Consider the following 72,089-nt stretch of genomic DNA (forward strand, 5'->3'; position numbering starts at 1 on the left):
GTTTGACTTCTGTTAACTTTAGGGTTCGGTCAACATGAGTAATGGAGACCATGGAAGGGTAAAATGGTCTTTTGCCCAATTCAAGAGTTAGAGAGAGAGAGAGAGGGATAACATTTGGTTACTTAGAGTCGAGAATCGAGTATTAATTAGAGATATTTACGCTATGTGATAGGCAGTGGCGAGTTCGAGATTCTAGTTCGAGGATAATTGCTTGCTACTTGCAAGGTGAGTTTCCTCACTATACTTAGCATGTATGGTATCGTTGTGCAAATGAAATATCTTATGTGCTTATCTGTGTATTGTGATATTCTGCATTATGTCTTTGTGATTTATGTTGAGTATTATTATTATGAGCTTCCTGAGTTATGACCGGAGGGTCCACCCGAGTATGGGATAGGAGGGTCCCACTAAGACATATTGACCGGAGGGTCTTACAATGATATAGCCTCGAGTGGATAATGAGATGTGTGTGTGGTAGTTTGGGAAACTCACTAAGCTTCGTGCTTACCATGTTATGTGTTATGTCTTTCAAGTTTTTCTCAGGATCGCGGGAAGGCACTGACTTGATTGCACACACCAGCGAAAGAGTCATGTTTTTAAGGATCTTGGATTTTAATCAAACAATTATGGAGTTATGAATTGTAAATAATAAGATTTTCGTGAAATGTGTTATGAGAAATATGTGATTTTAAATGAAAAAATTGTTTTGAAATTTTTTGGTGTTACAAATGAGCTTATCATTTCAACCCAATCCAAATTCTTAACAATTTTAGGAAACCAAATCCAATATAGTCCTTTCTTTAACTTCATCATCTTTAGAAAAACTCATGATGATAGAAATGTTCTTAGGGTCAATGAATTGTGCCTTGTGCAAAATCTTTTATGCTTAATTAGGTTAGCTATTACAACATCAAATTCATGTCCACTAACTTGACTGTTCGACCATTAATTTTTCTCAAGAATCCATTCATTTAATTTAAACATACCTCAATCTTTTGTCCAACTTCTACTACTTCAACTTCCACTTTAGAATACTCCAACTTTGGTTACACATGTTGTTCAAATTCCTATGGACTTTGAGTATTCAAAATACTCCCTTTATTTTTTATAGTTTTTTCCCATGATCGAATTTCTCATTGCAGCGATCCTTTCATAAGGCATCCACAATGAACTTGTTAGAATTTAATGAGTTGCTATCTCACTATTCTACTCTTCATACAACTCTATCAACATTTTCCTACAATACATTGTATTCTATAAAGCTTAATATAATCTATTTATAAAATATACTTTATTACATATTTAATATTGAAAATGTTTTATTTCCCCGTTGAAGAGTTCAATGGTCATTGAACTCCATATTAATCGGACGACATATCCACTGGACGACAACATGATGTTTCACAATGATAGGGTTTAATTCACTAAATGCTAATTAGACATCTCACCTTATTCACTCTTCTATTCAAATATGCATTGTGGAATGTGGATGCTTCTAATAGCAGTACTAAATTGGATAATCGCCTATACTATCATGTAGGTTTTTCACCAATAGTTCCAATTTATGTACACATTGGGCCTTGCGTCTTTAAGTCCATAAAACTGGGTTTACCGACTTTGAATCCAATACATTTAATCTGCTCCCTTCCACAGGTTTATGTTGATCCAAAAAATATTCGATTAATGATCCAATGGAACAAGATTCGAATTGTATGAGAAAAATTATCTTCATCTCTTCCCACCTATGGAATGGACGTCATTGATGCTCCGATTGATACCACTTAAGCGCATTGTCCACAAAAGAAATCATCTCCACTTACAAATTCTATTTATTATTCAGTTTATTTAGCATAAATAGCGTAAAGTACCTATCGAATCTGAAATCAAATCATTAAGACTAGTTCTGCTGAAAATCGGCACTTCAATCTTCTAACTTATAATTACGTTAATCCATCCAAATCTTTATTGCCGATACCTTTAGTACCCGATTTATCAATGTTACCTTTGATTTCTTTTAAATTTGTGGGTCTCATTTAGTTGTAGCGTTCATATATATATATATATATATATATATATATATATATATATATATATATATATATATATATATATATATATATATATAATAAAAAACATACAAAGTGTACTATTTTTATTGTACTACTTTTTGTTAAGGTTATCAACTTTTTCTAATTTGAAATGATATATGGATAAATGATTGTCTCATAAATATTCAAGAAAATAGCAACATATTTGAAAAAATGAAAGGGAAAAAATAAATAAAGGATAAATATTAAAGATCCACGGAGTATATTTAGGAGGGGTGTCACAATAAAAAAAATAATGAAAATCTGTAAAAAGTTTAGATGTAAGTGGAAAAAGCATCACTCTATCGGTGTTATTTGTTTAATTTTTTTTCTATAAAAAGTGAGATAGATGGACCTTCGATCATCTAGGGCCAGACAAGTGATCATTGCTAGGGTTATAAGTTGAATCTGGATTGAAATGAATATGTATGTGGCTGAACTCTTGCACCAAAATCTCCTCTTTCTGCCACTCGGCCCACCTTTCCACTAAACCGTTACATTCGAGCATTTTCACAACTTGTGACATCTTGGGTCGATCTATTGGTTTGACTTGTGTACATGATAGAGCTATGTGTATCAATTCTTCCACTTCTTCTTTCAAATAATTACCATTTAAATCCGTGTCCACAAGTATCTCCAACTTCTTATCTCCGGAAAGTCCTTTCACCTACACAATTTCAAACTCAATCATTGAACAAAAAAGACTTGAACTTTCTTCCGTTGTTCAAAAGATATGATTTGATTGGGATGAGAACAAAGGCATGTTAGGATAAGCTCAACCCAGGCTTGTATTTGAATGAAATTTTAACGGGGAATTTAATTTTTGTATTGAAGTTAAATAATAATCAGTGGCAAATCTAGAACAGAAAATTACATGGTTCCTTAATTACATGAACTCGATAAAATGGAAGGATTAATAATACTTTGTGACGAGTCAGGATGTATACCTTTAAATATTTTAACATATATTCGATAGTTATACATAAAAATTTCTTACGATTATACATAGGATAGACCTGAATGCAATAAGACCGGATGAAAGAAGACTTGAACATGTCATAACAAGATATTAATATATAGTATATTACCCTTCAAACGATATATGAATTGTAAGCATCTTCATAACTAACTAAGAAAATGAGCACAAACAAAACCTATAACAAACTAGCAAGTTTTATTGTTATCAAAACCATATATATTCCACCGTTACGAAAAACCAAATTAAACAAAATAAAATTATAATGTTAAAACACATAAAATCAAAAATAATAACTCTAACATAAATTTGTTTGGTTAACAACACACATTACCCGTTGTGATATCATAAAAACAATCAAGATAATATCATGCATGTCAAAATCATAAAGGTATTGTTTCTTTTCACTTGTAGCCATGCTTCGACCTCTCAATCACTAACACCATCACACATTTCTCTTATCTCTTTATATGTTTTTGATTCTTTGGTTTTTTCTATGTGTTTTTTTTATCTCTTTTTAATGAGCTCTTGATTCGTGTTGTATCTAACATCTCATTTGACTTGATAAAAAATTATAGATCATGTTTGTTCCTGTTACGTTCATGCGAAAGGCTCTAAGCTAGGTCCTAAATTTTTTTTAAGGTAGGTCCTTAAAATTTTACTATGTAAACTCTATATGAATGTAGAACCTTAGGTAGGTCCTAGGACCTACCTAAGCCTTAAGTAACTTCTATAATGTCTGTAGATCCGGGCTAGTCAATTTAGAGACAGTGAGCATCAAAAATGAGTTTTTGATGGAAGATTATTTAGGAGTAATCTTAACTAAGTTGTAGAATATGTCACAAGGGTTCCATACATATAAAGAATGTCAAAATTCGAGTTATAACGAAGAAGTTATGGCTCGTCGAAGTTTCACGACAAAACCGGTACGACACTACGCGACGTAAATAGTGAATTTACGATAGATGACTTTTTGGCCTTAGTGATCTAAACAAAAGTTATAATATACGTTAAATTGAGAGCGTGCATAAAAAGAATGCCCAAATCTGACTTAGTATGAAGAAGTTATTATTCTTCTAAGATTTGGCCAAGCAGTGCACGACCCGAAACTTGAATTCTAGATCGAGCGGTTTTTGGCCAATGTGACCTAAATGAGAATTGAAGATCTTATTAATAGGAACTCAACGGCAAAAAGACAAACGAAAACAGAGTTTGTATGTATAAGTTATTAATTTTACACGAACATTTGACAGTGTAGTCACCTTCTACTGTTAAATTTAAGATCGGTAGAGAATTAACCGACGGAGTCAAAAGGAAAGTTATAGATCTTGTTTTTACCTAAGCATGGATATAAATAACGTCAAAAAAAGAGCTCGTATGCGAAAAGTTATGGATTTTAGAAGTCGGAAGTGTATGAAAATGGGTGATGTGGCACAATCTTGTCCATTACTTTCTCCCCAAGTCTTACCACCATATGGTGACATGTGGCACCAAGTTCAGCCATATTTCACCCTATAAATAGAACCTCTCCCACCCTTATTTTTTTCACACCTTTCCCATTCTTTCTTCTCTCTACACTCTCTCTAAACCTCCCAAAAAAACTCTCCTAGTGTTAGAAGAAATCCCCGGAGCGCTCGACGGCTCCGAGAAGAAGAGCTTTCGGCTCGGAAGTTCTGCCCCTGCAAAGCACGTCTTCTAGCCAAACCCCCTTCGTAGGTAAGATACGCCTACCTAATTTTTAATATAGCTTTTATTTAAATATAGTAATGTTATTAGGACCTTATAATAATTATTTGAGCTATTATTATGGGTTATATAAGTATCGTTATAATATATTTTTAACCACTCGGGGTACGGGGAATCCGGTTTGAAGGGCCGCTTGGGTTGTTGGATTTCAGATTTGCTATATGCCAAAATGATCCTGCCCTCCAGTGTTTCATGTATGGCCCTTGTCTGTACATAGTGGGTGAAGAGTATTTTTCAATGCTTATATAATAGTAATAATAGCTAGACTATTAATTAGTCTCGTTGAACATTAGGGGTGTTTGGGATTGCTTTTGAATATCAAAAGTTCTTTTGGTAGAAGGACTTTTCATAGAAGGACTTTTTGCAAAAGATGATATTTAAAATGTTTTCGATTAATAAAATCACTTTTTGTCTAACTTTATATGTAAAATCCCAAAAAGTCACAAAATATGACTTTTGGAAGCCTATGTTTTTCCTCTTTGCAAAAAGTGATTCCAAAAAGAACTTTTTTCCTATACAAACATCTTTCGCCTTTTTTTTTTTTTTTTAACTTTTTAAAAAAAGTTAAAAGTTAAAAAGCTATTCTAAAAGCAATGTCAAACACCCTCTTAGACTAAACTATAGTGGAAATGATAGTAGGTTTTATCAACGGAAATTTGTTTTAAAGTAAACGAAGTGCTGTTCGAGTACCGAGTCACCACCTTTGTAGGTGAGTGCATAGTTACTTTCATCTTACACATATATATGAAGTATTTTATATAAATTACGTTCTATGTATGTATATTGTCTGAATACTTGCTGTCTATGCTGGATGAAACGTTTTATACATGTTTTAAATGATCTATACTGTATATTTATTTTTATATCTACAAAATGTGTTAGGTAAAACATGGATAGATTAGAGGTGAGATAAATGATGAGTGATGAAAGATGAGATAAACGATGAGCGATGAAAGATGAGATGAATGATGAGCAATGATATATGAGTGATAAAATATGATGCGAAGCGATGACCTAAGCGATGAGCCAAAACGATGACCCAAGTGATGACCATATCATCTACCAGAGTATGGATGACAACCACAGACTATTCTAGACAGTCTAGTTGAGCACTACCAGGCTCGCAACATGTAGGTGTTGTGAACGATGTGTTCACCCGGTGTACTCTAAAAACCCATTGACAAGTATTGCGAGTGGACTCTCGAAAACGATACTGTCAATAAACGAGATAAACCCTAGCGACTATGCAGACTTAGTGTCGATTCCTTAGGATACTCCTTAGGAATGAATGAACGAGGAATAGCTGAATCTTAGGGTAGATCATTAATAGTAAAGAAGATAATGGGGATGAGTAATTGGGTTGATTGTTTGATATTTAACATAATAATTATATTATTGTGGGTTGAAAACCCTATGTACTCACTAGGTTTCCCAACCTGACCCACTCAAACTTATTTGTATCACATGTGTCGATATGAAGCTACTTTACCCTGAGGGATTTAAAAGAGATGTAGATCACTAGTGTAAATGAATGTAAGTTTTGCTTATGCTTATGTTTCTGTATTGATGATGACATCCCAATGTTTAAAAACTGAATAAAAATACATTTCTTCAGAAATGCTTGATAACGTATTTATCATGTTTTTCTGGGAACAAATTCCGCAACATTTTTATTAAAAGAGGTACTCTGATTTTTATAAATCATAACCAAAACCGGTCTTTTCTAGTTGTGAAAATGGGGATGTCACAACTTCTCCCCTAATAATAATGGTTCTTCATTTACTTTTGGATGCAATCAAATAATTTATGTTGCATAACTCTCATATTGTTGAGTTTGTATGTTTAATTTAGAGGGAAACGTTTTGTTGATTGTGTTTCAATAGAAATTTCTCTTATTCTCTATCAAATTAGAATGTGTCCGGATGTTCATACGAGAAAAAAAAATGACAACTCATCTGAACTTTGAAGAAATGAATTGGCCACATACATCGAGACATAATGTAGCATCTTATTAAAGATGGATTTCTTGATAAAATCTTGGACTTTTATCAACTTATTGATGTATGATGTAAAAAATGACAAGTAGAAATAATAATAATACATATGTAATTCGAGCTTATTAGAGATAATGTGTATGTGCATGTGCGGTACTTGGCTTCGGATGAGAAACGTGAGACTACCGATTGTTTCTTCGTTTTCTATGATATAGGAGCACCTCCCAATAGAAGTAAATACCTAATTCTAGACCATCTAGTGTAAGGACATCCAAGCCAACCAACATTGCAATAGGTAACAAAATTCAAACCTCCAACTTTAGGAAAGAAAATCCCTTGCCCAGGTGTCATAACGAAGGACATGAACTATTGCATCCATGTGAATTTGACGAGGGTCAGCAACAAAATGACTAAGAATGTTTACTATATATGCAATATCCGACCTAGTGACTTGAAGGTAGAAAATCCTTCCAACAAGTCGTTGATACCGGCTTGCATCAACTTTGGGACTTTCTTTGCTTTGTTCGAGTTTCAAGTTTTGTTCCATAGGAAAAGAACTTGGAAGACATCCTTGTAACCATCTATCTTCAAGAATGTCTATTGTATACTTGTGTTGAATTAAAACCAAACCAACAAAAGTTCATGCAATCTTAATGACCAAAAAAATATTTCAAAACCTCAATACCTTCGATGTTGAACTTTGTTAATTAAGATAGCTTTTGGTTTCTTGTATTTGGTCAGCATTGTTACCCGGAATAATTATGTTATCAACATAGATAAGTGTTGGTACGTAAGCATTCTCATGCTTATATATAAACAAATAATGATAAACACAAGATTGCTTAAAACCCATACCTAGTAAGGTCGAGGTGAATTTTTGATACCAATTATGTGAGACTTGTTTGAGTTCGTATAATAATTTTCTTAATCGGAAAAATCTAGTCTCCTCTTTTCTTGAAAAATCTTGAGGGATTTTCATATAGATTTCTTTTTCTTCTAGATCTCCATGCAAGATAATGTTGTTAATGCCTAACTGGTGCATGATCAAATCATGTTGACAACTACAACAATCAGAGTGATGTCGTTCTCCAGGAACGGCTTGTGAGCTGATGAAAAGATATGAATTGGAATCTCTTTATTATTTACAAAGTAAAAGAACTAAAAACTGATTAGTTCTGATAATGATGACAACTATATGTAATCTAATGACCCCCAGAAAATAGGAGCTAACTCTAAAGATAAATTAACTAAACAACTAGATAAAACTTAAAACATCACGTAGACATGAGATTCCAACTTGATCCAATCACCTTTAACCTGGAACGCCACCATTGTCTTGATCTGGCCCAAGACTAGACAAGCCCACTGCATCATCCTCCCCCTCTTCGAGAGGACTCGACCTTGAGTCCAATGGATTTTCCAACTCCGGAAGGAATGACAATAAATCTGCCACGTTGAATGTATCGGACACGTTATAATGGCCAGGTAGATCGATCTGATATGCATTATCATTGATTCGTTTTAACACACGAAATGGTCCATCAGCTCTAGGTTGTAATTTGATAGCCTGACCTCCTGGAAAACGCTCCTTACTGAGATGCACCCACACTATATCTCCCTCCTGAAAGACCACCTTCTTCCGTTGCAAGTTGGCGCGACGTGGGTAAACGATGTTATTATTGGTAATTTGATCCTTGACTTGTTGGTGAATACGTTTGATTTGTGCCGAGCGATCCTCCCCTTCCACACTAAAGTACTCGGTTGCTGGCAAAGGCGCCAGATCCTATGGGGTAAATGGATTTCTGCCATAGATAATAAGAAACGGACTCATACCGGTGGAACGGTGCGTAGAACGATTATAGGCGAATTCAGCTTGGGGAAGAACTAAGTCCCACTGTTTCAATTGGACCCAACAAGACTATGCAACAAATTTCTGAGACTTCAATTTGTAACCTCAGTCTGTCCATCACTTTGTAGGTGATGCGCGCTACTAAAATTGAGCGGCGAACCCAAACGCCTCCACAAAGTACGCCAAAAATGAATAACAAACTTCACATCGCGGTTAGACGTGAGGGACATGGGCACACCATGCACCTAACAATCTCAGTAAAGTACAACCGTGCGATTTGGCTGGCATCATAAGTCTGAGCACATGGAATGAAATGACTCATTTTCAAAAATCGATCCACCACTACCATGACCGAGTCTTTCTATCATTGTGTCCTCGGGAGGCCAACAACAAAGTTGATACTGACATCCTCCCACGGCCCTTCAGACACAGGCAGGGGCATATACAATCCCACGTTAGAGCGATGTGTCTTTGCAATATGGCACGCGTGACATTGCTCCACAAATCTTGTGACAACCTTGCTCATTTTCGGCTAAAAGAACCGCTCTTTGACAAGTTGTAGCGTCTTGTCTCGGACAAAATGTCCAGCTAGGGCTCCTTGATGCCCCTCTAAAATGATGGCATCCCGTAACGAACATTGAGGAACACACAAACGTATTCCTTTAAACAAGAAACCTTCATGCAATGAGTAGACGGGAGTAGGACCTGCCTGACATGCTACCCATAGTTTTGAAAAATACGGATCATCAGGGTAAAGGGTAGCGAACCGCTCAAATGCATCTACCAGTACCTGTAGTGATGTAAGAAACCCACGACGACGACTTAAGGCGTCAACCACCGTGTTCGAGACCCCGGACTTGTGTTTAATTATAAACGAAAACCCTTGCAAAAGCTCGACCCACTTGGCATGACGGGGGTTCGGTTTATGTTTTCCTTGAATAAACTTTAAAGCTTGATGATCTGAAAATAGAATAAATTCAGCATGTAACAAGTAATTGCGCCAAAATTCCAAGCTCCAAATGATCGCATAGAACTCCTTGTCATAAGTTTTATACTTCTGTTTTGCTTCACACAACTTCTCATTGAAAAACGCAATGGGTCGGATATCTTGGGTGAGGAAACCTCCAATTCCAAGGCCCTAGGCATTGCATTCAACTTGGAAATTCATTTGAAAACTCGATAGTGCCAACACTGGGGCACTAGTGATGCACCGTTTCAACTTCGCAAAGGCTATTGTGGCCTCGGGAGTCCAACAAAACAGTTTTCCTTTCAAACAATCTATGATTGGGGCTACTATTATACTGAAATTTCTAATGAACTGTCGATAAAATGAAGCTAAACCCATAAAGCTCCTCGCTTCATGAACGGTAGTCGGAACAGGCCATGACGTCACCGCTGCCACCTTGTACTCGTCTATCCGAACGCCCTTTTCAGAGATTAGTTAACCCAAAAACAAGACTTCAGGGGCCAAGAAACAACATGTCTCTGCATTGGCATATAGCTTTTGTGCCCGCAAAATATTAAAAACTTGGCGAAGGTGGTCAATGTGATGAGAAATCTCCCGACTAAAGACCAAAATATCATCAAAATAGACCACAACACACTAGCCGATGAGTGGTTTGAAAATGTGATTCATTAACCTCATAAAAGTGCTTGGTGCATTTGACAACCCAAAAGGCATGACCATCCATTCGTACAAAATGTCTCTTATTTTGAAAGCCCTTTTCCATTCATCACCTGGTTGCATTCTAATTTGGTGATACCCACTCCTTAGATCAATTTTGGAGAAAACCGATAACCCATGGAGTTGGTACAGGAGATCATCCAATCATGGAATGGGAAATCGATATTTGATGGTGATTTTATTCACTGCCCCACTATCAATACACATTCAATAAGCCCTATTTCCTTTAGGCACGAGGAGGGCGGGCACGACTCAAGGACTCATACTCTCTCGAATGAGGTCCTTTTCCAGCAATTTGGTGACCTATCGTTGAAGCTCCCCATATTGGGTTGGGTTCATCCTATATGTTGGCTTATTAGGAATCGAGGCACCGGGGATGAAGTCGATGCAATGCTGGATTTCACATACCAAAGGGAGCCCTGCATGAATTTCAGTTGGTAAGACATCCACAAACTCCCGGAGAAGTTGTCTAACTGCATGTGGCGGTTCTGCAGTGTGGGGATTGGCTTCGGTGATGACTAAGGCAAACATACAGGTGTTCTAGTGGTCCTCGTAAAATCTAAGAATTCCAACTTGTTCACGATGAGTGCTTTAGTTCCCAATTCTCGTATGTCTAATGGCACCAATTTGATGTTAACTCCTGCCTTTTTGAAAGTATAGGTGTTCGAGTACCCATCATGACTTACATGCCGTCCGTATTGCCACGGACGACCTAAGAGGATGTGACATGCGTCCATGGGAATAAGCTCATACCAAACTTCTTCCGAATAACGAGACCCGATGCTAAAGTGTACCAGGCACCTGTGCTTGAATTTCACCACATTTCCCTTTTTAACCATGGTAACTGGTACGACTCGGGGTGATCTTAACTTCAGACCCAAATTTTCAACCATTACCTCTGTTACCATGTTCTCACAGCTTCCTCCATCAATTATGATGGTACACACTTTACCCTTTACGGTGCACCAGGTGCGAAAGATGTTATTTCAAATCCATCAATTATCATCGGTGGGGAGGATAAGGTTCATGCTAAGAACACGTTGGGCGATGAGTGCTTCTCATTTTTCGAGAAAAATAATTTTGGTGTCCTCATCTTCATGTATTTCACCATCAGAATCGTATTTTGGTGGAGTGTCTTCTGTAAGAGTCATGAGTTGGGTGTTGGGGCAGTTGCGAGAAAAATGCCCTAATCCTCCACATTTAAAACAACGTGGTGGGTTTCGGTTCGGAGTGATGACTGGATTCCTCGAGCCTTCAAATCGAATCGGGTTGAACCGGTTCGCTGGGGTTCTGCCCGTTCCTTTATGAGTTTTAAGTAAGGCTGTAGTTGGACGACATCTACGATTTCGGGCTTTAAGGCTCCAAAAAATCGAGCTATAGTTTGTTCCTCCTCTTCTTCTACCCCACATCTTATGCGCAATCTATCGCACTCGCTTATTATCTCTTCCACTGTTGATGATCTTTGTGCTACGTTGTGATAGTCTAAGAATTCCTCTTGATGGAAATTAAGTGGCAAAAACCTTTTCTGCAAAAGTTTCTTCATCCTTCTCCATGTCGTTACCTTGGATTTTCCCTCCTGATTCCACTTTCTCTTCATAGTTTCCCACTATATCGAAGCATATTAATGGAGTTTTTGGGCTATGAGTTTTACCTTATACTCATCTAACATATCCCGCAAATCAAATACACATTCCACTATTTGAAGCCAATCAAGGAACACATCAGGATTTGCTTTCCCATCGAACTCTGGTACGTCAATTTTGATTCCCAAGTGTCGGATTGGGTTTGTTTTCTGCTCTCTCTGTTCAAACGGGTTCCCACCTTGTGTGAATGGATTGTTTGCATAATCCCTATCATCCCAGATGTGAGGATCAGTGTTCGTTCCCTCCTCTGATCATTCCTCATGTTGCATCTCCGGGTCCCTGACCCATTGTTGTAATCTTGCTATCTCTTCAACGTCTTGTGGATCATGTTGGTGTTCATCATTGCATCTACCAGCGAATCGATGGGTGTTCCCATACCTTCTTCCTCCATGGTCTCCTATTATTGAATCTTCCTTGAGCTTTGATACCAACTGATGCCGTTCTCTAGGAATGACCTGTGAGATGATGGAAAGATACGAATTGGAATCTCTTTATTATTTCCAAATTAAAAAAAAAACTAAAAACTGATTAGTTCTGATAACGATGACAACTATATGTAATCTAATGACCCCCACAAAATAGGAGCTAACTATAAAGATAAATTAACGAAACAACTAGAGAAAACTTAAAACATCACGTAGACTTGAGATTCCAACTTGATCCAATCACCTTTAACGTGGACCGCCACCATTGTCTTGATCTGGCCCAAGACTAAACAAGCCCACCGCATCACAGAGACTATGAACTGTAACCAATTTTGCAATGTGTGCAAATGTGTCATGAAAATCCACTCCTTCCATCTATGTGAACGCCTTTGTAATAAGTCTTGCTTTATATATTTCAATTTATCCGTTAGGTTTATATTTTATTTTATAAACCCGCTTTGAATCAATGACATGCTTTCCTTTAGGAAGGTTCTCAAGAGTCCATGTCCAATTATCTTCTAGAGCTTTGATTTCTCCTTCCATTTATCATCATGTGCTGCTTCAACAAAATTCTTTGGCTCATTATTTATAATGATGGCTGCTAAGAAATCTTTGTGAGACTCTAAAAGCTTTTCATAAGATATACATTTTGCTAAGCGGTGTACCGTTGAAGATCTTTGATTAGGCATGGTAGCGCATGGTCTATGGAAGGTGGCAAGTTAACTTCATAGTGCTTTAGATGTTTTAGCCGAGATTTGATTTTTTTTTCTCTTTCTAGTATTGTTGTCGAAATTTGTAGTAGCTGAAGTAGTAGCCTTGAAATTCTCAACGTTTTGATTCTCATGATGTGTACTCTCATAGTTAAAACTTAAACCATTATTATTATTGGGTCTCAAATAGTCTTCATATTGATCATGTGATTCACATGTTTATATAGGAATGGTGTCACTTTGACAATTGTAAGGACCGTTAAAAGTTATATTTGTTGGATATTCTAGAATTATAGTCTTGTGATCATCATCTCTCTTTCTTGTTGTGAAAGGAAAAGAGTCTTCTACAAATTTTACATCTCTTGATATCACGGCCTTTTTATGTTCTAGATCATAGATTTTGTAGCCTTTTGTCCCTTGGGGATATTGATATGACCTTATTTAACTATGTATTTTAGGCCATTATCCTAATATATTTGAATAAAAAAGCTATATGTTAAGATATATGATACACAATATGCTTTGAAATGTTCAACTATAGTTAAAATAGAAGATTGGAATGCAAAATGAAGAAAAATGAGCTAAAAAGATGTAAAAAGGATGTTGTAGGACAACTTGACCCATCATTAGGTTTTTAACCATATCTCATGATTCGTAATTCCGATTGATGAGATTTAATATGTTTTGAAAATTAGACAAAATTACAGACGACTTTTGTGTTTGTGAAAATTTTGGATTCCCAGTTCCCGCGTCATGGCAAAACCATTTCCACGGCATGGAAAATCAGAAAATTTCGTGCATGGGAATATTCCATCTCCCACAATGTGGCAAGTCTTTTTCCACATCGTGGCAATGCTGGAACCTATAAATAGAGTTGAAAATTAACTCTAAGGATATAATTTCCACCCTAATTAATACCCTACAAAAACAAACCCCCTAGCTGTGATTTAAAGGGTCTAGAATGCAGCTAGAGGGCCATTAAATTGATATGGAGTGAAGATTTGAAGGATTCGAGAGCTAATTTATGACATGAATCATTCGATTTTCTATTCTGACCATGATTATAATTCCAATGTTTCTATTTGTGTTTTTTCTTTCTGAATTTGAGTGTTAAAACTTGTTGCTTTCATTTCGAGTAGATGAAACTCGATTTTATGTGTTGATTTCAATGATTTTGGATTTTATTAGTTTGGTTATTAATTGTATTTGATTGATCATCACCTATCATGTTAAAGTTATAATTTCTCTTGCCTATTGTTGAGTTATGTGTAGTTAAGAAGACTAATATAATTACATTAACTTGGTTCTTAATTAGTTTATGATCAATAAACCGTTAGGACTAGAGATTGATCAAATCCAAAGGTTAGGTAAAGTTAATCTGTTACTTTGGCTGTGTTAGAGAGCTTAGATATCCATGCTATCCTACGATTGATTGTCATGACCATTGATGAGAAATCACTAGATCATATATTTCATATTCCAAATATATCAAATTAATTAGGTGTTCACTAATTACATGATCATTGTGTTAGTTGTTCATTAATTATTAATACTAGGAAATCCGATCAAGATACCTAGTCACATTAGAATTTGGTAAACAACTAATAGATCCATTGCAATATTAAAAAAGTTAACCGTGATTGAGAGGTAATCCAAACTAAACCAAAGTATAATATAACCTATAATAAAACATTCTAATATTAATTCACTATCGTTCCCCTTGAGTTCAATACCCTTGCTTATCAAAACTATACTATACTCGATTAGGTTCATTGCCTGTAAGGTGTGGTTACATGCGATAGACTAGGAACTATAAATTTAAAACTAATGCATTAAAAATACACATCATGTGTCCTAAGAACAATCCTACCCTCCCCTTCACTTCGAACTTACATCCCTTTGTTTTTGTGCTTTTGTAGTAGGCTAAGAACCCATAGAATTATATATAATCATTATCGGACTCTTAATTGAGAAAATCTCATATGGGGTTTTGTTTTTGATGACATTAGAGGGAAAACAATTTATGACATATGTGGCCATTACGATTCATTCTCCCCACAATTTAATTGGAAGATTGGCTTCAACATGCAAAGCTCTAGAGATTTCCAACACATGTCGATGCGTTCATTCGACATCCCCATTTTGTTAAGGCATATGTGGGCATGTAGTTTCCAAGAGAATTTCTTGCTAAATGTAAAACCTAGTCATGATATTAGAGGTGAACTCCTTCCATTTTCACATCTAGTCCTTTTTATACTTTTTTAAATTGGGATTTTTGACCATTTTGTAAAAATTAACTATACAATTGCTTCCTTCAGATTTGTGTCTAAGAAGAAAAACCCAAACGACTCTACTGAAATCGTTTATTATATTTTTAAAAATAGTTAGACCCTGAAAGTGAAGGTGTATGATATTTTCCCCAAATATGAAAATGTATTAACTCAAAAAAAACTACTAGTTTTATTGAACTAACTAGAAAAGATAACCTAGTGTGCAGTTCCCACAAGAACATCGTGGCGTGGAGAAACAAATTGAATTTCGTCCCATATGCTTCGTAATTTTGTGTAGTATGCTGATACGAAGGCTCCTTCTTCGTTTGTGACTGTGAGAGATTGTTTGATTTCATACTCCCTTGGTGAACTTTCTTTGCCAAATATTTCTTTGAGCTCAAACCATATCCCAGATTCGTTGTTAACGTACATTACGCTACTTCTAATCGCTTTCTCCATCGTTGTGGTGAACAAAGCCTTCACCATAACATCGCACTACATCGATGTCATATAGTTTGGTGAGGATTCTTCTGCCTTCTGGAGAGTTCCAGTATTGATGAAGCCTGCTTTGTTTTTGGCAAACAAATTCAAAATCTCTTGTGACCAGTCAGTGAGCACATCGTTGACTTGCATCTATCTAGTGTAGTTAGATTCATAATTGTAATATGGGGAGTTTGTATCGATGGTGTTTCCATCATTATTTGGTGGCGGCATTTCATCATCTTCAAACATAATTACTTTAAAGTTTGAGATAGAGCAATCTAGATCCACTTTGATGCCATAAAGATTTTGATGTTTGCAAAAGCTTGAATTCATTCAAGTGATCAAAGGGTATACATACAAATGGAAGGATCAAACAATTAAGAAAGTAGCAACCTATAAGGAAACTAAATAAGATAACTATGATAAGCTAATAATAAGGAAAATAGACAAGCCTTGGAGTGCAAGGCAAAGTTATCGAATTATTTATAGAACCTTTAAGGTCTAACTTGAGAACAATCATGATCGTAAGATAAAAGTTGTCAGATAATAGTAGATAATATTATACATGACATATTAAAGTCGGTTAAATTCCCACAATGTTTGTAGAGTTTTAAGGTACATGGTATAGTTACTCAACTTAGTATGTTCGCTCTCAACAAAATGGAGTTGTGGAAATGTGAAACCACATCATTTATGGATATGGTGTGAAGTCTGATTACTAACTACACTGACTTTAAAATAAGAAAATATAGTATAAAGTATTTAAAGGTTTAAGAATGTCCAATAAAAGCCAAAGTTTATAATCCTCAAATAAGAAAATTAGACTTTAAGACCATCGATTTCTATTTTATTTGTTATATCTACCAATCCAAGGGTTACATGTTTTACTCACCTATTCATGCATAATACTTGTAGAAACTAGACATACTAAGTTTCTTGAGAACAAAATTTTTAATGTGGGAGATAGGGTTCATGAGAGATGAAAAGTGGAGAACATGGAATCTAACGAAACTCGACATACTAGTGGGTCAATTATAATCCCAAATCATGATATAACATCAATACCTCAACCTCCTATTGAAGTTATCGATGTTTAAATTGAGAGAGACTATCACATCATGATATCACAAAAAAAATATTACGGAGAAAGTTTCAAGAAACACAACTATGGGATTACGGAAAATACCCCTTAGGGTTTGCATTAACATTCTCAAGAAACTATACATACAAAAAACCAACAAAAATAATAGAAATAAACAATACAATTAATACTCCCCCTCAGTTTGAGCGGGATGTTCTCTAATGCTTAAACTGTCCCGAAAATCCACAAATAACTGTTAAGGTAGTCCTTTAGTGAAAATATATGCAAATTGATGATCCGAGGACTCACATTATCAACATTCCCTGACAAAATGCAAATCTATTTCCACATGTTTGGTTCGCTAGTATTGAACTGGGTTAGAAGCTAAGTACGTGGAACTCACATTATCACAAAACACAATTGTAGAGTGGGTCAAGTGGCACGAAAGTTTAAGAAGAAGATTTCGAAGTCTAGCAGTTTCGACGACTACATTAGCTACCCCCCGATACTCAACTTTGGCACTAGACCGAGGGAAGACGTGTTGATGTTTGGAAGACCATGAGACAAGAATATCACCAAGATAAACATGTAACCCAGATGTGGACTGACGTGTCAAGGGACAACTAGCTCAGTCGACATCAGGAGAAGAGACCAAACGATCGACATAAGACATACGTATGAATAGACCATGTTGAAGAGGACCCTGTAGATAACGCATGATTCACTTAAGGGCTAGCAAATGTGGTTCGCGAGGATCATGCATAAAGAGGCAAAACTATTGAATCTAAGTAATATCTGGACAAGTAATGGTTAGATATAAAATAGCCACAACTAAACTTCTATAAAGGGTTATATCAAAAACTGGATTCTCTAATGAGGAGAGTTTCAATTTGGTGTCTATAGGAGTGCTACACGGATTACAGGAGGTCATATCAGCTCGGGATAAAATCTCCTTGGCAAACATAGTTTGTGAGAAAAACAAACTGTCAGGGGAGAGGGTAGCAACAATGCCAAGAAAAAAAGATAAAGGTCCTAGATCCGTCATGACAAACTTAGACGAGAGACGTGTAATGACTCTCGTAATGAGCGAAGGGCCAGAAGCCATAGAAATGATGTCATCAACATATAACAAGAGATAGATACTCTAAGAATCACGATGAAATATGAAAAGAGAACTGTCTGATCGACTACTGGTGAAGACAAGAGTGGAGATGAATACATAAACGTTGATACCAGGCACGAGGAGCATGTTTAAGACTATACATGGCCTTACCGAGGTGGAAAACATGATCAGGGAAGGTGGGATAGACATAGCCAGGTGTTGTTTCGTGTAGACTTCGTCTGTTAAATCCTCATGAAAGAAGGTGTTTTTAACATCAAGCTGATAAATAGGTCAGTGACGTGAGACAACCATACTAAGAATAGTATAGATGGTAGTGGGTTTAACAAATGGACTAAATGTATCGTTAAAATCTAGAGCGAGTTGTTCAGAGAAAGCAAACTAACCTGCCTTTGTCGCGATCGAGGTAACCGTGTGAGTCAAAATTATACTGGTAGAGCCATCCAAAACCAACAATATTGCCAGTGGGAGGACGAGGAACAAGATCCCATGTGTTATTGTCAGTGAGTGCTAACATTTTCGCATCCATTTCTACCTTCCAATTCGGATCACTCATAACCTGAGCTATGGAGCGAGTAATGCATGAAAATTCAGAAGTAGTGGAGAGATTGAAAAGAGTGTATGGTTTTAGGGAACCTGTTATAGAGCGAGTACTCATAGGCTGACCAGAGGGATGATGAGGAGGAGGGGTGGAGGAGGTGGATGGATAGGAGGAGAATGAGAAGAGTGTGACGGAGTTGTCATTGGCTCGATAGGAGGATAAACCGAGGGCAGAAGAGTGGGAGGTGGGTCATCATCATCAGGATTGAACTGGTCGTAGTCAGAATCGGAAAGGGCTGGGTGAAAATCACAATATGGAAAGTGATCTTCATCAAAGACAACATGTCGGGATATGATGACACGTTATGTGACAAGATCAGGACACTTATGACCCTTATGGTCCGATGTAGGACCAAGGTAAACACAAACAGATGACCTAGGAGAAAGTTTATAAGGAGAAGTGGAAGATGTGCTAGGATAACATAAACACCCAAAAAGACGGAGGTGGTCATACTTTGGAAAGAAACCAAAAAGAACCTCAAAAGGAGTTTTAAAGGATAAGGTGGTGGTGTGGAGAAGATTAAGAGTGTGGACAGCAGTGAGAAGCGCCTCAGACTAGAAGAAGGGAGCTAGAGACGCCTCAAACAAGAAAATATGTACAATATTGTTAATAATGCGAATAGATCGTTCAGATTTCCTATTTTGCTGAGACGTGTATGGATATGAGAAGCGAATAGTAATACCATTAGATTGGAGATACGTGAGTAAGAGACGGTTATTAAATTTGCATCCGTTATCACACTGAAACGATTGGATGTTAGTTTTAAATTGGTTTTTGACATACATTCTAAAATTACAAAAAACAATATAGACTACATTTAGCACGTAGAGGAAAACCCCACAAAAAATGAGAAACATCATCAATAAAAAAAATATATTATTTAAAACCATCAAAACTAGTAACATGATATGTCCATAAATGATAGTGAATAAGTTCAAACACATTAGTAGTTTTTGTTAAAGATGACGAAAAACATAAACGAAAATGTTTTCCAAATTGACTGTAGCAGCGAAGCCAAATGGAAGATAAAACGACGCGACTGTAAAAACTTGAGAATAGAGGAGCCGGGATGTCCTAAGAGGCGAAACGTAGTGGGAAGAGAAACCACAGTAAGAACATAATCTATGACTGTAACAGAAGGGGTGCATGAGTATAGATCGCCAACACTGTCGCATCGTTTAAGAAGGGCACGATAATCGAGATCATTTATAGAAAAACCAAACGGGTGAAGAGAGACATAAACCTAATTATCAATGGTAAATTTACGATCAGAGACTCAAATTTTAATTATTTGATTTGAAACAAGAACATTTTTGAGAGAGCTTATTGTGAGAATAAGGAAGAAAAGCTTTAGTGCTTTACAATATGAGATACTGGAATGACAGCACCATTACCGATTATTATGGATTTAGAGAATTACAAGGCGTAAGAGAGTGCATAGTACCTTTATTAAAATTCATGTGTGAGTTCTCCCCGTATCCATGTAATAATTATTATCTGGTGGTAGTTGAATTGACATAGCCTGAAAAATTGAAGACAGATCTGTAGGTGTTGGGCTGCTGGAACTGGGCTGCTGCTAGACTTGGAGCAAAAATATTGTTGGGCTGTGAAGGGAATATGCTGCTGGGCTTGATCTGCGCTTGAGGAGTGGGCTGGCTGTAAATACATGGCGGGCTGCTGGTGGGTAACAGTGCTTCGCTGCTGTTTCATCAGTCCAGCTTATTGGGCTGTCGCTGATTGGGCCGACAGACTTGATCCGGCTGACATAATATTGGGTTGCGAAAATGGACTATAATTATAGTAAATTGGTGGCAGAAAAATGCCACATGGAAATTGAGCATTCTGGTAATTTTGTGGCAGTTGATTTTGAGATGTTTGGCCCCTTGAACTTGGATGAGGCCCCATAATACCCGCAAATTGTGAGTTTTGACTCGTATTTGTTGCGTATTGAACATATAATTAATGTGTAATTGTATTTATATCACCATAACTTTATATCATATTCATAACTAGTAGAGACTTCTTTGGCTTTGTTGAGTATTGAACATATACTTAATGTGTAATTGTAATTTTTGCTACAGTTTTCTGTTTATTCTATTGAAGATGAAGTGGACTAAATACCTAGCTAACTTAAGAATAATGACAAGAATAATACCCAAGTTCTAGAAAATGGGATAAAGGGTGATGTAAGATTTAGACAATCGAGTCTCTACCTGAACATAGAGAACGATTTCATTGTTGACTACCAACATAAGGAAAATGCAAGCATATATCGTATGAATGATGATCTCCTAAATATGAAATCTTAAACCACAATGTAAAATAAATAATAGTATGAAACTAAGGAGAAAAACCATATACTAGCATAAAACTAACTTTAAAACAGCTACTTCAGGTCTTTCATCACACTATCTTTACATTTCCTAGTTAGGCGTCCTTTTTCCATCACATCATCAACTGCGATTGTTTTCGGCATATCTTTCGACTTGTCCAACTTAATAAAATTTAATATGATAGACATACAACCAAATGGGAGAATGAAATTTTATCATTAATTATGTGACTAAACTTTTTACAGTATATGGAAATATTTGTCTATCAGTGAATCTCTTTAATAATTGTGGCTTTACTTACTTTTTAATTATTACCAAACAGTCCCTACAGAATCTCGATAAGCCATTCTAGTCCCTCTAAATAAATTAAAAGATGGTTAACGCGATTTCTAATGTGCTTTAATTTTTTGTTCCTAATTACAAAACTCTCATTTATTATCTTTGAGACTAAGGATGTGTAAAAAACAACACCATCACAAAGGGGACATACTTAGAATTGTTAAATCCTCCTTAATCGTCTATTCTCGTGGCGTCTTCTAATGAAACAAAATCAAGTAAGGTTTCATGTTTAATGAATGACATTTATATGTATTTTATGATGATTTTAGAAATCCTATTTTACATTTATGTTGAAATTATTTGGTGAAATCATTCAACTCAAGGATGCTTACCCAATCAAGCAACATGACCTCTTCGTCATAATTGGCAAGCCGAGCAAGGTCAAAGGCTGGTCGCCCAGTGATTAGTTCTAGAAGCATCACACCATACCCAAAAACATCAGTTCTTTCTGAAGATCTCCCCATGGCTAGATACTCAGGGGCTATATGTCCGATCGTACCACGAATACCTGTTGTTACATGAGTATCATTGCAGTCCATGAGTTTAACCAACCCAAAGTCTCCTACAACCGCTTCAAACTCCTCATCCAACAATATGTTTGCAGCTTTCACATCACGATGGATTATCTTAATGTCACAATGATCATGCAAATAAGCAAGTCCCTTTGCGGATCCCAATGCAATTCGTTTCCTTGCTGGCCAATCAAGTACAGGTCGTGTATAAGTTCGATCTACAATAATTTATCATTTAGGTTGTTAGATATTATCACATTTCATTGTTTACTCTATTCGATGTTTTGTAAGTAGTGTTAAATGTTACTTGAGAATTGAAGACCACTAGCTAACCATCCATTAGCTTGGTTGTCGATCAACTAATGGAATTGAGGCCCATTTCGGTTTTAAGTAGGATTTGAATTGCACCGAATCATATTCGTATTTAAACTTGTGAATAATAATACTCCATTTTGCCTATGTATGTAGGTCAGAATGACCAAACCACGCAAACATTGTGTCTTTATGTGTGAGATTATTCTCGTTTATTCCTGACAAGTGGTATGAGAGTTACATTTTGCTTTGTCAATTAGAGAGATGTTGTCTTACAAATTTAAGTTGAAGAAATTCCATGGCGCGAAAGACATTATGTTATGGAAGGTGAAACGAGAGCTCTTATTGTTCAATAGGGTCGTGCAATGGCTTTAAAAGGAGAAGTAAAATTACTACAAGACATGGTGGGTGTTCTGGAAAAAGCCCATATCGCTATTCTGTTTATGAGTAACTAATGTTGTGTTATAGGAGGTTGACGAACAAACAAAAACTTCTAGTCTTTGGGAGAAACTCTTTGATTAATATCAGAACAATTATCTCATGAATTGGTTATATGAGATGGAAGGTTTGTATACCCTTCCGATGATAAAAATAACGTAATGATCATCTAGATAATTTTAATCGTATTAGAATTGACCTACAAGGTGAATAAGTTAAAATTGAAATGAGGATCGAGCTACTACTTCGTTGTTCTCTCTATCGAATTCTAATGAGAGTCTCATTGATACCGTGTTGTATGGTAGAACAACGATTATTGTCAATGACATGAAGGATTCCTTGGTTTCCAAGGAACTAAAGTGTATGGGTTTTGGTAATGAAGAATGTTTCAATTCAATTTTATTTGTTGGCAAAGAGATGCTGGAAACAGGGGGAAGCCACATTCTAAGTCTAAATCTTATGCTAAGATTAGTGTTATAACTACAAGAAAAAGGGTCACTATAAAAGAGATCTCCATTGCAAAAGAAGGATAATTTCAAAGTTGAGTCAAGAAGTAATAAATGTAATGTTATGGTTCAAAAGATTTTCAGATGAAGAAGACATATATGAAAATTTAGCTATATGTAAGACTGGTTCTACAAATGCTTGGATCTTGGACTTGGGTGCATATCACCATATGACCTATAATCATGATGTTTTTCTAATCTTTTAAAGAATAGAATGGCACGGTGAAGATGGGTGATGTTGTGATGTGATGTATTAAGGACAATGATCTGACTTAGAGTTTGCACCAGCCATTGAGGTGCAGAGGATGGTGAGAGAGTTCCAGGAAATCCAACAGACCACAGAGACTATGGCGGAGATCACCGCCAAGTTCCGGGAGCGAGCTTTGTTGATCCCACAATATGCTACATATGAAGATATGAGGTGGACGAGATATCACACCATGATGAGGGATGATATCTGGGAATTTGTGAGATTTACAGGGCGCAAAAACCTGAATGAGATGGTGGAGAAGGCCTGTGAGTGGGAGATAGAGTTGGAATCCCGCACTAAGCAGAATCCTGAGCAGGCACATGCATTAGTGGGTCATGTTAAAAAGCCAAAGACATCAGATTCTAGATCGAGAGGTCATCAGGACCGTAGCTGCTGTGGCAAGTGCGGCAGGACGCACGAGGGTGTGTGTAGGAGCGACAATGGTGGTGATTCGGGCTGGTTCAAGTGCGGTCGCGTTGGTCATTTTAGCAGAGATTGTACCGCTACCACTACCCAGGAATCAAACTTGATATGCTTCCATTGTAGTCAGCGGGGCTACAAGAAGGCCCAGTGTCCGAGTTTTCTTTCAACATGGCAAGTGATAACACCTACCCCTACGACTTTGAGGATCACCGATGGCCGTTAGGGGCGGGCAGAGGTGCCTACGACGAAGATCAGGGCGTACCAGTTGGTTTCAGAGGAGACACGAGCAGCCCCTGATGTGGCAGGTTCGTATCTTTCATTTTCTTATCAGCTTTTATTTATGATTTATTTTTTATGGTACTGCATCGATGTTAGTGAGTATATTTTAGAATATTATATTTCCTGCTTATGATAAGTTATATGCCATCTGCATACCATGGATGTTAGAGTAGTAGTTCAGAGATGTTTCCCTAGGGCAGGTTCTCAGGATGCGGTCATTGTAGCAAGTGTGAGTAAGGCTCGAGAGATGTTCTGTTAGTCATTCAAAGTAGTTCAGATTTGGTATTGGTTAGTTTTGGAGCTCTGGCAATAGTAAGTATTGGTTGTTAGTAGATCGACCATTAGATGGAGAGAAGGATTGAGAATCCTTTCCAAGAGGGGAGCTGTAGGGATCTAGTTGAATCAAAGTGGGCGAGAACCATCCCAGTGGTCAGGAGCAGAAGTGAGTACACAACTGGGATGCGTTCACGACTTTGTTGGGAAGGAAAGCTGCCAAGTGGCTGCTTGAATAAGATAAGGAGCGCGTGATTTTGGAGTTTGGGAAGACTTCCCAACATTAAGTTCGTGTATTCACGACAGTTGATAACTGGTTGGGAACCAAGTTAGAGATCTTCTCGGTGTGAATGCAAGTTTAGTAAGGATGTAAGACTACGGGATAGTCGTAGCATTCATCAATAGTTAGACAACGTGAGGTGTTGTAAGATTGCGGGTAAGCCGTAACATTCATTAGCAGCCTAGTTAGAGGAGTGTGGGTGAGGGTCCGTATCTCCTAGTTAGTGGAGTGTGGGCGGGGGGACGTATCTCCTAGTTAGTATGATAGGAATCACGAAATGATAGCAAGTTGAGATTCACGGAGGAGTGGGCCTGCATAGCCCTAGATAGGTGAGACCTGTGGGAGAGGCCGCTCCAAAATATAGTTTGGGTGAGACCCATGGGGGAGGCTTATGTACTTATAGCAGCGCAGGTGAGACCTGGTAGAGATGGTAGGGTCAATGTAGGGGATCGAGGGTCCCAGGATTTATAGAGCCAGAGTCGCAAGGTAGAGAGAGCAGTTTTAGACAGCCGAAGCTTCCTTCGGAAGTCGCTGGGAGCGACTGAGAGATGGAGTTAAGTTCACTAATCAGTCGGAGTCCGGTAACCAAGATGGTGGTGGATTAGTTGGGACCAGGGTGGTCTCGGATCATCCGGAAAGCGAATAAGAGACAGCAGGACCTCCGGATAGGATCAAGGATGGGAGAATCCTTTAGGGGAGTAGCCAGTTCACCGAGTGGTGCTATGTCCCTCACAACGAGATCACATAATCTCAGAGGGGATTGATTTGACTTTGTTGTGCAGCTCTTGTTTGAGTCTAACTGTTGCAAGGATGAATCTTTTACTCGAAGGATTATCTGATCCATCTACTGAGTTGGGTGTTCAACACTGAGACGCGATAAGTGGAAGCATTTAGTGTGTAGCAGTGAAGAGACAGCACTGGGAGTGACTGTAGATTTGGTACAACGTAGGGTTGTCCCACACAGAGATAGAGAAGGTTGTTGCTTATGGAAAGTTGCCTTGGGAAGGCCAGTTAACGCGCAGGAAAAAAAGGGGTGAACCCCTAGAATGTTTAGCGTGGGTACTCCGGCAGTACTAGAAGAAGTATCGATTGGGTAAGAGCGATGTACTAAAGGTTTATAGTGATTAGATGGTTCTCCAGAGGATACCCTAGAGGGTTAGAATTTTGCTCAAGAAGGATCGGATGGAAGACAAGTAGAGGCGGTTCTTCGAGGATTGGATCGGGCAGACAGAGTATGCATCGTATCGGAGCACCGTTAGAGGAAGTGGGGTAGTTGGCTGTAGCGAACTTCGAGGATGAAGTCTAATTTAAGTGGGGGAGAATCGTAACACCCCGTTTTGAAAAGTACTTTGGTGGCGGTCTCAGAGGCCCAGGATATAAGCGATTCGGTTGTTTATGGGTCTCGGGTTCTATTTGAAAGGTTTTAAGACTCGGATATGTAACTAGGAGCGTAGGGTTTCTCGCCACCTTTTTGTGGATATAAAGTTCCTCGAAAACGAACTTAGAATGAAGAAGTTATAGCACTTTGAAGTTATTGGCATAAATGGTCCCTAATGGAGATGTTTGACAAGCAAGTCCCATGCATGTAAAGGAAACATGCACGTGTTCGGCCAGGTATGCCCAACATAGTGGAAATGATCGCGGGAGTAGGGGGAGTATGCCTAGCATACAAGAGGTACGCCCATCGTACTCTCAAAGACCCTGAACCCTAATTTTTAGGGCATGCCACTATATAAAGAACATTATGTCTCAAACCCTAGTCCCTTATCAGCCTCCCCAACCTCAGAGAAACCCTAAAACGCCTCATCCTTTCATCATTGGGTGATCTTGACCCTGAGAAGCTCATTTTAGTAGTGTAAGCTTGGAAGAGGAAAAGAAGAAGTTGGCAAGGAAGAACTTGGGAAGTTGGAGCTCATAGATTTGGGATAGCATCATTATCTGGAATTCCTTGGAGGTATAAAGTTCATAGCTTTACCTAAGAGTGCTTAGATCTAGTGAGGTTTAGCTTTAAAGTAATTTTGGTCCAAAGGTGGAAGCTTTATATCCCAAATCCGATGGTCTTAATGGATTCATGCATGAGTTAAGGCCATCTTCATGGAAATAGTACATCATTTTTGGAGTTTGGAGTTGTTAGGGACAAGTAAAGTCATCAAGTTAGTGACTTTATGGATTAGGACGATGAAAAGGACTTGGATCTCTAATTGTAGCTTCTAAATCTAAGTATTAAGCACTTAATAAGAAATGGACTTAATAGAGGAGTATGCTGAGCATACACCCAACATACGCATCATTTGGCCAGTATGCTTAGCGTACATAGGAGTACGCCCAACGTACTCATCAGAGAGGGGCCTTGTGTATTTTGGGCCTTGGATTGGGCCATACAGGGGGATTTTGGTCCTTTGGGCCTAAGTGGGCCATCAGAAGACAGTTAATGTGGGCCAAGAAGATGTTTGGGCTTAGGGTAACACCTATTAGAGGTATTGGGCCCAATTTAGTAAATTGGGCCATTAGTGGGCCACTAGTGGGTTTGGGAAGCCCATCTAGTGTTGGGCTTTTTATATTAGAGTTTTGAGCCTTAGATATGGACCAAGTTGTACTAGGGGTAAAATGGTAATTTTACCCTAATAAGGATTAATGTTTCGAACTAAGCGATATTTTGGTATTGTTAGCTCGGGAAGACGAGAGATCAGCAGCTCAGGGATCTGCCAGCTAGCAGCGAGAGGTTATTCACAAGATTCCACAACGAGCGTAGCGATGTGAGTTTTCTCCAGTAGGAACTGGTCTAAGGCACCAATGTCGTCCTATTTATGTGTGATAGTGTATACCGGATTTAGATCTGATGTCGGGGTTAGCCTGATGCAATTTATATGTTCCGAATTTCTGTCTGATCTCGGGTGGTACCCGAGGCAGTAGTATATGTGTATGTAGTTATAATTGTTGTTTGTGTGATACTTGTAGGGAGGTGAGTATGGGCGGGGGCCCGTATCTCATCACTAGCTGAGTGTGTACGGGGTTCCATATCTCATTAGCATCTGATTAGGGACAGGGCCCAAGATAGGCGGGGCCTTGAGACTAACAGTTATAGCGTAGAGATTGTCTGTATGTAATAGCATGACTTTATGTGTATGTGATTGTATGTGTATAGCGGGTGAGGCCCAGAGACATGCGAGGCCTAAGAGAAGTAGATTTGTATACCGAGAGGGGCTCGATGCCAGGTAGGGCCTGATGTCGGGCATGGTCCGATGCCGGAGCAAGTCTGATGCCAGGCAAGTCCCGATGCAGTGGGTGGGGGCCCAATATGTGTGTTTATGTGTATGGTATGTGGTAGATTGGGGAGCTCACTAAGCATCATGCTTACGATTTTCAGTTTTGGTTTCAATTACTTCCGGTAGCAAAGGGAATAGCTCGGGATGACTGTATTGCACACACCAAGAAGCTTTAGCCTGAGATGTTTTACTTTGATAAAAGAACATGTTTTGAGATAATACTCTGATGTGATATAACGAATTTTGTTTATGAATGATATGATATGTTTATTTTGGTTTTATTATTGATTTTAAAACGAAAATTTCGGACCGTATTTTGGATGTTACAAAATGTTTGGATAAAATTTTACCAACGTGATCTTATAGTTACGAAAAAAGATGAAATATGGAATTTATTTTCTAAATGGCAATGTAGTTAAAGAAATGATGGTTGTATCCCAACGCTTAGAGAAACGTGATGAATTGACAAAGTTATGACGACTTAGATTGGGGAACATGAACGAAAAAGGCATGTCAATCTTGAGTAAACGTTGGTCTTTTGGTGGAGAAATAACTAGAAAAGTCAACTTCTATGAACCTTGTGTCACTTTGAAAGCAACATAGGGTGAAGTTCAATTTTGTCAGGACACAACAAAGGAAACCCTTGAATATGTTCTCACTTATATTTATGGTGTCCTCTAGCGAAATCTCATGATGGATGGTTGTACTTTATGAATTTTATTGGTTACTATTCAAGGAATGTCTGGTTACATTTCTAAAGAGAAAAATATGAAGTGTTTGGAAAGTTCAAGAAGTTAAATACTATGGTTGAAAAACGGACAAGCAAACAAGTCAAGACACTTAGAGCGTTTAATGGGGTTGAGTTTTGCAATACACTGTTTGACAATTTCTATAAAACAGGAGGTATAGTGAGGCATTGTACTATACAAAACACACCAGAACAAAACGAAGTCACATAACAAATGAACTAAACATTGATGCATCGTGAAAGATGTATGCATTTATTTGATGATTTATCAAAGTAATTATAGCATAAGAAGTGAACACTTCTTGTTATCTAGTGAATAGATCTCTATTAACTGTAATTAATTTAAAGACTCCTCAAGAGGTATGGTCCAAAAAAAACCTCTAACTATTATGATTTATGTACATATGGAAGCCATGCTTATGCTCATGTTAATGATGGTAAACTGGAGTTGAGGGCTATGAAATGCATATATTTAGGATACTCAATTGGATTGAATGGTTATCAAATATGGTGTTTACCAAAAGGAAAAGACTCCAAAATTTGTTATTAGTAGAGATGTGACGTTTGATAAATCTGCTATGTGTAACTAGAGAAGAGAAAGTAAAACTCTTGCAAGGAAACATGATCATGGTGCTAGCTAGAGGTGGAGTTTGTAACGCAAAACCTAGATAGAGTTATGATAAATAAAGAACAACAAACCTACATGAAACATCCTAGATGGGATGAATCTCATGATCAACCCATTAACCAAGAATCTAGAGATGTTGGTGCCGGGAGAGAGTATAATAAGGAAGAAACTATAGCAAAAATAAGGTGGGAAATGAACATTTAAAAACATGCTAGATATGTTGGATGTGTCAATTCTTGTGACATTAGTTTTGTAGCATATGAACTAATGATTGATGAGGACATTAATACTAACAAACACCTGTCTTACAAAGAGTTTGTTGCAAGTAAAGAAACAACAAACTGGTTAATGATGATGAACGAGGAAATGGAATCATTGGAGAAGAATGAAACATAGATCTTGTTGGTTACGAAAGGAGAAAATCTGTGCGATGAAAATGAGTCTTTAAAAAAAGAAGGAAATTATGTAGTTAAACCAACAAGGTTCAAGGCATGGTTGGTGGTAAAGTGGTTATCACATAAAGAAAGAGTTGACTATCATGAGGTTTTCTCACTTGTGCTAAAGCACAAAATAGTTCATGTTCTATTAGCTATGGTTAGTGCACTTGATTTGGAGTTTGAAGAACTTATATCAAAACAACATTTCTTTATGGTTGTCTCGATGAGAAGATTTAAATGTTCCAACCAAAAGGGTTCCTTCATTCAAAGAAAGATAATGTATATTTGCTAAAGAAATTCATTTATGGTTTGAAGCACTCTCCATGAGAATGGTACAAGAGATTGGAATCTTTGATGACTTCGTAAAGCTATATTCAAAATCAATTTGATAATTGTTTTTACTCAAAGAAGTTGTGTGATGGTTCTTACATACATATATCTGGTGCTATACATGGACGTTATGCTTAATTCAACCAAAAATATGGCTGAAATTAAAGACTTGAAGGCACTGCTGGAAAGTGAGTTTGAGATGAAAGATTTGGGTATTCCAAAGAAGGTTTATGAGTAATCCGCGTCAACTTTAGTGTAAAGTGATAAATACCTGGCTGACGGAGAGGCTTAGACATAATAGATGTTCGTGGGAGTTAATAGGAGTTGCAAAGATGGATTTGGGATTTTGCTTAGACGTAATAGATGTTCATAGGAGTTAGGTCCTTACCGGGAAAATTGGCAAGACATAGAGAAAGTTCTTGGTTTTTGTAGCTTGGAGTATTACTAAGTTAAGATGAAGATTGTTAAATATGACTTAAAAAATTGTTAAATATGACTTAAGAACTGAAGACAATAATTAGCTCATAAGTAGCTAGTTGGTTGGCCAATAGTTGGCCGACAGTCAAGTAGTTTGGTTGTTGATTAACTAATTGAATGGAGACCTAGTTCGGTTTTATGTTACATTGACCAAATTGTAATGTACCATCATACTATGTTCAAGTTTGTGAATAAAAATACTCCTTTCTGTCCGGTTGATGTATGTCGCATTGACCGAACCACGTAAATATTATATGTGTGTATGTATGATTATTCTCGTTTCTTCGTGAGAGGTCACATACTTATTTTTACCCAAATCAATTAAACCCAAGACACCATTACATATTCAATTATTCAAACACGTACCACATACCTTTTAGACATGATGCTACGCTGCCATTGGCCATGTAGGGATAAACGAGTAAGCGTTCAGTTGGTGTCATGCAAAACCCTTGCAGCCGAAGTAGATTCCGATGTACAGCCATGCTTATCAACTCAACCTCCATTTGAAACTGCAATTCACCACCTTGAACACGATCTATCAGTCTTTTTACAGCCACCAGAGCACCATTAGCTAACCGCCCTTTGTAAACTTTTCCAAATGCACCTCGACCAAGAATGTTTCTGTTACTGAAATCATCGGTTGCAACTTGTAGTTCACGCAGAGAAAACCTCTTCAGTAGTCCCAGATGAACTTTAGGGTCCTCTTCAGTTGCAAACATGCATACAAGAATCAAATGAGCGGAAAAACAAATTCAGGAAATCGATGATTTTGTTAAATTAATATAGTAATTAATTAATTAACATATATACCTGCTACATCAGTGAAATGATCTTGTCGTTCTCTGCACCACCGCCAAGCAGGTACAATTACCCAACCTGCAAGAACAAGAGCAGCACCAACAGCAGCTCCTCCAGCAATAGCTCCCTTGTCTTTCCCGTTGTTTCCGACTGAATTACAGTTGCATATGCACAATGATCAGAAGGGGTAAATATATGGACTTCAAAATTTACTGTGATATCAAGATCCAAGCTTTCCCACGCTCGATCATGACATAATGTAACTAATGGCATAAAGTAACCATGACAATCCAAATTACCTGAAGGAAATGATGGACTTATTGGAAGAATCACAGATGTCAAGTCGGTATTATTGGCAAAGCTGAAAGACGAGAAGTTTGCTGATAACATCATTAATTAAAGCCATATATAGGACGTGATTTCAAGACTCATGTACGTAATTAAAATCAAACCTTAGGGGCGTTAACCTCGGAAATGAGCCAGTACTGTAATAGATATCACCTTCTAATAAGTTGTTTGATAGATCACTGCGATGGAAAGAATTAAACTGACCAATTTTAAATTTGTTTCAACATTAATTATCCAAGAAAGAATTGAATATAAGAGAGACTTTTTTACTGACACTATTTCTAGCGAATATATCGTAGTTAAGGAATATGGAATGACTCCCGTTAATCTGTTGTTATTGAGACGACTATCCTTGCACAAAGAGAAGAGAAAACAACAATGCATATTAATTACGTACATGAGTCTTGAGACAATTTGCTAACTTGTGTATGAAAATTAATGAAGTAAAATCAACAAAGCTACTCTAGTTTTTATATATCAAGAGAAGAATCTGAATATTAATTGTGAAGTCGTACAGGAAACGAAGTTTCTGAAGGTTGCCCAGTCTTTCTGGAATGTCACCTTCTAACCGGTTCCTGTAAAGGTCTAAGCTCACCAACTCCGTTAAGTTCCCAAGCTCCTTAGGAATTCTTCCGGTAATGTTATTACTGTGAAGCTCCCTATCCAAGAGCATCCCGTTTCAGAAATATCACCATATATAAATATTAGTAAGTTTATAATCATATATATACATATTATATATTTGATTTGTATCTTAGTATGATCATAACACAAATGCATGCATGTGAAGACTTACAAGTACTGTAAGTTTGTAAGTTGACCAAGCTGCGGAACCAGTTTACCAGACAAGCCTGCATTTCCAAGATCACTGCATGCTTTCCAGAAATCAAAAAACACGAATTAATTTCTTCACTGAATGTAAAAAGTCAATGGAATTTTGAGGATTGCATGAACAGGTTGGTAAACATACACGCTAACAACTTTATTCTCATTGTCGCAAGTAACATGATGCCAAGTACATGGAGTGACAAGAGTTGAATCCCAACTTTGCATAACATCCTTAGGATCGTGTAATCGTGCCTTTAGGGCACTCAATGCATCAACTGTTTTGCATATATGAAACTGATTAACAAGTCTAATTTTGAAATATCAAATTAATGAAGATTTACTGTAAATTAAGCATCATAAATCTGATCTCAATTTTTGTTCTTCATGTGTACTATCTATAATTGGGAAAATAATTCAAGGAAAGCAATTGCAATAAGTTACTATATTTATACAAGCAACAATCATTTAATTTAAAAGCTAAGTTAGAATTAAATTAAGAATCAAGAGTCATGAAGAAGCACAAACCTTCAGCATTCCCATAAACCGTTACAAATTATAGAACCCCAAAATAAACGAAAAGGCTATAACAGGGAGGGTCCGAACCATTTCTGGCAAACTAAAATCCTGCTTTCCTCATTATTTACTCAAAAAAAAAAAAATTACAAAATACCACGTTCAGCACGTACAGAATGCTAGCTTTGAACACTATCTATAACAGGCAAAGATAAAATCAACAAACTAAACCCAAAAAAGCCCACTTCAAGACATTCCTGAAAACGGTAATTCTGAAATTTTCTTTTGTGGGTTTTGCTCTATTAGAGATGCTACCTTATATGTAGTAGTTTTTTTTGGTGGGTCGGTGGGTGGGTTGGGCGGGGATGTCTTTGTGTAGTCAGTCAAAAGGTTTTATTTTTTTTATGGTAAAAATCAACTGGTTGTAGGGATAAAGAGTGGGCAGAGTAGCATAAATATGGGGCCTTTTGTGGAAAATGGGTGTATTGAAAAAGTGATAGATGACTTCCATAAAAAGCTTTTGACTATACTTTCACATAGAGCATGCGTTATGGGCTAAAAATGAGTAGCAACATGTTGATGTGGCATGTTTCAACGGCGTCATGACGGGGAACACCGCCCCCTCTAACTTGTTGAATCTCGTTAGGGTGGATCTTGTGGTAACGAGAACGAGATAAAACAAAAAAAAATGATTGGTTATCTCCTTCATCAACCAATCAAATAATTTTCTCTATTTTTTTCCCTCTCTCTCTCTCTCTCTTAACATGATATAACATCTGGAACACCATTTCTCCCTTGGTGTTATGGATGAGGTGACACCAATTTGGTGTTATATCCCATTGTCCACACCCAATGCTCGCAACATGTGAGTTTAATTAATTATTTTTAAACCATATCATGCAAGGCAATAGAACTTAATAAACATGAAAAGAATTAGGCAAGACTCTAGTTGTTAGGGTGAACATAAAGGGCCTTATTATCATTAGTTTTAATTATATAAAAACTTGGTTTTAATTAACTAATTAATTTTGGACCACTACACAAAATACCCACCCCCTGAGTCATCCTTAGGTTATCATTAGGTTATTAGGAATACTCTTCACACCAAGGATTGTGGAGAGCTTCCAAGTGAGCCACCTAGAGCCACCACAAACAACCACAACTATTGGGAGTACTCTCCACTACCCAAAAGACCCATTACCCTCCTATTGGCTGCTGTTCATCGTGGTAGCCACCACAACCCACCAAGAGCATGGCCAACAACAGACACCCGGGGTGTGTTCATCGTTGTGGTTCGTGCCAACATGTATACAAGCATGTATAACTAGCCCTCTGTTGAGGGTTTTCCAAATGGTCTCACAGGAAAGAAAAAGATAATGCAAAGAATCACTCGAGTATGTCATCAGTGATCAACATATTATTGTGCTTTAAATATTTTTCTCGGTTCTATGTGTTGAACGATTGGCAATTTTATTTTTAATTATTTTAAACATTTGTTTATATATATATATATATATATATATATATATATATATATATATATATATATATATATGTATAGGGAAAAGATCATATGAGAACACCAAAAAGGTTGAGAACGCGAGAACAAGTATATTTATTTGTGATTCCATGTATTCATTTGTGGAGAAATGATGATTTTTTTACATACAATCAACATGAATATGTTTTTTCTCTTCAATTGAAATTAAAAGCGAAAAAATTTATCATTTCTCCACAAATGAATACATGGAATCACAAAAGAATATACTTTGTTCTCGCGTTCTCAACCTTTTTGGTATTCTCATTTGATCCTACTCCTATATATATATATATATATATATATATATATATATATATATATATATATATATATATATATATATATATATATATATATATATATATATATATATATATAGGTTCATGCGAAAACATAAATATTTTGCGAAAACGCGAAAATCGATTTTATATTATAAAAATCAAACATATATACTATAAAAACAAAATTTATTAGCAATGAAATAACGATAATAAATTTACATTGGATGACGTTATGGTAATATAGATTTAAAGGCGGTTTTAATAATTATTATTTTTTTCATGTCCTTCATCATTTTTAAATTCATGTTTTCATAATAAAAATGTTAAAAATCATGTTTTGCTAATATGAAATAATTTCTCATCTCGATTATCATTATGTATTTCAAAGTTTAGATGTATTATTATCCAAAATATAATGTTGAGGTGACACAATCTCATAAGTATTTTTTTTATTTCAGTATAAAAGAGGCAACAAGCCTTCTACAAGGAAGTCTTGGTTTAACTAATCAACATTGAAAACGTGAAAATAAAACATGGACCTAAAACAACAAGAATTTATGCTTGTTGAAAAAGTAAAAGTACAAGGATATGATAAAACAAAAATATGAAAGTATATTGTTATTTCTTATATTTAACACCAATATGAAAGTTGTTTCCTTCACCATCGAGGTGAATGTTTCCACCTTTAAGAATTATGGATTATGGAAAAAGAGGAACCCCTCTCAATTGAAATAATCTCAACCAGAAAGAAAAAGACCAAAACTTATTGGAAATATTATAAGAATAATCTTCGGGAATGGAAGTTTGGGTCTTTTTTTGAATACATACAACATTCTTAAGCTAACAATTTTGCCATTGTTCTCCCTTCTTTAGAATGTGTAATTCCCAAATTAAAGCTTTCTACTTCTTCAACTATAGCAATTAAATTGCAAATTTTTTCTATCTTTATTACTTAAAGGTAAAAAAATGGAAACATAAACAAAGACCTAACTATTTTTAGAAATGTAAACGGAGAAATATGATGAGGAAAAGGAGGACATTCATCATTCATGTATTATGCACATATAAGAGATTGCGAGTGAGTTTATGTGCCATTGTTCTCACTTCTTCAAAATGTCTAACTCGAATGCACAATACATACATAACAAAGTACAATCAAGAGACTTTAAAGTATGTCGAAAGTACCTATTTTTTATCTAAAAATTTAAGACTCGTGCTCACTCTTTTCACATCACACAAAATATTGAAATTGTCATATGATAATATCAAAATGAAGACATACATCTGACGTATGTTACATGAGATATTGTTACCTTTAGTGATGCGGATGAGGACATTCATGTCTTATGCATAGAGGAGAGATTGCTACCGAGTCTATCAACCCTTTAGGTGGGAAAAATATTAATATTTGCACATTGATATCAGTCTCAGTCCTCGTTCATGTATTCAAAGATGACTACTGCTTGTAGAACACTAGTGCAACTCTAATTCAGTCAACAATATATCACATTCTGAAAGTCATCATAACGTTGGTAATCAATTTTAGGCTTTCGTCTTTCATTTGTGTTTATAGATATAGTTGATTTGTGATTATTGTTATATTATTTGTTTTCTAAAGTATGCCTTATTTAAAAAGTACTTACATTGTCTTTGTTAATTTTTAGACAGAAGATTGCTAGTATTGATTCTAGAGTATGAGATAACACCGTTTATTTAACCTAGCATGATGTTTAGGGAATAAGTTTATCCACAATTATGTTTCAAGTTTTTTTTAACTCTATGTTGAGTATGTACTTGGTTCCACATTATATATTTGATATTTATTTAGATATTTGATTCAAAAAGTTTAAAAATATTGATGAAAAACAATTGAATTTTTATTATATTCTACGTGCTACAATTAATTATTTATTTTATTTATATTAAAGACAAAATTATATAGATATAAGTAGCCTAAATTATAGAATTTCATGAGTATTACCGGCACAAATGTACCACAAAATATTTTTGTATTGTGACAAATAAAAATGTGAAACTAAATTGTGAATGTGTAACTAAAAGTAGTATAAATTCATGAATCAAATGGTCAAAAAATATATGCTACAAAAAATTTTCTTCTACTATAATAAAATGAAAAACGCCACTAAAACTTTAAAAAAACTACAACAACAAAAGCAAAAAGTGTCATTATAGCGTTTTAGTTGAACATTTCTAGTGACACTCATCATATGTGCTGCTGATTATTATGTAATGCCAAATTTGTAAGAAGCCTTTAGTTGCCTTTTTTGGGGATTTTGGTGACACTTTTAATGTGCTACTAAATGGTATATTGTTTTTAGTGTGCCCCTCTCAACATTAACAATTACAAATGAGAGGATACCTTTTACTTATTCCTCATCCCTAATATTATTAGAAGTGTAATAATACCGGCAAGAAACTTTCACGAACCTTTTAAAACTCTTATAATGTATTTAAGACGTCCTCTATCAAAATGTAACCATTCTAGTAATTGGAGCGCTACTTCATTTGATGGGCAATTTAGGCTTTTTTTGGTTTATACCTAGGGGCGAATGCATAAATTCATATTAGGTATTGCCGGTGCATGAAAAATAGATAAAAAAATCGAAAAGTCGAAAATTTTCTACTATGTTAAGGAAAAATAGGTGTTATTGGTGCAACACTAGGAACCCATATCCGTCATACTTGAATCGATTTCAACCTTTAAATCCTTTTTCATACCCACCTGTGGTTAAATTTACAAAATTCCATTGATCCATCTACAATTTTCTTTAAATCATTTTAACCATGGTTGCAGAAATCGATAATCGGATGCTAATCAGTGGACTAGTGATTAGGGATAATCGACTAGACGATGATTAATCGGGAGATTAGTGGAGGATCGTTAATTATTAAGAAAATTATTCAAAAATTTATAAATCTAACTTTAATCCTCCAAAATAAGCAATTATTCGACGATTAGGTCCGATTACGTCCGACTTTGACCTATATTGACGAAACATGATTAGGCCCGATTAAGTCCGATTAATTCCGACTTTGACCGGACCAAGCCCGATTATAGTGACCGATTAACAATAAATCTCATTGGTGGAGGTCCGATTAGCGATTCATCGGTCAATTAGGCCGATTTTTGCAACACCGATTTTAACCCAATCCAAATTATCAATGACTCAACAAAAATACCTTTCTTAACTTCACCATCTTTAGAAAAACTCATTATACTAGACAAATTCTTAGGCTTCAACTTACTTGTACCTTGTGCAACATCACTTGTGTTTAACTGGGTTGGCTATATATTACAACAACAAATTCCTACTCCACTGGCTTGATTGTCCAATATTTAATTTTGCTCGAGGATCCAGTCCTGAATTTAAACATACCTCGATGGTTTGTCCCACTTCTACTGCTTCAACTTCAACTTAGCATACTCAACTTTTGCAGGCGTATCTTGTTCATATTCATCTGGATTTTGAGCATGTTAAAGATCATCACTAGCCCAATAAAACAAATATTATTTAGAAGACTTTAGCTTGTTCTAGAATGCTCTAGAAGATTCTAGAATATTATGGAAGACTATGGAAGACTCTGGAATATACCGGAAGAGTCTAGAATACTCTAAAACGACATAGAAGACCCTGGAAGGATATGGATCATTCTAGAAGACACTGGAGCAACCTAGACCTCTCCAGAACATGGTAGAACATTCTAGAAACATATGGAAGCATGTAGAGTATGTTAGATAGTTCTAGAATTATCTAGTATGTAGTAAGTGTATGCTAGTATCTAGAACCTTCCTATGAGGCCTATAAATAGGTATGGAGCTCATTTGCTCCAAACCATCCAAGAAAGCCTCAAAGAAAGCAAAGTGTGTAGTAGTCTCACAAAGTGTAAGTTCTCCTTAAGTGTCTTAATAAAAGTCTTGTTGTTTCCCATATAAAAGAGTCGTGTTCAACAATCTGGTATCAGAGCAAGGTTTCTTGATAGTGAGAACGAGTGATTCTCGTTGTATCGTGAGTAGTTTGTGACTCTGCAAGTTTAGTATCAAAACTAGCTTGTTTGGTATTACCGAGGTACTGCCAACACGATGGGTGATCTCCAAGTCATCGGAGGAATCAAGAAACTCAACAACAACAACTACAAAACGTGGGAAACATGTATGAAGTCCTACTTACAAGGACAAGATCTATGGGAGGTCGTTGGTGGAAGCGAAACTACGCCACCAGAGGAAGACGTTAATGGTGCTTTACGCAAATGGAAAATCAAAGCAGGCAAAGCAATGTTTGCCTTGAAGACCACAATTGAAGAAGAGATGTTGGAGCATATTCGGGATGAGAACACCCCGAAAGAAGCTTGGGACACGTTTGTGACGCTTTTCTCAAAGAAGAATGATACGAGACTACAACTTTTGGAGAACGAGCTATTATCAATCTCACAACGTGACATGACGATTGCTCAATATTTCCACAAGGTCAAGTCGATATGTCGGGAGATTACTGAACTAGATCCACAATCCGTCATTGCAGAAGCTCGAATGAAGAGAATCATTATCCATGGAATGAGGTCGGAATATAGAAGCTTTGTTACTACTGTACAAGGATGGCCCGCTCAACCATCACTTGTAGAGTTTGAGAATTTGTTGGCCAGCCAAGAAGCTATGGCTAAGCAAATGGGAGGCATCACGCTGAAGAGTGAAGAAGAAGCACTCTACACAAGTAAAAGTCGGAGGAATTTCAAGCCACCTTCTAAAGAAGGATACAAAAATGCTGACAAAGGGAAGAGTCAGCAAGGAACCTCAAAACCATGGAGATCTCAAAAGACCGACAATAAGAGTTCTCGGGGGAGGAGGTTCGAAGGCAACTGCAACAACTGTGGAAAGTGGGGCCACATGTCCAAGGATTGTTGGTCAAAGAAAAAGTCTGTGGAAAGCAATGTAGTAACTTCCAAAAAGGAAATAGAGGATGAATGGGATGCTGAGGCATTATGTGCCATTGAAGAAAACGAGTTGGCACTCATGACAATGATGGGAGAGCGTATCAACTATGAAAATGACTGGATCATTGATTCAGGATGCTCCAATCACATGACTGGCGATCAGAACAAACTACAAGACGTGAAGGAGTACAAAGGGAGTCGCATGGTACTTACAGCCAACAATGCACGACTTCCAATTGCTCAGATTGGAAAAACGACGATCATGCCTGGTAATAAATCTGACATGGTGTCACTACATAATGTGTATCACGTGCCAGGTATGAAGAAGAACTTGTTGTCGGTATCGCAACTAACATCGTCAGGCAACTACGTCTTGTTTGGCCCACAAGATGTGAAGGTCTATCGAGATCTTAAAATATCAGAAACGCCAACAATGGAAGGACGAAGAGTGGAGTCCGTTTATGTGCTCTCTGCAGAGTCTGCCTATGTAGATAACACTCGTAAGAATGAGACAGCAGATCTATGGCATGCACGGCTGGGACATGTTGGTTATCACAAGTTGAAGGTAATAATGGAGAAATCCATGCTCAATGGCTTACCTCAACTTGAAGTTAAAACAGATGTTGTTTGTGTTGGATGTCAGTATGGTAAAGCTCATCAATTACCATACAAGGAGTCAAATTTTAGAGCAAAGAAGCCACTAGAGTTAATTCACTCAGATGTGTTCGGTCCAGTCAAGCAGACATCAGTTAGCGGGATGCGGTACGTGGTGACGTTCATTGATGATTATTCGAGATATGTGTGGGTTTTCTTCATGAAAGAAAAATCTGAAACATTCTCAAAGTTTCTAGAATTCAAGACAACGGTCGAAGGAGAAGTGAGAAAGAAGATTTGGTGTCTACGCTCAGACAATGGAGGAGAATAAACCTCAGAAGAATTCAATCGCTATCTAAAAGAATGTGGTATACGTCATCAATTCACATGTGCCAACACACCTCAACAAAATGGTGTAGCTGAGAGAAAGAATCGACATCTTGCAGAAATTTGTCGAAGCATGCTACACACGAAGAATGTCCCAGGAAGATTTTGGGCTGAAGCAATGCAAACTGCTGCCCATGTGATCAATAAACTTCCCCAACCAAGGTTAGGTTTCATCTCACCATTTGAGACACTATGGAACATGAAACCTACTGTTAGCTACTTCCGAGTATTTGGTTGCATCTGCTACGTATTTGTACCTAGTCATTTACGTAGCAAGTTTGACAAGAAAGCAGTCAGGTGTATATTTGTTGGATATGACAATCAAAGAAAAGGATGGAGGTGTTGTGGTCCAACAAGCGGAAGATGCTACACTTCAAGAGATGTAGTGCTCGATGAAGCATCTTCATGGTGGTCATCAGAGAAGAAAGTACTACCAAACTCGGAAAATATTGAAGAAGTTTTAAAACAAAAGATGGGGGAGCAAACTGCACATATTTGGTCAAGTGTTGATACACCTGAAGATCCGAGCGACACTGATGTCATTGAGCAAGAAGTAACTCAAACAAGTGATGCCGGTGAAAGGGAGCCGCCGCCTCCACAACTTCGAAGGACGGAAAGAATCCGAAAGCCTAATCCCAAGTATGCTAACGCGGCCATTTTAGAAGACGGTGTTAAAGAGCCGGAGACATATGAAGAAGCAATTAAGAATAAAGCTTGGCAGAAGGCGATGGAAGAAGAAGTTACAGCCTTAGAGCAGAATCAAACTTGGGAACTAGTACCAAGACCAAGAGATTTAAAACCCATTTCCTGCAAGTGGGTTTATAAAATAAAGCGTCGCCCAGATGGATCAATTGAGAGATACAAGGCTCGTCTGGTGGCTCGAGGGTTCTCACAACAATATGGATTGGACTATGATGAAACATTTAGTCCAGTGGCGAAGATAACTACTGTACGGGTGTTGTTAGCTCTTGCAGCTAGTAAAGACTGGAAATTATGGCAGATGGATGTGAAGAATGCTTTCTTGCATGGAGAATTAGATCGGGAGATCTGCATGAACCAACCAAAGGGATTTGAGGATGAAGTTAATCCCAATCATGTGTGCAAGTTGAGAAAAGCTCTTTACGGATTGAAGCAGGCACCAAGAGCCTGGTATGGTAAGATTGCTGAATTTCTTACCCGAAGTGATTATTTAGTTGCACATGCAGACTCAAGCCTATTCATCAAAGAAAAAGAAGGGAAGTTGGCAATTGTGTTGGTTTATGTGGATGAATTGATCATCACCGGGGATGACGAAAGAGAAATCCATCAAACAAGAGAAAATCTATCGGTACGATTCCAAATGAAAGAGCTGGGGGAACTTAAACACTTCTTGGGGTTAGAAGTTGATCGTACAAAGGAAGGGTTGTTCCTCTGCCAACAAAAGTATACAAGAGATATACTTCAAAAGTTTGGCATGTTGGAGTGTAAGCCAATATCAACACCAATAGAGCCAAATGTCAAGATATGTGCTCATGAAGGAAAAGAGTTGGACGATGGAACGATGTATCGACAACTAGTAGGTAGTCTTATCTACCTAACTTTATCTCGGCCTGACATTGCTTATGCAGTTGGAGTTATGAGTCGATACATGCAAAGTCCGAAGAAACCTCATTTGGATGCTGCCCGACGGATCTTGAGATATGTCAAAGGTACAATTGACTATGGTCTCTTGTATAAAAGAGGAGAAGACTGCAAGTTGGTTGGATATTGTGATGCTGACTATGCAGGAGACCATGATACCCGAAGATCAACCACTGGGTATGTGTTCAAGCTTGGGTCAGGACCAATATCATGGTGTAGTAAAAGACAACCAACAGTATCATTGTCAACCACGGAAGCGGAGTACAAAGCAGCGGCTGTAGCAGCTCAAGAAAGTACATGGTTGGTACTCCTAATGGAGGACTTACATCAAAAAGTTGACTATGCAGTACCACTTCACTGTGACAACCAATCTGCAATTCGGCTGGCAGAAAATCCAGTATTTCATGCTAGAACAAAGCATGTGGAAGTGCATTATCACTTTATCAGAGAAAAGTCTTGATGGAAGAAATTGAGATGCGGCAGATCAAGACCGATGACCAAATAGCAGACTTGTTCACCAAAGGGCTGAGTACTGGAAAATGTGAAGGTTTTCGCTGTCAGCTTAACATGGTACGAAGAATGAGAGCTAGTGTTGAGGGGGAGTGTTAAAGATCATCACTACCCAATAAAACAAATATTATTTAGAAGACTTTAGCTTGTTCTAGAATGCTCTAGAAGATTCTAGAATATTATGGAAGACTATGGAAGACTCTGGAATATACCGGAAGAGTCTAGAATACTCTAGAACGACATGGAAGACCCTGGAAGGATATGGATCATTCTAGAAGACACTGGAGCAACCTAGACCTCTCCGGAACATGGTAGAACATTCTAGAAACATATGGAAGCATGTAGAGTATGTTAGATAGTTCTAGAATTATCTAGTATGTAGTAAGTGTATGCTAGTATCTAGAACCTTCCTATGAGGCCTATAAATAGGTATGGAGCTCATTTGCTCCAAACCATCCAAGAAAGCCTCAAAGAAAGCAAAGTGTGTAGTAGTCTCACAAAGTGTAAGTTCTCCTTAAGTGTCTTAATAAAAGTCTTGTTGTTTCCCATATAAAAGAGTCGTGTTCAACAGAGCATTCAAAACATTGGGTTCCTTTGTTTTAAAGTTTTTTCCATGGTTTAATTTAGTGGCACGATGCCTTCTTAATTGTAGTATTGAGTATCGCCTAAACTCTCATGTAGGTTTTTCATTAGCAGTTCCGACTTTTGTATAAATTGGGCCTTGTTATTTAAGGCCATAAAATTTGGGCCTGGCGACTTGGAATCCAATAAATTTCCTTGAATTCGCTGAATCCACCCTTCCACATGTTTAAGATGATCCAAAATATTCCATTAACGATCCAATGGAACAAAATTTATCTTCATCTCTTCCCACTATAGAATGGACGCTTTGATACCACCTAAGCGTGTTGTTTTCAAAAGAAATCATAATTTTCTTCATTATCTTGTTTATCGAGTATAAAGTAGCTTTTTGGATGTGAAATCCAATTATTGGGTTTAGTTCAGCTCAAAGTCGGCTCTTCAATCTTCTGACTTTTAGTTATGTTCAATCTTCTAGTTTCCGATTTATTTTTATTAAAATTTATAATCAAAGATATCAACCTTTTACTCTACTACTTTCCCCCCCCCCCCCCCCCCCCCTAATATTATCAATTGTTTGTTTTGTGAAAGATCATAAATGATGTTTTTAATAAATATTCGAGGAAATAACAATATATTTGAAAAAAAAAATGAACGGAAATATAAATAAAGGATAAATATTAAAAACCCATGGAGTAGATTTAGGAGGTCTGTGATTTCGTCGCTCAAAAAAAAAGGTATAGCCTGTAAAAAGGTGAGACGTAATGGAAAAACATCAATATTTTGGAGTTGTTCTTTCTATAAAAAAAATCAGATAGAAAGACCCTTCGATCATCTAGGGCCATACAAGTGATCGTTGCTAGCGTTATAAGTTGAATGCGGTTTGAAATGAATCTATATGTGACTAAAATCATGCCTTGAAATCTCTTCTTTCTGCCATTCATCCCACCTTTCCACTAACCCGTTACATTCGTGCCGAAAGAAAATCCAGGAAGTCCTTTCACCTACATATATAATTTCAAACTTAATCATTCATGCCGAAAAAAAATTGAATTTTCATACATTGCTCAAAAATGATATGATGCGATTGGGATGAGAATAGAGACTTGTTAGGATAAGTTCAATCGAGGCTTGTTTTTGCATGAATTTATAACTCGAAAATTAATTTTTGTATTGAAGTAAAATGATAATGGTTATTCATTTACTTTTGGATGCAGTCAAATAATTGTGCTTCATAACTCTCATATTGTTGGTTCCTATGTTTTAGAGGGAAATCTTCTTTTAATTGTGTTTCGATATAATTTTCTTTTATTGTTTATAAAGGTTGAATGTGACTAAATGTTCATACCGCAGAAAATAAGAAAATGAAAACTCATCTAAACTCTGGCATAAACGAGTTGACCATATACCTCGAGAAACAATATAACATCTCATGAGAGATGGGATTCTCAATAGTCTTGGACTTTAATCAACTTATCGAGCATATGATTGGGAAAATGACAAGAGGATAAGAAATAAAACATATGTAATTTGAGCTTGGCGGAGATAATTCACACACACCAACGTATGTGATTCTTTATGAACAAAATTTAAAGGAAAAAATCTTCACCTTTATTGACGACTACTATAAATATACTCACTTGTACTTAGTTAATGAGAAATTAGAGTTATTTAACATATTTCCAGGCTTTAAGGTCTAACTTGAGAACCACCTATACTATAAGATAAAAGTTTTCTAATTGGATAAGAGCAGAGAATATCATAAAATAAAAACTCATACGTCAATATCTCAAAACATAACAAAGTATCACGAAAAAACTGTATCAAGACTGCATCAATCATATCTATGAAAAGCTAAATCAACTCCCAGGACAAAAACTGAAGCTGTGGTGTGTGCGATGCCATCATCCCGAGCTCTTCCCCTTTACTTGCGGAAGTACCTGAAACCAAAATTGAAATTGTAAGAACGAAACTTAGTGAGCTCCCCCAAACTACCACAGTCCACATATCATACAATAACATATAAACACATACTAGGCCTTGCCCAACGCATCGGACCGAGTGTCTAAGCCCGTAACCATATTTGGTAAGTACTTGACCCGATTGTGCATGGTCCTTTTGGGTTGCCTTCACCAAATCAACTTGACTGGAGATATAATAGAGAAAGAGATTATTATGATTTATTAATATGTTATAAGAATTATATATTAAAAGGGAGAAATCATATTTGTTTAATTAATATCGGTCAATAATTAATTGAGAATTAATTTTGTGATCAAGTGTAATTAATTAAATTAGAGGGGTTGAATTGTAATTATATGATAGTTACAAAGAAGGGTAAGGATTATCCTAGATATGGGTTGGACGAAATCAAGAGGATAAGGATCCTTGAAATCATCCAAAGAAAGGGGTATTCAAGGCTTATCTTATTATTACTTGATGAGTAAGCTACTAGATAAGGATAAGAATTGAAACCCTAATCTCCACATCTATATAAACACCCCTTTGCCATAAGAATTTGTCCATGCTTCCTAAAGGGTTCTTAGGGCCGATTTTTACCTCTTTCCTTCTTTCTCTATAGCCTCTCCAATTGCTTGTGGTGTTTGTGAGCCATTAGAGGCACTACACTTGTGGTGCTTGCTTTCAAGACTTGGGTTTGAAGATTTGAGTTGTTATTACAATATAACAACAAGAGGTATGTGATCTATCCTTCTTGGTGAATTTCGAAAATAGTAGACCACATTAGGGTTTCTTTATGTGTTCATAATGTTGTGTATCTAATAGTAAAACATAGATCCAAATCTAGGGTTGCATGCATGTAACAACCATAAATTTCGACAAATTTTTAACTTTTCAGAAACAACCCATTTTCATAATGTTATTACAAAAAGGTTTTCAATACATTTATTATCAGAGTATTCCCAGAACCATAACATAAATCATAAACACGAGGAGCGGTACGATCACGCCTTTTCCTTGCCATAGTCTCCTGAAGAACCTGAAAACCATTAAACCACAACTGTAAGCCCGAAAGCTTAGTGAGATACCCCCAAAATACCAACCACGTATACCATACACATACAACATGATAAAGCATAACAAATCACATAACAGCCATGCATATCGGGTCTACTGTGTGACTGGTCCGCCGTGACGGGCCTTCAGTCCACCTGGTCAACCCTTCGAGTCTAGTCATGTCCCTTGAGTCTACAGTGTGGTTGGTCCGCCCGCACCGGTCCTTCAACCCACTTGGTCCACTCTCTGAGTCTACAGTATGACTGGTCCGCCTGCATCGGTTCTTCAGTTGGCCTGGTCCACTCTCTGAGCCTCGGCACGTCTGGCCCACCCTCGTGGGGCCTATAGCCTATCCGGACTGCTCGCTGGGCCTTCAGAATAACCGGTCCGCCCTGGGTATGTTGGCCTACAGCACAGAGCAGGTCTCGCCTCAACCCATCCCCAGTCAAACAACCATGTGCACATAAACATACAATCACATAACAATTCACATTCAATCAAACCGATCTAGCAGATCATGTATCATAACATACTCTAAACAGGAAACCGACCTAACAGGTCACTAGCATATACCATCCTAATACCCGGATGAAAACATAAGAAGGAAACAAAATAACAACGATACCCAGATTACAATCCGTTAAAGGGTCGGCCTTGGTGTCTTAGACCCTGTTGATATAGTGAGGATAACTCACCTTGCAACTGCTGACTGAAAAGATAAGATCACGCTGCTCCAACCTTCGACAAGAACTCCACCCCTGATAAAGCCGAAAGACTAAACATAATAAATATCACAAAATACCAAAATGCCCTTAGAAATCAACTGGTCAACTCTTGATCAAAGTCAAAGTCAAAGTCAACCTTCTGGCTGACTCTACTTGCCGAGTTAGCCCGATGACTCGCCGAGTCCCCCAACACTGAAAAGTCCCATCTCAACTCACTGAGTCATCCCTTGACTCACCGATTCTTAGCTTAACCAGGAAAGGCTAAGATGTCAAGACCATACTCGCCGAGTCCAAGAACAGACTCGTCGAGTCCAAGGCTATCTTCAACCAACTCGCCAAGTTGTTCTTCCAACTCGTCGAGTTCCTGTCCGCCTTCAAGCAACTCGCCGAGTACCACTATGTCACACCCCCGAACCAGACGGCGGAAACGTCTGGGGGCTGTTGTGACTCAATTGAATACCATCACAATGAATATACATGAAACATAACATCATACATCCCCAAGCATTGGAATAATACAACTGGTAGCGTTTACATTTAGTACATTGTTCCCTAACATTACATGCCCAAAAAGTAGATTGTTCGGTGCTAATTAAACAAGCAGCAAAACGTCACTAAGTACACTTATCCCTTCGTTTTATCTGTTACCTGAGAATACAAGTATTTTGAAAAACGTCAACATATGAAATGTTGGTGAGTTCATAAGTAATGTTTGAAATCCAATGTTTGTATTGTTTCGAAAACCACCAGAAAATCCGATATTTTCTGAAAATAGTATAGTAAAAAAAATATGTGAAGATTCGTGAGTATGCTTGTTTGTTTTCTATAGATGTAAGCATACGAGTTGTGAAATTCGGCATGTAGTTCGCAAGTGTACTAGTTGAAAACCCTAGGAAAACCCGACGTTTTCCTATCACTTTGCTTTAATTAGTTTATGTGTTGTTGTTTCGTTACGTTAGAGGTATTCGTTGAGCTCCGGAGGCATTGAGTATACAGTGGGTTGTGAATTGTTGTAACGTACGTTAATGAAAACGTCCAGTTGACAACCGTACTAGCGATCCCTTAGGCGTCACTCGCACTTATTCACACAACTCAATCCTCCCGGACTTGTGTAGTCCCACGACCGAAGAGAAAAAGAGAAGGTGCAAAACCCTCGGTATTTCCCTACGTCGTTCAAGACCATTGCGATTGCGAAGGGCCCGAAGCCCAACCCGCAATCGTGAGTTCCCGACTTTACTAGCAGCACCGAAGGACCCTTGGGGACCAGCGGCACGTTTGCCATTGAAAGTCCTTTTACACGCGGTTAAGTCTTATTAGACCCAACTACATGTAAGCAAGTATCCTTTGGGCCTAAAGATCATGTCATCGGGCTAGCTAGGCTCAACAAGCATGATTTGCAACTTTTGGGCCTAAGGAATGTACGTCGACGTATTGAGTAATTCCACGAGAGTATAGAGTTCCGAGAGTTCCATATGTGTATTGAGCGTTGTAGTGTTAGTAGTTTTGGATTTGTTATTGATTCGAGACCAAATCAATTCGTTTAACAACGATTTTTGGTATTGTTGTGTATTGTGTCGGTAGTTGCGGTGCCAATATTTGATCAAGTTGCGTGTATTGAATTAGCCTTGAACGTTTTCTGTTTTCAGCCCCTCATTGTTTGTAAAATTTACTTTTTCAACCCTCTAATTAAATAACTTTCCGGTTTTGTCCTTAAATCATTTTTCTTGACATTTTAACACCAAAAATTATTGAAATTAATATTTTTCAGCATATTTTTCATTGAAAACAGTTTAAGTCCCTGAAATTGCAGTTTTCTCGATTATAACCCCTCTTTTTCGCAGTTTTTACAATTTTGGCCCCAATTGGAAAATTTTTGCAACTTTGGTCCTTTTTAAATTTGAAAAGCATTTTAAACCTTTGAAAAGTACTTGTAACACTAGTAGTCCACTGTTTTACAGAAAAACACAGTTTTGGCCCTCCAAAACAGAAAATTCCGCATAATGGGCCCTATTGGGCCGGAATTGTCATTTTTAGCCCATTAGGCTTGAAATTTATGTTTTTAATCCTCCAAAAGAGTATATTTTCAGAAAATACATTATGGAAACTTTTTTGACTCATCTCACCCATCAGATTTCGAAATATTTCATTTTGGGCCCTTCAACTTTGTATTTTTAACATTTATGTCTAAAAAATGAGTTTTTAGCCCAAAGTATGTATTGTTAAGCCACTTAGCTATTTTTCTTGGTATACTTTGTATGTAGTAGTATGTTTTATGTTAGTATCATTTAACATAAAGTATATCTCGGTTTTTAGTGATTTATGACTAGATCCAACATCATAATCATACCAAATACACATATAAGCATAGAAATCATACAAGGCATACACATAATGATAGATCTACACCTTTGCTTGTATTCTCCCCCACAAAAACTTATAAAAATCGAAAATAAGGGGGTATGAAGCTCACCTTAGGGTTTGGATTTCGGTTTTGATGAAGATAAGAAGAAGAGGGTGTGGTTTTCGGCCCTAGTAAGCTTCTTGAATGATTTTGGGCTCTATGAAACATAGATCACGAAATAAGGCTTTAGAAGGGAGTGTTCTTAGCTTAAGGATGAAAATCAAAGACTTAAGTATGACAACACTTACCAAATATGATGATCTAGATGAAAACCTCTTTGAAGATACACATAAGATCTTGAAATTTAAAGGAGGATGTAGGGGTTTGTTGAGAGCTTTCCTTAAGAGATTTTGTAAGTGAAAATGAGTGTGTGGTGGGGATTTTTAGCTCTATGGCCGTGATTATGAAAGAGATGGGAGATAAGGGTGGTGCATGGAAACATGGGAGGAATTGCATAGATATCCCATGTATAATGGTGAGGTGGCAAGTACAAAGTCAACTCCTTTCTTCTTGGGTTTGGGCTTTGGGCCGAGAATTTGGAAAGAAGAAAAGATTTTTGGGCTTTATTGCCCCTAAGTCCATATAGGAGTTAAGTTGGATGATTTTTGGCCCCAAAAAAATATAATATGATTTTTACACTTTGTTGGGCTAGTTTAGGTTAATTATGGTTCATAATATTTAATTTATTTCATTCTAGGCCCAATATGGCCCAAAATGTTGAAATAAATGAATGTGGGTCTGATTAGAGCCCATTTAAAGGTTTTAATCCCATGATAGTCTAATTGGAGGCTTATTGGCCCAATGAGTCCAATAAGGAAGTTCTAGTCCAAAATGGACCTAACAAGAACTTCTAGGGTTTCCAATTGCTAGTTGACTATTGGTAGTACTTGTATGGTGTATTTGTTTGAAAATTCGATGTCATAGAATAAGCATCATACATGCTCTTTAAGTTTTTGATTTTACATTTTACTTGAGTGTAGAGATTACATGACACAAAATTTCTAGTTGTGACACACTAGCTCTTAACCCATATAGAAGCCTTCCAGGCCATGCAGTCGATCCAAAACGTAGATCTACCCATCTATAACCCATCGATCACGTAAAGTGGAAAACTTTACGTGAATCCAAAGAGATCTAGGAATTTTACACTCTAGGGATAGGGTTTGGGACAAGATGACTTCACCAATCACTCAAGAATAGGGACTTTATTGCACTCTAGACCTTCTCTATTCCAGATCTGAGGTAGCAACCTCAAATCTAACCTTCAAACTTGAAATACCACAAGCTAAACTTTCCACACATTTAAAGATGATGAATCTAGATGAATATCAGCCCAAGAAACGAAGTAATACCTCAAAAGGAAGCCCCAACAGAAGAGAAATCTGATTCTTAGCAAAGCCCCTTGCTCCAAGCCTCCTATCTCTCCAAGATCTCCTCCAAAATCTCTTCTCCAAGGTTCAAATGCCCTCAAATCACTCACAAACACGCCTTAGGGTTTTCTGGACTTCAAGAGAGGGTAAAGAGGCTGGGGAGAGGGTATAATGTCCTTTATATAGGGCTCATCCCCCAAAATTAGGGTTTTCTCCACTCAGCGCCTACTCGCCGATTCCAGCCTCCGACTCGCCGAGTAGGCCACTTAACACGATACCAGAGTCGCGACCCTACTCGCCGAGTCCACCCATGAACTCGTTGAGTTGCCCTTTCATATTTCCACTTTGAACCCTGAACTTGCATTCCTGAACTCGAGATGTTACAATTCTCCCCCACTTAAATTAGGCTTCATCCTCGAAGTCTGCGACAACACAACTCCAGAACTACTCTCGCAATGCACCTCCTAACATTAACCAGACCAGATTCCTCAAAATTCAGCCATCGAAACCCAAAACCCAACTTTCTCTTTTCTTGCGGTGTTCTGACCCCCGCTTCAAGTCGGCCACTGGCCTCATCCTCTGATAACCACACCTAACCACCGAGTACCACTCCCTGATACTTCGCTCGGTCTAAATCACAGCAATCATTTGACTCATATAAGCTAGAAATAATCCCTGAACCACCATAATCCCAGTCTGAATCCCATTTTACCCACTCCATGCTAACAGGATGATACATCCCTTAATCTCATAGCAACTCTCATGAGTTCCCCTCCGCAATCTCATACCCACGCTGAACTGGCTCTAGCATCCTCGGGTTGGAAAACCCGATACACTGACGATACCTCCAAACATCCTCCAAGATGAATTACCACTGCATACTCAATTTCTTAACTGAAATCAAGCTGGGAATCCAAAACTCCATCTTTGCATCCCTTCCGAGCCTCTTGACTTTAAACCCTCGGAATTCCTTTCGTGACCTCGGCAGACATCCAAACTGGATGTGATTCCATATCACCGCCGCACACACTGCGCAATAACCATAACTGAAACACTCCAATCATAACTTCGCACTACTATTTTCACTTCCGTGAACTTACACTCCCTCTCGGAGCTACATTCCTTTCCTTTTTCCTTACCAAGGAGATCCACTTGGCTGCCTTGACACTACCACAAGTGCCACGGTGCTCACCCAATACTACACCATTTCCTTATGGCATAACTTCTATCCCATGCACCACTCGTACTCTGAATCCGCTCGTAGGGACTCTCGAGTCCGTGCACTACCTCCACTAATCGTGATCAATATCCTGGGTCAGACCTTCTAACACTAACATATCGCGGCATACTCAATCCATTTCCTCGCACCGATATAACGACACATGTAGAGCCTTCAGCATGACTGGACTGCCTTACCAGGCCTTCAGCCAAACTGGACCACTCTCATAACCTTCAGTAGACCTGGACCGCCCTGCAGGGCCTTCAGTCTGGCTGGACCGTTCTCCGAGCCTTCGGCCTGACTGGTACGCCGACCGGCCTTCAGTCTATCCGGACCGCTTAACTAGCACTTCAACATTCCGAGTTACTCCTTCGGGAAACTCCTCCCAGGCATACTGTTCTAGCCCTCTAGGGGTTCCGAACTCTACCTCCATCCCATATACTCAGTCCCGGCCCAATCCTAGGCCTTCCATAATTAATCGCTCTTGGTCTGTATCCCGTTCTGCACGCCTGCCACTTACTCATACCACCCTACGTTTATGGCTGACCGAAACACTGCTGAGTCCCAACAACGAAACAATCTCTTATGCTTATCGATCATCCGGGGGATTTTCCAATTCTTCCCCACTTAGAACACTGACTATCAACCACCGGTCGCAATCATCGACCTCCCTCAACAACCCTTCACGACACAAACACTTACACGCGAACTGATTTCCACTGACACAAGCCACCTTCGCAATCACATATCAACGTTGATCATCCCAGGCTTGAAAGAAACTCGATCTTCAGCTAACCACTTCTCAGACTGCAGATGCTACCCGATATTCAGACCAAACACCCGATTTCCACTATTAACCCTCATGAATGATAACCAACGAAATTCCTAACACTAAACCCATAACCATACCATAACCCTCAAGGAACAATGAATACAATACCGAAAACCGCACAACGTTACTAGAAAATGAACAATATTCCACAATAATCACAAGATAACCATACATCAAGAAAGAAACATACCCGCAGCTGCATCCGACACTGCCCTGACCTCCTCCGCTGTAAGCTGGAAAGCATGACCCTGAGCCCTTGGGGGCTCTGCTCCACCCTGACCTCCACTCGTGATCCTTAATGTGGCCGGTGCTGGAGCCTGCACCGGTCCCGCAGCAAGTTGTGGACAGCTAACCCTCAAGTGCCCAACCTGATGACAATGATAACAGATCCTCAAATCCCGACACGGGACTGCCTGCCGACACTCCCTCGCATAGTGCCCCTCCTTTCCGCACTTGCGGCATGCACCACCGGACCTACAAACTCCGGTGTGACCCTTCCCACACTTACCACAAGTGTGGCTGCTCTGATCTCCTAATCTAGAATCGACGGTCTTAGACCATTTCAGCGCCGGCAACGACTACACCGGAGCCTACCTCTGCGCTTGCAACTGCAACTCAATCTCCAACTCACGAAGCCTGGCGGCCTCTTGTAACTCTATCAAGGTCTCGCACCTCCACGTAGACACGAACTGTCTAATATCCCTCTTGAGCATACCCAGATATCGGGACATCTGAGCCTGCTCCGAAGCGAACTCAGGGAAAAACATCGCCCTCTCAGTGGACATCCTGGTGATCTCCATCACCGACTCCGAATCCTACTTTAGTTCCAAGAACTCCTGAGCTAATCTCTCCCTCTCAACCCGTGGAACATAACGAGTGCTAAACATATCTCGAAACTGATCCCATGAAACCGCAGCCCTCTGAGCATCCGAATATGACCCTGTGGTCAATCTCCACCAATCCTTCGCCCCAAGCCTCAACATGTTCAGAGCACACCTCACCCTCTGATCAGCAGGGCATGAACACGTGAAGAAACACCCTTCCACATTTGACAACCATCTTATAGCAACAATCGGGTCCTAAACTCCATCAAAGGTAGGGGGCTTCGTATTATCGAAGTCTTGATACTGGAAACCTCTACCAGCTCCTCCCCCTACCGCTGCTACAGCCGTTGTATCCGCCGCGGCAGCCGTCTCTGTGAGAGCCGCATAACGCTCATCAAAATACTCTACCATGGCGATCTTGATCGACCCAAACAGTTCCGACAGCTCAGCCCGGAACAACGCAGTAACCTCATCATGCAGGATCTCACGAATCCTAGCATCCAACTTGCATGTGCTCATCTGACCAACAACCTCGGGCGGTACTGAGCCGCCCTGACCTTCCTCTCCTGCTCCCGATCCCGACCCGGATCTACTCCCAGCATGCCTCGTGACCACCATACTGAAAAACACCACAAAATCTCAGATACTTCCCACTAACCTAGGAACCAACTCCCAACTCAACCCTAGAGGTCATGGTTTCCCAGATACGCGTATGGGTCCTGTGCTTTTAGTAGTTCGGGCCCATACTACCTTCCACACCTACCCATATTTATATGAAGTACTACCACAACACCCTAGTGACAAATATACACAACAAGCACTCAATCCTCACTCCTAGAGGAACACTGGAAATCTCATACAGAGGGAAACCCTAGGCTAATAGACATCAGAAAACAGGCAACATTATCATGAAATCCTGAAGATCCCTAGCCTAGTACTGGCATGCTGTTCTATCGAAGCTCGAAAACAAATATCATGTATGGTATTTTGGGGTTACTTACTGGCTCTGGCTGATCGTACCTCCGAGTCCTCCTTTTACTTATTTTGAAAACCATTTTAAATTCTCTTTTAAAAACTCTCCCTGATTTGAGACTGGATTCACACGAATGTTCCTCCAATTCACTCAAACCAAGGCTCTGATACAAACTTGTAACGACCAGAAATTTCGACAAATTTTTAACTTTTCAGAAACAACCCATTTTCATAATGTTATTACAAAAAGGTTTTCAATACACTTATTATCAGATTATTCCCAGAACCATAACATAAATCATAAACACGAGGAGCGGTACGATCACGCCTTTTCCTTGCCACAGTCTCCTGAAGAACCTGAAAAACATTAAACCACAACTGTAAGCCTGAAAGCTTAGTGAAATACCCCCAAAATACCAACCACGTATACCATACACATACAACATGCTAAAGCATAACAAATCACAGAACAGCCATGAATATCGGGTCTACTGTGTGACTGGTCCGCCGTGACGGGCCTTCAGTCCACCTGGTCAACCCTTCGAGTCTAGTCATGTCCCTTGAGTCTACAGTGTGGTTGGTCCACCCGCACCGGTCCTTCAACCCACTTGGTCCACTCTCTGAGTCTACAGTATGACTGGTCCGCCTGCATCGGGTCTTCAGTCGGCCTGGTCCACTCTCCGAGCCTCGGCACGTCTGGCCCGCCCTCGTGGGGCCTACAGCCTATCCAGACTGCTCACTGGGCCTTCGGAATAACCGGTCCGCCCTGGGTATGTTGGCCTACAACACAGAGCAGGTCCCGCCTCAACCCAACCCCAGTCAAACAACCATGTGCACATAAACATACAATCATATAACAATTCACATTCAATCAAACCGATCTAGCAGATCATGTATCATAACATACTCTAAATAGGAAACCGACCTAACAGGTCACTAGCATATACCATCCTAATACCCGGATGCAAACATAACAAGGCAACAACATAATAACGATACCTAGATTACAATTCGTTAAAGGGCCGGCCTTGGTGCCTTAGACCTTGTTGATATAGTGAGGATAACTCACCTTGCAACTGCTGACTGAAAAGATAAGATCACACTGCTCCAACCTCCGACACGAACTCCACCCCTGATAAAGCTGAAAGACTAAACCCAATAAATATCACAAAACACCAAAATTCCCTTAGAAATCAACTGGTCAACTCTTGATCAAAGTCAAAGTCAAAGTCAACCTTCTGGCTGACTCTACTCACCGAGTCAGCCCGATGACTCGCCGAGTCCCCCAACACTGAAAAGTCCCATCTCAACTCACTGAGTCATCCCTTGACTCACCGATTCTTAGCTTAACCAGGAAAGGCTAAGACCTCAAGACCAGACTCGCCGAGTCCAAGAACAGACTCGCCGAGTCCAAGAACAGACTCGCCGAGTCCAAGGCTATCTTCAAACAACTCGCCGAGTTGTTCTTCCAACTCGTCGAGTTCCTGCCCGCCTTCAAGCAACTCGCCGAGTACACCCTTGTGACTCGTTGAGTACCACTAGCTCTTAGCCCATACAGAAGCCTTCCCGGCCATGCAGTCGATCCAAAACGTACATCTACCCTTCTATAACCCATCCATCACGTAAAGTGGAAAACTTTACGTGAATCCAAAGAGATCTAGGCATTTTACACTTTAGGGCTAGGGTTTGGAACAAGATGACTTCACCAATCACTCAAGAACAGGGACTTTATTGCACTCTAGACCTTCTCCATTCCAGATCTGAGGTAGCAACCTCAAATCTAACCTTCAAACTTGAAATACCACAAGCTAAACTTTCCACACATTCAAAGATGATGAATCTAGATGAATATCAGCCCAAGAAACGAAGTAATACCTCAAAAGGAAGCCCCAACAGAAGAGAAATCTGATTCTTAGCAAAGCCCCTTGCTCCAAGCCTCCTATCTCTCCAAGATCTCCTCCAAAATCTCTTCTCCAAGGTTCAAATGCCCTCAAATCACTCACAAACACGCCTTAGGGTTTTCTGGACTTCAAGAGAGGGTAAAGAGGCTGGGGAGAGGGTATAATATCCTTTATATAGGGCTCATCCCCCGAAATTAGGGTTTTCTCCACTCAGCACCTACTCTCCGAGTCCAGCCTCCGACTCGCCGAGTAGGCCACTTAACATGCAACCAGAGTCGCGACCCTACTCGCCGAGTCCACCCATGGACTTGCCGAGTTGCCCTTTCATATTTCCACTTTGAACCTTGAACTTGCACTCCTGAACTCGGGATGTTACAATGCACACATAGGATTGTTTGTATAAAACCCATCAGTGGTATCAGAGCCTTTGGTTAACTTATTTTCTATTAGTTTTATACAATTGTATGAACTTGACATATTAGGGTTTATAGCCAATAAACCCTAGGAGGCTAGGATTTTCGAGATTAGGGTTTACAAACTCTAATTTGCAAAAAGTTTGAAAAAGTTTTTCTAATCCTTTCCTTAAGCCTTTAGATTTCGAAATCTAGGGTTGTTTAAATAACCCCTTGCTTTTCGAAATTGGCCTCCTCCCCAAGATAAGATCACAAATTTTAGGATTTGGATTATCCCATATCTTGTAATTATCATTTAATTGTTATATATGGTAATTAAAGATTTTGCATTATCCTATCCTTAATTTCAAAATCTATGAAAATATTTAAGGTATTAGGATATCTTAAATGTAAAAATGGTAATTATCCTCATGATTTAGATAATCCCTTATGATTTAATAATTAAAATTAATAGTATAATTCAAGATAATTATTAAATCAAGAGTTTTAATGTTTAAAATTTTAATTTAAATGTCATAAATTCGAAAATTTTAAGTGAGATTAAAACTTAATTATTTTGAAAAGTTTCAAAATCTGCCCTAAAGTTTTGGAATTTAAATTGTTGATTAAAGATTTAATTTTGAAAGTCTAAATTCTAAAATCCTAATTTTGAAAAAGTTCAAATTAAACCCTTATGGTTTTATTAAATTAATTAAGTGTATAATTAAAATAGAGTTAATAAATCCATAATAATATTGGTTAATTAAAAGTGTAATTTAAACCACCTAGTATTTTAAAAGTGTAAAATACACCCATATACTATGTATAACATTAAAAGTTTAATATTATATATGTATAACTAAAATGCTAGTCATACCGTTAGTAGGCCTCATTCACGAAGCCGATCTATAAGGGGGTATAAGGTTATGGCTTATAAAATGGCCGTTTAATGGGTATCCACTCTTACCCACCGCTTCCTTGATTGGTGGAGGGTCGTTAACCGAACGGGTAGGATAGGGCAATCCTCTCTTCATTAATAAGTATAATGAATCTATGTAAAGTAACTAAATGATTTTACAAATTCCCAATCCTAGTTACTTTAGGCAAAAGTGAAATTGATGCAATCCCATGAAATTACACTTTTTACCCTTGCTAAGAAGTTAGTGGAGCATGTGTGGTTAACCGACACACTAATTGGTTCTAAGCAAAGGTAGCAAAGGGTGACTCAATGTTTGTCATAGTTCGATGGAGCGTGTGTAGTTTACCGGCACATTGAATAGGTGACTGTAACAATGAGGGCACCATGTAGATTTGCATGGTTATTCACACCCACTTTGTGATCCTCGACATCCCAATCACAAACGAGAGGGGCATATCGAGATTTAAAAATGCCATTGAAAAAGTTCAATGAATCTTAAAGGAAATCTAGGAATTCTTAATACATTTAAAACTTAAGCCTTTATGTTTTTCATGGAGAAGAATTAGTGAATCGTCATTCACTTACCTCCAAATTATTTGCATGTTGGATTACGGCATCCCTCTTCTAATGTGTAAATAATGTTGTTGGATCCTAGCCTTAATGTCTTATTTGGGTGTTTCATTAAGGATTCAATCAACTAACTTGAAATTTCTCCCGTTTTGTAGATGTCTGACTATAACCGTGGTGTAACACCTTAAAAATTTGAACAATTTTTTTCACTTTTGAAAACCATAAAATATCATTTGTAATCATAAATAAAAACATTGTGTCAACATTGTATCAGTACAAAACCCAAGATCAAAATACATAAACTCCGGTGTGCGTGTGTACGAATCATGCCGGCGCCTTCCCGCGATCATCACTGGTACCTGAAACACATAACACATAACACTGTAAGCATAAATGCTTAGTGAGTTCCCCAAAATACCACTCTAACACATAATAGCCACTCGAGGCTGTAACTCTATTGACCCTCAGGTCTATGTGTCTTAGTGGGGCCCTCCAGCCCCAACTCTCAATGGGCCCTCTGGCCCTAACTCTGTGGACCCGAAGGTCCTAACTCTGTAACTCTGAATCATGCATAAGACATATCACAATAAATCATAGCACATAAATAACATGCAATTACACCGGCATATAACTCTAAAATACTCTATCCCATAACTCTGTTACCACACTAGGTAAAGTATAGTGAGAAGACTCACCTCGGGTATCTCGGTAATCTCTAACTCGGTAACGCTGGTCTAACCTCCGCCTAATCATATAAAATAAATACCCTAATTATTATAACTCTCAAAGGCTAGACTATGTCCTCTTATGACACTCTCAAAAGGGTAAAAGACCATTTTACCCCTCTCACAACTTAAAAGGCCCCACAATAGACCATACCCTAAAAGTCAACCCAAAAGTCAACTTTCTGGGTTACGATGCGCGTACCAGATGTGTACGCTGAGCGTACCCGGCTGCATCTCAGGATCGGGGAATGCCACCCAGTATGCGGCGCGTACTGGGATTACGCCCAACGTACTCCCTAGTTTCAGCCCCTTAGCTCTTGATGTCTTAAACAGTTAAGACTCACGTCCAATTTCTAGATCTGACCACATCTAAGCCTCTTAATCCATAAAGTTGATGACTTTATGCCTTTGCATGGCTGAACAAGCCACCAACTCCCATAATATTCCATCCTCTAACCCTAGAAGGCTTATTACTTAAGCATGACCTCAAACTAACACTAAAGATGGAAACTTTATGGCTCTAAATCACTAATAGCACTGAATGGGGACAAATCTCGGACCATGGAGCACTTTACACTCATAAAGTCTCCACCTTTGGGGTTTTTAGCCCTAGCAATAGCACATGCAACAACAAATCAAAAGAAGAGGAAAGTTTTGAACTTTATACCTCTAAGTGTAGTCCCTTGCTATGTAGATCTCAGATCCAAAATGGCACCTCAAGCTTTAGCTTCCAAGAACTCCTTTCCTTCTTCTTCACTAAGTCACCAAAGCACAATTAGCTCCAATAACACTCACACACACTAAGGACAGTGGGAAGCTCTCTTTTAGGGTTTCACTCATTGATATGGAGGCTAAGAAATGAGCCTTAGCACCCTTTAAATAGTGCACAAGACGGATTAGGGTTTTGCACCTGGGCCGGGTACGCCCGACGTAACTCTGGGTACGCCCAGCGTACATTGGCGATTCCACATCCAAACTAAGCACACGAGTACGCGCAGCGTACCCCTCTGGTATGCCCAGCGTACTCACTTGCTAAGTTCTCTCCACACAAGGGCTAATCATGGCTAATGACAAAGAATAAGGGTAAAAGAAATGCACCTGAATCTCGGGATGTTACAATTCTCCCCCACTAGAACTAGACGTCGCCCCCGAAGTCTCATTCCTCGAACAACTCTGGATTCTGCCCTCGCATCTCCGACTCTGACTCCCAAGTCATCTCGGACCCCTTCCGATGCTGCCACTGAACCAAAACCAGAGGCACTTCCTTGTTCCTCAAAACCTTGATCTTCCGATCCCTGATCGCCACCGTTCTCTCAGCATAATTCAGACTCGCATCCACCTGAATATCCTCCAATGGCACCACTGCTGACTCACCTGCTATACACTTTCGTAACTGCGACACGTGAAAGGTGTCATGAATCTGACCTAACACTGCAGGTAGCTCCAAGCGATACGCTACCCTGCCCACTCTTGCGATCACTCTAAACGGCCCAATATACCGGGGTCCCAGCTTGCCCCTCTTCCTAAATCAGATCACTCCTTTCCAAGGAGATACCTTTAGGAGCACCAAATCACCGACCTGAAATTCGAGCTCAGATTGTCGCCTATCAGCATAACTCTGAGCGGTCAACAACCTCTGCCTGACCTGCTGGATCTGCTCCGATGTCTGAAGCACTATCTCCATATTACCCATCACATGCTGCCCCACTTCTCCCCAAAAAATGGGGGTCCGACACCTCCTCCTATACAACAGCTCAAAGGGTGGCATACCAATGCTCGAATGATGGCTATTGTTGTAGGAAAACTCCACCAAGGGTAAGTACGTGTCCCAACTCCATCCGAAGTCCAACACACATGCCCGGAGCATATCCTCGAGCGTCTGAATCTTCCGCTCACTCTGTCCGTCAGTCTGGGGGTGGTACGCGGTACTGAAATGCAGTCTAGTACCCAATTCCTCATGGAATTTCTTCCAAAATCTAGAGGTGAAACGGACATCTCAGTTTGAGACAATCGAGATCAGCACTCCATGCCGTGCTACCACTTCTCTCACATACATCTCTGCCAACCTCTCTGCGGAAGAGCTCTCGATAATAGCGAGGAAATGAGCACTCTTCGTCAACCGGTCTACAATCACCCAAAGTGCATCGACGCCCCTCGCAGTCCTCGACAATTTGGTGATAAAGTCCATGGCAATCTGTTCCCACTTCTACTCGGGAATTTCTAACAGCTGCAACTTGCCGTGCAGTCTCTGGTGCTCAGCCTTAACCCTGCGACAGGTTAGGCACCTCTCCACGAACCATGCAACATCACTCTTCATATAGGGCCACCAATACTCCCTTTTCAGGTCCAAATACATCTTAGTGGCCCCGGGATGGATCGAGAACTTCCATCGATGAGCCTTTTCCATCAAAATGGTACGCATTCCGCCCACATGTGGCACCCAAATCCGACCCTGAAACGTCATAAGCCCCCGACCATCGGTAACGAACTCCGATACTTGCCCGATAACCCGCTCTCTCTTCTGGTTTTCTGGTCTAACGGCCTCGGTCTGAGCTCCTCGAATGGTTTCCAACACCGGAGTCATCACTGTCAATATCATACAAATGTCACGCATTGGAACACTCTCCGCCCTACGACTTAAGGCATCGGCCACCACGTTGGCTTTCCCCGGGTGGTACAGGATCTCGCAATCATAATCCTTTACCACATCCAACCATCTCGTTTGTCGCATATTCAGGTTGGGTTGATGTGATATCCCCAATTTCTCGGCCAGAAAAGACCAATTTGTTTATGCTTTGTTTTATAAATCAGAGTAATCGTTTAAAGAAAACGGTTGTGGAATTTGTTCCCAAAACAAAATATGATTAAAAACTTATCAAAACATTTCTCAAGGAGAATGTATTTTCATTAAATAATAAAACCTCGGGATGTCATGTTCCGATATAGACACATAAGCATAAACAGAACATACATTCATTTACTCTAGTGATTTACATCTCCTTTAATCTCTCAGTGCAAAGCAGCTTCGTATCGATACCTGTGATACAATTAAACTGAGTGGGTCAAGCTTGGGAACCTGGTGAGCATATAGGGTTTTCAACCCACAATATTATATCATATATATTAAATCATTAAATAATCAACCCAATTACCCATCCCTGTTATCTCCATTTATTTCTTAAGTACCTTCCCTAAGGAATTATCCTAAGGGTCATCTCCTACATCGTATTTACCTCTCATCTCCTTACATCACATTTCCTTGTATGTTTGTTCCTAAGGACTTTTTCCTAAGGATCATTGCATGAATACATAGTCACAACATCGCCTGGACTAGTAAATCATAATAAGGGTTAGACTATCATCGCATGAATACGTAGCGACAACATCGCCTGGACTCGTAATTCATAGTAAGGGTTAGTCTATCATCGCATGAATACATAGCCACAACATCGCATGGACTCCTAATTCATAGTAAGGGTTAGAGTATCATCGCATGAATACGTAGCCACAACATTGCATGGACTCGTAATTCATCACCTACAGGTTATGAGCCTGCTGGTGTTTCCACGGGGTCATCTAGAATAGTCCGTGGTCGCCATCTATACTATGGTAGATGACTACATCGCCAAATTGCCACATCGCCGGTCAAGGTTATGGTATCTCCTCTCATCTCATATCACCTATTTATCATCACCTAATTATCATCACCTTTCTATCATCACATATCTCTCATCACCTAATTATCATCACCTAATTATCATCACACATCATCTAATTCATCTACCCATGTTCTACCCAGCATATTTGTAGATATAAAATACATGTACATATTAACTCACCTATATAAAACATCCATTCCACACTCATCTCAAATAAAAAACAATATATAAACACATAGCACGTATTTCATAGCAAATACTTAATATATATATATATATATATATATATATATATATATATATATGTATATATATATATATATATATATATATATATATATATATATATGTTAGAAGAAAGTGATCACTTAATCACCCAAAACATATACTTAATACATTCAAACAGTACTTGTATTAAAATCGTGTTATGAAAGGGACTATACACTCACACATATAAACAACAATATATATATATATATATATATATATATATATATATATATATATATATATATATATATATATATATATATATATACATAACACGTATTTTATAAGATACTTCATATCCATGTGTAAGATGAATGTGACTATACACTCACTTGATCAGAAGATGATCGGACAACACTATAGCTCTAAGAGTAGTACTCTTCGTTGAAACCGGGATATCTTCACATACCGGGTTTCTCGCGGGTAGAGCTTTGGCGCAGAAACTCTTTTCTTCTCGGGATCTTCGGGCTTCGGGACTTGATTCGGGTCTCGGGGTTGATACCGGGGCTTCGGGGGTATTTCTTTGCACGTAAATCGATGTAATATGGGTGAGAGATGGGAGAATGCGCAACCAAACTCGACTGGCCCTTCAAATCTATTTATAGGGAAAAACTGGCCCTTGCCATGTCGTGGAACCTTTTGCCACGTTGTGGGCTTGATCGTCACTGCATGCGTCATCCCAAGTTGCATCTAGCGGACTCCCAGAGGTGTCAGGAGACTTGCCACATCGTGGCACTGCTTTCCACGTTGTTGTCTCTGACAGTTTTGGGGTTTCGTGCCCCGAACTTCAGAAATTCATAACTTTCGCATACGAACTCCGTTTTCGACGTTCTTTATATCGACGCGAAGGTGAGATTATGATCTACAACTCTCGTTTAGACTCCATTGGCTAATTTTGACTTTTTTTAATATATTATAAGTATATTACTTATATATTATCTTTAGTAGGCCGGGACAAGAAAACTCTGTTCGAAATTCATAACTCCTTCATCTGAACTCCGTTTTCGTCTGTCTTTTTATCGTTGGACTACTATCGAAGACATATTAGACTCTCTTTTAGATCACTAAGGATATGTATCTATCTACCTTAGATTCACTATTTACGTCGCGCTTGGTCATGCCGGTTCTGTCGCGAAACTTCGACGGGTCACAACTTCTTCGTTATAACTCGGATTTTGGCGTTCTTGATATGTACGGAAACCTTGTGACATATAATACAAATTGGTTAAGATTAATCCTTCTAAATAATATTCCATCAAAAAGTCGTTTTTGATGCTTATCGACTCTAATTTGACTAGCCTGGATCTACAGGCGTTACAGCTGATCCATCAAGTACTTCAGGCTCTTGTGATCCGTGTATATGGTACACAGACCCCATACAGATAGTGATGCCAGATCTTGAGGACGAACACTAATGCACCCAACTCTAAATCATGGGTAGGATACCTCGCCTCACGAGGCTTCAGCTGCCTTGATGCATACGCTATCACGTGGCCTCTCTGCATAAGCACTGCTCCCAACCCTGATATTGATGTGTCACAATATACCACAATATCCTTCATTCCCTCCGGAAGGGCTAACACCGGGGCTTCGCATAATCTCTGGCGAAGTGTCTCGAAGGAGGTCTGCTGCTCTGGACTTCAAGCAAAAACTAAACCCTTCCGGGTCAACTTAGTGAGTGGCACGACGATCTTGGAGAAATCCCTGATGAATCTCCGATAATAGCCTGCCAGTCCAAGAAAACTCCTGATCTCCATGGGTGACCTCCGCACCTCCCAACTCTTCACCGCCTTAATTTTGGCCGGGTCGACCAATATCCCTTTATGGTTAACGAGATGTCCCAGGAATTGGACCTCTCGTAACCAGAAATCACACTTAGAGAACTTGGCATAAAGCCTCTCCGATCTCAAGACCCCTAGGATCTCCCTCAGATGCTCCTCATGCTGCTCTCTAGATCTTGAATACACCAAAATGTCGTCGATGAATACGATCACCGAGCGATCCAACATCGGTCTACACACCCTGTTCATGAGATCCATGAACACCGCTAGTGCGTTGTTGAGCTCGAAAGGCATCACCACGAACTCGTAATGCCCGTAACGAGTCCTAAATGCTGTCTTCTGGATATCCTCATGTCGCACCCTCACTTGATGATATCCAGACCTCAAGTCGATCTTAGAAAACCAAGATGCTCCCTACAACTGATCCAACAAATCGTGAATCCTCGGCAACTGGTAACGGTTCTTGACCGTCAATTTGTTCAACTCTCGGTAATCAATGCACATCCGGTGTGAACCATCCTTTTTGTTGACAAAAAGGATAGGAGCTCCCCACGACGAACTACTCGGCCGAATAGACCCCTTTCCCAGCAGCTCCTGAAGTTGCGAGGATAACTCCTGCATCTCTGGAGGCGCAAGGCGATAGGGCGCCTTGGCGATAGGCGTGGCCCCCGGAGCCAAATCGATACAGAACTCCACCTGCCTCATAAGAGGTACGCCCGACAACTCCACCAAAAATACATCTGGGAACTCACGCACTATCGGAACCTCTCCCATAGACCTCGATCTTTTCATCTCAACCCTCGCGTCGATCACATACGCTATGAATCCTTCACATCCCTACTGAAGACTCTGCCTCGCCCTGGCGGTTGAGAAAAATGTTGAACCGGAATGTTTACCCTCGCCGTACACCGTAAGAACTCCCCCACTAGGGTCTTGCATGGTCACCAGCTGTCGCTCGCAGTCGATTATCGCTCCAAATCTGCTCAACCAGTCCATGCCCACGATGATACAGACATCCCCCATTGCAATAGGGACCAAATCTATTGGAAACTCAACCCCAAAAATATCAAGTACACAACTCTCATCTGCTATGGAAACTCTTAGAGGTCGACTCAATGCCTCTCGACTAATACTGATGTGTCGGCTAAAGGCCAACGATACAAAAGATCGACTCGCACCCGAGTCAAATAACACTAGAGCAGGTACAGAATTCACAAGGAAAGTACCTACGCATAACATAATATAAGCACAATATCACAAAATACAAAAAAAAATACATGAAAGAATACATACCGGCCACGACATCGGGCGCTGCGCGGACCTCCTCTGCAGTCAACAGGAAGGCTCTCCCGCATGCCTTCAGTGCCTCGACCTTCACAGGCTGAACATTCGCAGCTCTCATCGCGGTAGGGGCTGATCGCGGAAATGGTCCATGCGTTGACCCCCGCAACTGTGGACACTCTGCCTTCCGGTGTCCAGTCTGGTTGCAATGAAAACAGACTGAAAAACCCTTGGGGAAATCCTTGGCCATGTGCCCCTCCTTGCCACACTTGTAGCAAGACCTTGCTCTGTGTATCCCATCATGGCTCTTGCCGCACTTGCCACAAGTGTGGCCCTTCTGGTTCCCAGATCTGGAATCAGCGGGTTTGGCCCGCTTGGCTGCCGGCTGAGACTGAGCCGACCGCCGATCCTTTCCCTGAGACTCAACCTCCTCCCTGGCTGAAACTCAGCAAATGTCCGGTACGATGAGTTCGCCATGAACTCTCGTATATCCCTCTTCAACACGCTCAAATACCAGCTCATACGTGCCTGCTCGGAGGACACGTGCTATGGGCAGAACATCGCCCTCTCATGGAACTTCTGAGTAATCACTGTAACTGACTCAGTACCCTGCTTGAGGGTTAGAAACTCCTGTGCCAATCGCTCCCTCTCCACCGGGGGAACGTACTCATCTCGGAACATAGCAGTGAACCTCTCCCAGGTTACTGCAGCAAGCTCAGCAGGCGTGTAGTGCGCTGTCACAAACTTCCACCAGTCCTTCGCTCCCAAGCGAAGCTGGTTCAGTGCAAACCAAACTCTCAAATGCTCAGGGCATGAGCAGGTAAAGAAACACCCCTCCATGTATGATATCCATCTCATCGCTGCAATCGGGTCCTGGGTCCCATCGAACTCTAGTGGTTTCGTGTTGCTGAATTCCCGGAACAACAACGCATCACCACCCTGCATTCTCATTGCAGCTATAGCTGCAGTGGCCGCAGCAACAACAGCTTCAGAAAGAGCAACTTATCTCTCATCAAATGTCTCAATCGGAGTGGTCTTGATAGACCTGAACATCTCTGGTATCTCCGCCCTAATGGCCGCAGCCACCTCCTCCTAAATGATCCTACGGATCTTAGCCTCGCTCGTGCTACTGCTCTCTGGTGTGTGGCGTGTCCCAACCATGGTCTCCTTCTAAAATACAACATAAGAATATTAGAGACCCCTTCGATTATAATCACACTCGATAACTCCACCCTACTTGTTCCTTAGTACCCTAAGGATTCTTACTTGGACTGCGCACCAACCCGGTATCTTCAGTAGTACGGGCCCAATACTACCATCCATACCGCATCGACATTTATCCTAAGTCCTCCTCCTTAAGCCCCAAATCCCAAGTACTCTACTCTCTCTATCATGTGCTACTCACTAGCAAATCTCTCATAAGCACCTCGCTGCTATCTAAATCACTCTTAAGCATCTCTAGCAGCAAAACCCCTAGACTAAGGCATCATATATTCGGCCACTCTAGTCCTAATAAGAATACCTAGTCTACTCTAGTATGCATATCGTAACTCATCATATAGCATAACATAACATATCTGATAATCACTTATTATGAGGGTATTTTGGGAAATCACCGTTCGGGCGCTGGCTGATCGTACACACGACTCAGCTCTGTTTGTCTCAAGACTCTTTTTACTCTTTTATTTCAAAAATATTATTTTTATTATTAAAAATTTCCTCAAATCCCCAGTTTCAGTTCAGATACGCCCGAAGATGTATCCGAATCCCTCAAACCAAGGCTCTGATACCAACTTGTAACACCTTAAAAATTTGAACAATTTTTTTCACTTTTGAAAACCATAAAATATCATTTGTAATCATAAATAAAAACATTGTGTCAACATTGTATCAGTACAAAACCCAAGATCAAAATACATAAACTCCGGTGTGCGTGTGTACGAATCATGACGACGCCTTCCCGCGATCATCACTGGTACCTGAAACACATAACACATAACACTGTAAACATAAATGCTTAGTGAGTTCCCCAAAATACCACTCTAACACATAATAGCCACTCGAGGCTGTAACTCTGTTGACCCTCATTGTAACACCGTAAATTTCAAAACAATTTTTTGCATTTTATAAAAACATAATTCATTTAATAGTTACAAAAACACCCATGTTTGAAATACAATTCATGTCATACAAAAATCCCAAGATCTCATAACATAAAATCCTCTGTGTGTGTGTGTACTGATCAAGTCGGCGCCTTCCCACGGTTGTCACTAGTACTTGAAACAAATAACATCAAACACTGTAAGCACAAAGCTTAGTGAGTTCCCCAAAATACCACATATAACACATATTAGCCACTCGAGGCTATAACTCTGTGGGTCCGTGCACCCAAACTCTATGAACCCTCAGGTTCTAACTCTGTAAACATGCACAACATAAATCATAAAGAATAATGCAGCGCAACACATAACATATATATGGCATACAAGCACTGTATCACATAACTCTAGTTACCTACTCAAGGTAAAGTATAGTGAGAAGACTCACCTCGTGTATCTCGATAACTCGTAAATCCCTAAAATCTATCGTGCTCGATCCCCCGCACTATAATCTTCCTATAATACAATATATCTCTAATTAACACTTTTATAACTTAGGTTGAGTAACCCTATCAAGTCAACATTGGTCAACTCTGGTCAACGGTCAACTTTGACCGGATTCGGCGAGTGCACCAAAGCAACTCGGCGAGTCTAACGCGTTCACTGACTCCTTCGGATCTTTCTTGGCACGTCGAGCACTCCCCTAACTCGACGAGTTCCACCTGGCTTGAATCGCAGGGAAACCACGACTCTACTCGCCGAGTCTCAAGAACAACTCAGCGAGTTCAGGCTTGACTTAACCCCATACCGACTCTTCCTGACTCACTGGGTTATCCCCCAACCCGACGAGTCCACAAGCTGAACACTTTACGTGAAACCCCAACCCTACTCCCCGAGTCCCAAGAACAACTCGGCGAGTTCATGCCATGCACACACCTTTAATGACCTTCTAAGGTTAGATCTGCTTTCCCAAACCCTAGATCTGTCCTTCCCGAGCATGAATGTCACGTAAAGTTTGAAGCTTGACGCTTGTTTAACCCCCACTAGGCATGAAAAGGATATTTTGCCCCAAAAATACCCACCTAGGTCCAATGACTCCATAATAACCTAAAAAGCTCCAATGGTTAAGGTCTCTGGACCTCTTTGAGTCCAAATCCAAGGCACAAACTCGAAGAGGGACCATTTGCTTCACATAATCACTCTCCAAAAAGGGGTATAAAACCCTAACTCTAAAGATCAACCCTATAACTGAAAGAGATTCGAACACTTACCTCAAAATGAAGCCTCTGGACTCTGGATTTGCTGTAGTCTCACCTCCTCCTTGCTCTTACCACCTTCCGCTTGCTAAACAAAGAATACAAAGGCCCAAAAGTGACTTCCTCTCTCCCAAAACGAATTAGCTCTCTTAGGGTTCTCTCAAGGGACTAGTAGCCCCAAATGGGAGGCTATAAGTGCCCTTAAATAGGCTCCAAACCAGGGGAATTAGGGTTTCATTAAATAGCGTGGACTCGCCTAGTCTACTCCTTGGACTCGTCGATTCCAGACGCGAATCCTTGCCAAATCGCGATCCTACTCGGCGAGTTCGAGCTCCAACTCGCCGAGTCTCCTCACAAAATACTAAAAATGTAAAAATGAATAGTATCTGGAAATCCGGGCTGTTACACTCAGGTCTATGTGTCTCAGTGGGGCCCTCCAGCCCCAACTCTCTATGGGCCCTTTGGCCCTAACTCTGTGGACCCGAAGGTCCTAACTCTGTAACTCTGAATCATGCATAACACATATCACAATAAATCATAGCACATAAATAACATGCAATTACACTGGCATATAACTCTAAAATACTCTATCACATAACTCTGTTACCACACTAGGTAAAGTATAGTGAGAAGACTCACCTCGGGTATCTTGGTAATCTCTGAGTCGGTAACGCTTGTCTAACCTCCGCCTAATCATATAAAATAAATACCCTAATTATTATAACTCTCAAAGGCTAGACTATGTCCTCTTATGACACTCTTAGAAGGGTAAAAGACCATTTTACCCCTCTCAAAACTCAAAAGGCCCCACAATAGACCATACCCTAAAAGTCAACTTTCCGGGTTACGCTTTGCATACCAGATGTGTACGCTGAGCGTACCCGCTGCATCTTAGGATCGGGGAACGCCACCCAGTACGTGACGCGTACTGTGATTACGCTCGGCGTACTCCCCTGTTTCAGCCCCTTAGCTCTTGAGGTCTTAAACAGTTAAGACTCACGTCCAATTTCTAGATCTGGCCACATCTAAGCCTCTTAATCCATAAAGTTGATGACTTTATGCCTTTGCATGGTTGAACAAGCCACCAACTCCCATAATATTCCATCCTTTAACCCTAAACGGCTTATTACTCAAGCATGACCTCAAACTAACACTAAAGATGGAAAGTTTATGGCTCTAAATCACTAATAGAACTGAAGGGGGATAGATCTCAGACCATGGAGCACTTTACACTCATAAAGTCTCCAGCTTTGGGGTTTTTAGCCCTAGCAATAGCACATGCAACAACAAATCAAAAGAAGAGGAAAGTTTTGAACTTTATACCTCTAAGTGTAGTCCCTTTCTCTGTAGATCTCAGATCCAAAATGGCACCTCAAGCTTTAGCTTCCAAGAACTCCTTTCCTTCTTCTTCACTAAGTCACCAAAGCACAATTAGCTCCAATAACACTCACACACACTAAGGACGGTGGGAAGCTCTCTTTTAGGGTTTCACTCACTGATATGGAGGCTAAGAAATGAGCCTTATCACCTTTTAAATAGTGCACAAGATGGATTAGGGTTTTGCACCTGGGCCAGGTACGCCCGACATAACTCTGGGTACGCCCAGTGTACCTTGGCGATTCCGCGTCCAAACTAAGCACACAAGTACGCACAGCGTACCCCTCTGGTACGCCCAACGTACTCACTTGCTAAGTTCTCTCCACACAAGGGCTAATCATGGCTAATGACAAAGAATAAGGGTAAAAGAAACGCACCTGAATCTCGGGATGTTACACGTGGTCTTCCCGGATCCCAAGTAAAAGGTGTTCCTATTGAAAGTGATAGCTTGTTCCAAAGTGAAGGATCAACATGGACTAGCTTGATTTCACTCCCTCCTCCTCCTCCTGTTGTTCTCCCCGACCCACAAGATCGAATATTTGAAAGGTTCAAGATCACCGAAACCCTATTGGAAATGGAACATGAAGATGGTAAGCCCGTGTGTGCTCATGTCCTAGGGATGAAATCACACATCGATAGGTTGATTATGTTGGGTGCGTCTTTCCTCAATAATTTGGTTGTAGACTTGGTTCTTCAGTCACTCCCTGAATCATATGATATGTTCGTTAGAGAGTATTATATGATGGGTATTGATGCGACCCTCGTTGACTTAACTTACATGATTATTGCTATTGAATCAAAAATGATTTAGCGAAGTAATGGAGCATATTTGTTTAGTAATTCAACCAACCATGCTTCTGTGGACACTCTAGAAGAACCCACATGTTTCTGCTGCCAAGGGAAATGGAAATGGATACGAAGCTACCCGAAGGAACTGAGATGGAAGAGTCAAGAAGTATTGCTCTACTTTAGGTATAAAAATCCGCTATCTAACTCCATTAAATTCCTATTCTTTATACATAATGTGATAAGATTACATTTGCAGGATTA

At 39.2% G+C, this 72,089-nt stretch overlaps 1 protein-coding gene and 1 pseudogene across 1 annotated transcript; both read right to left on the minus strand.

Annotated features, from left to right (window-relative positions):
• Window positions 1-2,448: 2,448 nt before the first annotated feature.
• On the minus strand, window positions 2,449-11,889 carry LOC145017035 (BRASSINOSTEROID INSENSITIVE 1-associated receptor kinase 1 pseudogene; annotated as a pseudogene).
• Window positions 11,890-21,637: 9,748 nt separating this feature from the next.
• On the minus strand, window positions 21,638-33,283 carry LOC145014874 (BRASSINOSTEROID INSENSITIVE 1-associated receptor kinase 1-like). The gene is made up of 10 exons (XM_078973315.1): window positions 33,003-33,283; window positions 32,620-32,752; window positions 32,446-32,517; window positions 32,165-32,308; window positions 31,924-31,995; window positions 31,754-31,828; window positions 31,601-31,662; window positions 31,314-31,451; window positions 30,874-31,206; window positions 21,638-22,071 (listed from the first exon to the last, which is right to left on the minus strand). Exons 2-10 carry the CDS (start codon window positions 32,700-32,702, stop codon window positions 21,638-21,640), a joined length of 1,413 nt encoding a protein of 470 aa, XP_078829441.1. The 5' UTR covers window positions 32,703-32,752; window positions 33,003-33,283.
• Window positions 33,284-72,089: the final 38,806 nt, after the last annotated feature.

The sequence above is a fragment of the Lactuca saligna genome, chromosome 9, assembly GCF_052625555.1.
Source record: "Lactuca saligna cultivar CGN05327 chromosome 9, ASM5262555v1, whole genome shotgun sequence".
Lineage (NCBI taxonomy): Eukaryota > Viridiplantae > Streptophyta > Magnoliopsida > Asterales > Asteraceae > Lactuca > Lactuca saligna.

Excerpts from the sequence above, each read along its gene's own strand:
- LOC145014874 (XM_078973315.1), bottom strand. The coding sequence starts at position 32,702 with ATGCAAAGTTGGGATTCAACTCTTGTCACTCCATGTACTTGGCATCAT. Across the intron at positions 32,518-32,619 it reads GAGAATAAAGTTGTTAGCGT|TGATCTTGGAAATGCAGGCT; the intron begins GTATGTTTACCA and ends GAAAGCATGCAG. Across the intron at positions 31,829-31,923 it reads ATATATTCGCTAGAAATAGT|TGATCTATCAAACAACTTAT; the intron begins GTCAGTAAAAAA and ends TTTCCATCGCAG.